We start from the raw sequence: 70,650 nt of genomic DNA, 5'->3' as shown, positions 1-70,650 counted from the left end.
TTCTGCATGCTACATTGTTTGTAGGATGACCACAAGGGGGCAGTATATAGCAGTGTGCAATACGCTTTAAACAAAGCCACTTTAACTGGAAGTGAACAAAAGCTGAATTTGCGTGCACATAGAGCTTACACCGCTGTCTGTATATGTCATCATCATCATTCATTTGCTCAGTAATAAAGTGACCGAGGTATTTCACCTTTTTAAGAACTTCAAGAGTTTTTGGGACAGTTTAAACAAAGGGAAATTTAGCTGTTTATCCTGCTTGGTTCTACATATCAAAACAGCACTTTTAGCAGCATTGTACTCAATGTCATATTGCACACCATATTCAGTACAGACATTGAGAAGATCCTGTAACCCAGCACTGCTTGGACTAAAAACAACCAGGTCATCTGCATACATGAGATGATTTATCAGTGCTTTACTTAATATACACCCAGTGTTACAGGCTCTCAGCTGTATGGACAAATCATCAACATATAGATTAAATAAAATTGGAGACAAAATCCCACCCTGTCTGACACCAAAGGGGGCAGAAATACTGCTTCCCCATTTAACCTGCATGTTCTGATGAGCGTACCAGTAAGAGAGAATCCTCACGATGTACTGAGGAACTCCCCGTCTCTTCAGTTTATCAAAAAGTTTTCTGTGGTTCACTCGATCAAAAGCCTTAGAGGCATCAATGAAACACGAGGACAGATGAATTTTTAGCCCTGTACAAACTGACTATTTCCTTGAGTGCATATATGCACATGTCAGTGCCGTGCTTTGGTTTGAAGCCAAACTGATTATCCAGAGAAGAGATGAACACACTAACTCTGTCAAACACAATCTCTGATCTGAGAGGTTTTGTGGTCAGCAGCAGCTCAGTCGGTGGTTCCAAGTTTTACACGAATGAGTCCTCAGTCTGTTGCTACAGCTTTAAAGACGATTGCCTATATTTTCCTAAGTGGCAGATGAGTTGGTATTTGTGTATGACAACATAATTTGTCCTTCTCGTACGTCAGCATTGTCATCAAACTCTGATGCCGTGGCATTGGAAGTATAACGTCTCCAAAGTTGTTGGCAGTTCGATTCGAGCAGAGGAGGGCACCGAGCCATGCGCTGGAGCTCCGCAGTGAGATTTTAATTTCTTTTCTTGATGTCTCGTCAGAAACCTGCGTGGCCGTCGGATGGTGCAGCGTCTCGACGTACAATAACACAGAGCGCTGTTCTGCTCTCAGAGAGTAATGAAATGGCTGCAACACCGACGTCTCATTTTGTTCGCACAAACCCGATTCTGCTCAGAGGAGACCGAGCAGCGGGGCGATGTGAAGCATCATCCCCCAGTTTAGTGCCCGAGAACTTCCCTGAGTCGTTGATGTTTATGCTGAAAGAAGATGCTTACAATTGGAGAGTTGTGTGAGTGGATCATTTTTCCCTTTAATAAAAAAAGTAGAGTTTAGCAGCTCAGCTATCACAAAGAGAAAACCGAGAGATTCAACTGAAGGTGTTTCAAAGGTAGAAATAACGCTCCATTATTTAACTTTAGCGTGTCTGAGGATGTGCACGCCCACATGCTTACACAACGATCCAGGGGAGCGGAGAGGAGCCAATCACAGAAAAGCCAGACTCAGCCTCCTGTGCTTTAGGCCTGGAAAGCCTTCATGGCGTTTTGCTCAGTCAGGTTAGGCAATGATTTGCTGGGCTCTGACTCGGGCCAGCGTTACTCAGACTTCAGTGTTGACCTCAGGCTTTTATGAACAATGTGTCACCTTAGGGTCCTCTGTGATTTTGGTCACACTACCTCAAAAACCTGGTGTTGAGCTAAAGTACCAACCGATGCTTTTCAAATGACTTTAAAATTTTTGCAGCACAGTGATGCGGCTTTATTAGTTTCCCTCCATTAATCTCATTTTTCTGTTAGTTAATGTAGTTGTCTTATGTCTAATGATGACGAATGACCAGTTCAAGTGAGTTCACAGTTTTATCTTATGGTTTTTTGATTACACTTATCAAAATCTTCTGGTGCAAAAGGAAGAAAAGAAGCTCAAATATTTCAACTTTGATTCTGAAGATCAGAGGCAGGAAGTTCTTTCTGCTCATGGGTTAGGATCATGTTCAGCCTACAGAAGCAAGCACATACACTTGTATGTAATGACACCTGTGGACAGGTCGGGCTGAAATATACTGAACACCTTTCAAAGTGTTGACATCATGTAGTGACCAAATCACAGTCTGTGAACACATTTAAACATGAAAACACTCGTTTCACCATCCGTGTGTCTAAATCTTTTTTAATGTAAACAGTTATTGTTAAAGTGAGGTGCAGGAAGTGTTTGCATCCAAGGAAACTGACGTGTGACAGGATTACTGTCCGTGGAGTCAGAGCTAGAACCTTTACGGGTTTCCGTCATCTTGGGGTCATGTTAGCTAAACCTTGGAGTAGGGCCCGGTGCCTGAACGTCATCTCATCTTTGCTAATAATGATCCGACTCTTACGCCGTAGCACTCTAAGCCAGACTGATTACACTTGATGCTGTGTCACAGGGCCAATCAGAGCCCTCAGTTCATCATGTGATGCTTGATGGATTGTTCCTGTGAAGGAGTAATGCTGGCCCTGAGCTCTTATTGAATCTCCATTTTCTTTGTAAAGGACCCATACATAAGAAATGTCACACAAGCTTTTTATCACATGCATACTAACAGTCTGCCACATGCAGACACATAGAAGGGAAATAGTTTTACTGAGCCATCCACAAATAGTCTCCACAAAGAGAGCAATTTATGAGAGCTAAGAAAATCCCAGCGTCAATTTAATTTAAACACTTTTGTGTTCCACGTTTTTCCTTGTCATTTAATTGTAATTATGTTGTTTCTGATTAGTCCATGAATGACTCATTAATAAAGTGTGTCTCGTCGTGCTCTGAACATCTTGCACACCCTGTTAGTAATTCCTGGTAATATTCCACGCCAGCTTCTCAAAGTCACTGAGGTCTGAGGCGCTCTGCCGTGTCTAACCTACCCGTCTTCCTCCCCGTTTCCCCTTCAGGCGCCTACGTGTGCAAGGGACGCTCAGGCTGGCTGATGCCGCTGGGAGAGGCTCTGTGGGAGAATGCAGAGCTCCAGCTGTGCATCCCGACGAAGTTTAAGAGAGCGCCCCCGCTGCCGCCCCCTCCCGGCCCTGCCACGTGCGCCCTGCTTTCAGAGATGCTCGCCTCAAACCCGGACGCCCGGCCGACGGCTGACCAGCTGGGGGCCAGGGTGCGCTCCGCTCTGAGAGAGGACTCCCACTGACACAGAGTACACTTGAAAGACTGTAATGGGCTGAACGACAGTAAGGAGCCCAGACTGCAGTTCGTCCTGTTTGTTTAAAGGTTTTTTAATTCCACATTATTATTATTATTATTATTATTATTAATAATTTAGCCTAGGTATGGCTCTACTGAGCTATAAGGACATAAAAGTAGTAGGCTTAAATCTGTAGCGTGGGTCGGACTACATAATGCTGTGTGTGCTGAAATAACTCTGTGATACTATTTTTGTGTCTAAGCTGTAATGTTTCAGTTTATGCTGTTATATATTTTCACAAAGGTGTGTGTGGACATGATTTTAATACTCAGTTTCACTCAAACGTTCTCACCTCAAATCTTCAGAACAAAATGTCTATTTATTCTTCTGTTTTAGTGAAATATAACCTTTGTATACGTCAGTTTACTTACTCTCAGAGGCACTTAGCGTCTTTTTTCCTGCCTGTGTGCATTCAAACATTAATATTTGAGTTTGTCATTTGTAAATATTTCTTCTTCATTTCACGTGTTTGCTTTGAGTTAGTGACGCCGTCAGCTGTTTACAGGATTTTCAAACTTGTGTCATATCTGCTGCACAGCACAAGGCTCGCTGTGACGGACGGTCGCTAACGTCTCCTCCTGAACAGGAAATTAAAGCCAGGCATGTGGATTGTTGCTGATCATATCCACGCAGTGTTCACTCTGTTTATTAGTGATCATCAGTCTCAGTCACATGCGTGGATGAATGGAGATCGATTATAACATCAACTGTGTCCTAAATTTCTTGTTAATCTCATGTAATTTAAATAAAGATGGATTTATAACCTCTTTAATCAGTGGTAACGGGAATTTTTATTCATGTAAAATTCATGCTTGCAGTGTAGTTAAAGTCAAACATTGACCTGTGGAATAAATGAACTCTTTGCTCAATAAGGCTGTTACACCGAGCGCACGGAGACTCGGATATTAGAGGGAAGTAGTATGGGCTCAAAATGTGGTCATAAATATTTTGTACTTGTAAATCAGCTTTGTATCTGTGAAAAGATTTGTGTGTGGACTTAGCCCCAAAAAACCCCTGCAAGTTACAAGTACGAATTTTGGCCCTATTTTTCTTCCTTTCATCTGATTGGTCAATGTCATGTCAATCACAAATGTAACAATCCAATCAGAGAACAGATGGGTTTGGCCGTCGGAAGGCCGCTTTTTTTGAACTGCAGGTCTTTGAAGGAAATAAATGCCCTTTTACATGCCAACCCAGCGTTTTCCTTCATCACCACAAAGGAAAACAGTCTGTGGTCGTCCGAGTTTGGTGATTTTTGTGTCACAGGTCTACGTGTTTAATATAGGGACTACCACAGCCTTTTCAACAGTGCTGCGGAACGCAGGGTGGGGGCGGGCAGTGTTTTGTAAATGACAGTCTTCATTACAAAGCTTTCTTCGTTATGAATTAGCATACATGTTTTTACATTTGAAGAACTAGCAAAAAAACCAAACTCTTGTAGAGGACATAAAGTCAGAGATAGAAACGACAAGGAGCAGGTGCATCTAGTACAGGTAGAGCTGCTGCAAAAACCCACAGAGCCCAGCAGCCAGCGCAACAAATTCTGGATCCTTTGCTTTTAGTTAGCAGTTAGCATTAGCAGCACATCCTGCTCTGATGTGAAAGGACTTTTATGCTGCGCACTGTGACTCACAGCAATGGTCCCAGGTCAGCCCTGACTTTGTGTTAAACTAATCCTAAAGTAATAACGGTATTTCTAACCACTGATATACCACAACTTTTTCCTTTCAACAGCTACTGAAAGTTAGGGGACCTAGCTGCTATCGGATATTTATATAGAGATCCTCCAGCTTCAAACTGTATTACCCTTCAAGGACCTGCAGTTCAAAAAAAAAGCGCCCCTCCGACAGCCAAACCCATCTCTGCTCTCTGATTGGATTGTTACATTTGTGATTGACATGACATTGGCCAATCAGATGAAAGGAAGAAAAATAGGGTCAAAATTCGTACTTGTAACTTGCAGGGGTTTTTTTGACACACAAGTCCACACACAAATCTTTTTTACGCACGCACAAATTCTTTTTACACATACGAAACTGATTTACAAGTACAAAATATTTATGACCACATTTTGAGCCCATAAAGTAGCGATTTAAGCTAGTGAGGTGACGGTCAGCGCCTGCGCTCAGCGAGGTTGTCTGTGACAGAGGCCAGTACATCACAAACACGACCTTTGAATGCTTGTCCACAGAGGTTGTAGAGGACGGATCGCTCCGGCTCATCACCACAGAACCTGTGCAGGTGGAACATTAAATGTCTTCTGCACGAATCCCCAAAACAGAATCACAAACACCGGCTACGTTATCAAGTAAACCCAGCCACTGAGTAAACCTGTGCAACTGCTTGCCAACGCATATCTAATCAGCCAATCACGTGGCAGCAATTCAATAAATTCAGGAATGTAGACGTCATTAAGCAAACCTGCAGAAGTTCTGTTTGAACCACGGCGTGCAGAAGCGCATCTCTAAATGCATTTAACTTTGAGTCCACATGCAGTTTACACAGAGCATATGTGAAAATGTTGCTGAGAACACGTCTCAAATTTCGCTACTATTCACATGATGGATCAGAATTTGGCATGAACAAAAGTATGGATCCGTCCTGCCTTTTATTTAAAGCAGGGGTCAGCAACCTTTCTGATGATGAGTGCCATCTAGTGTCGCATTAACTGGTATTAACTCAGCCAGTTAATGCGATGCAAACCCAGCTGCTCATTAAAGCTTTCTGGTTTGATCAGTCTCGAGTCTTCGGATGTATCCGTGTATTTCCGCGGTGCTGATGCTGCGCTGAGCGGACAGCTGCTGAAGCATTTGAAGTGTCTGAATGTGGAAATTTCAACATCGCTCAAAAAAACTGCCAGCTAGCAACGTCCCTCTGTTGTTTTTAGCCAATTACAAGTTGAATCTGGTAGTTGGGGTTGTTAGCTAAGATACCGTCATTAAGAAACGGCACAACTAATGTGTGTATGCGAGTTAATTTGCGATGTGCACCGCTGGCCCGGCCATTTATTTTTTAATGCACCTTCTCAGATTAACTCACTGCGTGTCGTGCCCAGGGCTGGACTGGGACAAAGAATCGGCCCGGGCATTTTGACGAGAGACCGGCCCCCCATAAAGCCTTTGAATGCAAACGCTGTTGTGACAGTGATGCACGCTGTCTTGTTGGTATATGTATGATTTCTATACATTTTACATCAGATAAAAACTTTGGTTGTAAGACTCAGATAATTATTTATTAAAAGTGAGATATTTTAAATGAGAATAAGAAAGAAAAGTATTTCTTTGTGCCCCCCTCCCCCTGTTAATGCCCTACCTGGCCCCCTGGCAACACTTTGCTAGACCCGCCCCTGCACAGTTACCAGCTGTCAGCTACCTAAAAAAGGATCCTGGTGTTATTTGTCTCTCAGAAACAGTTCATAACTTCAACTCATCCATGTCACCTAAAAGGTAAACCTGTTTCTCCATCACAGCTCTGATGATTCAGTAAGGACATCTCCTGGTTTCATCTTCATGTTTCCCTCTCACCACATATCCAAACCGACATCATGACCAGCAGCTTTACAGCTGTGGCTCCAGCAAACATCAGCTGATACTAGAAACTAATATTAAATAAATTCTAACAACAGCTGATCAAGCTTAAACGTGCTGCTGTTGTTTAGCGCGACATCTGCTGGTTTCCTCTTTCTGGCGCAAAGTGGGCGATAAACAAACAAGAGAGAAAAGCCGATCAGCTGATCATTGATCAGTTTCATGATTGAAGTAGCAACAGGAGAGGGAGGGGGGAGAATGAAAGAAGAAGAGGCAGCTGTGCAGCGTAATGACGCAGAATAAATCCAGCTTTGTGTCTTTTTCCATCCTAGCTGAAGAAAAAGTCAGCACAACGAAAATAAACTCCACCTAAACTTGGTTTATATCTGACCCAGAGAGACTGCAGGTCATAACTTCTTACCTGAAGTTCAGTTCACCTGACACTCGGACCGGCGGCTGCCTCAGGTCTCTCCTTCTCCTGCCTCGCCTTTCCCTCATCCACCTGCTGGAAGCTCCACCATAGCCACCACCAAACAACTGAGTTATTTTTACAAATCAAAGGAGCTTGCAAAGAAAGGCGTCTGGACTTCTTTAAGTTGCTTGAAGACGTTTCACCTCTCATCTGAGAAGCTTCTTCAGTTCTAAGGTCAAATTCTAAGGTCACATCCTGGACCATCTGACCTCAGGAATTCGCATGATAAGGTGGGGCCAGGTTTCACAATGAGCTCACCTGAAACTCTGGCTGATTGGGACCCACACCCAGTTTCCCACCTTGGCTCAGGCGATTAGAGGATCAGCAGGGGTCCTTTTGTCCCTCTGTGGGGGGAAACTCCCACTAGGTTTATATCTGGGACTCTCCACCATTTGACATTAGAACTGAAGAAGCTTCTCGGATGAGAGGTGAAACGTCTTCAAGCAACTTAAAGAAGTCCAGACGCTTTTCTTTGCAAGCTCCTTTGACTACGATGACCTGGATGACTGAGAACCTTCACAGACATATTTTTACAAATCTTCCAGCATCTGGCCAATCCACCACCTTTCATTGTTTATACCGTTACTACAAAATAAATAATAATAAGATCATCGGCCCATAAAAACGAAAAATCACCATCGGCCCACCGGGCAAATGCCCGATGGCCAGTCCAGCTATGGACGTGCCATCAGTTAACCCTTCGGCACGCGTGCCCAGGATTGCCGACCCCTGCTCTAAAGGATTCCTTTAGTTGTTCTTTTTGCAAATGCACCAAATCTGGTCCCTCCTAAAGTCCACTTTGGACCACACACTCAGAGTTCTGTGAGCAGCTACCAGATCCTTCGTTTCAAATCCAGTCAAGTGTTGTACAAAAGCAAAATTACTCATGTTGTGTCACTTTTCACGTACACGAGCCAGAGTGTACAGAAACAATTAGAAGTTCAATATTACAGATGGGAACCATAATCTCCAGCTCATATTTATAGCCCACTGCGTCTCAATGTTAACCGATGAAGTTTCAGCAGATGTTAGATGTTATCTTTCATTCCCTCATATGTCTTTACTGAATGACAGTAACATTAGGAGGGAATTTCGTGCTAGACTATCTTTAGACGACGCCAACTTGATTTGGCTAACTTGTACTTGCCAAAGGCTCTTATCCCCCATTACTCAAAATTGGAATTGCATTAGGAAGGGATCAACTTACAGCAAGTGTGGGCTGGAAGAAACATTACAGGCGCACTAACTCTTTCATTGTACTGTGAGTGTTAAAGTTAAAAGCATAAATCTGGAAAAACTTGTTTGACTAAAAAAAAATCTCTTAGTTATATTTTTTCCCACAAATTAAGGTTTAAATAAAAACGTGGGAAACACGGGGCTTTGAGCTAAATGCTAACAGCAGAACGTGAACATGTGGTTGAGCTAAGCTTTTGTTGAGACACTCAAGTCTGAGCTGTAAATATCAGCGCCATAAAAATGTGGTCATCCGAGTCATTTTGATTCACTGCTGAGGATGAATTATTTGAATTATTGCATATTTGTTTGTTTTTTAAACTCAGAATTAACTTTTGGTCGAATATTTGAGTCATTCTGACTGGAAACACTTGATGAATTTTGATGAGACTTTGTGGTTCGGCAGAGTGAGCTCAAGCTGGTTTCCAGTTCTCTGCTGAGATTTCGCTTTCTTCTCTCCTACAATGTGAACTCGTGAATGGGATGTAAATAGATTACCACATTGTGATTCAACTTCAATTCATTCACCAGTTCACGATCATATTCACCTCGGGGTAATGCATAATGCATAGACCCTGCAGAATGTGAGAGAGAACCTCAACAATTAGACAATTCACTGTGAGCAACTGTGGGGAGAAAGAACTCCCCTTTGATAGGAAGCAAGCTCTGATAAAGCTCAGGGAGCAGCAGGTGTCTACTGCGACTAGTTGGAGGGCGGAGGTGTATCTGGTGTGTGTTGGTGCATCATCATAACAGCGTTGGTCCCGATCCAGCCAATCAGACATGTTCGTTTTGTTTCTGTAACCATAACGTTGTTTTCTTTATTCATTTTCTTTTATATTATTCTTTTATCATTTACGATGCTCGTGTTGGTTTGCTTGTGATAATGTTTAAGTAGCAAAGTCTTGGCTAATGCTAACTGATGCTCAGACAACACGATGTTGATCCTGGACCAACGTGAAGGATCCTTTTTATAAACACGAGCGTTTGGTACTTAAACTTTTTTTTTACATAACTCAGATTCAGAAATGAGAAAAAAAGTTTTGTATTAAAGTTAAATTCATGCCTCAGGTTCTCAGAGGACGTGATAACTTCTGCGTTTGGATCATACAGGACTCTTCATCGTTTAAATACAGCACCTGACTCTTCTGCGTCGGGAGCTCAGCTGAGACAAAACGTTTAAATATTTCCTCACTTCAAATCATATTTTCACTCTCAGTCTGAAAACAGGATTACCGGCCTGCTTCTGTCGTTATTTTTACACTGCGAGAGTTTAAACAGCTTCACATCTGTTTACTTAAATTCGACTTTTGGGCCGGGCGTCTAAAACGGTTTGAAGCTCACCACAGCTCGATGCCTTTCTCATCTCTCACTGTGGTAATGTTAGTGGGCAGTTCTGTAACCTTCAGCCTGCTGCACCTCGGCTCGTGTCGCAGAGAAGATGAGACCCGACTCCGCACAGTGTGGCGGCGCGGGTGGGGGACGAGGAGTCCTTTCAGATTTCACAGCTGATAGAAGGAGTGAACAAGCGTGGAGAGAAAAGCCCGAGTGTGGCGTGTACCTCACTGCGTCAGGACTGCAACACACACAGCGCAGTCACGACACAGCGGCCGCATCCGTTCAGCTCCAGTCGCCCGTGCGGTCGAATCCTACACGAGGCAGAGGTCTCCATGTGAGCCCCCTTTATCGCTATGTTTGATGACAAACGCTTTCCTGTGACTGTGGTTTAAAACAGCAGCCAGGACAGGTACGAGATTTGACCGGAAAGGATTTGTCAAATGAGCTCTCGGCGCGGGTCTGCTACCAACCCCCGGCGATGAGGATCACATTATCAGAGGCTCTGATAGGATGTGACCTTTACCCCTGGAAGCTTTCCACCTTTCTGTGGTTTAGTTTTAACGCCTCAAAGGTCTCCCTGCAACAACAACTCAAAATCTCACAAGCAGTTACTGAAATATACTTTATTGTTCCAGAAAAAGACAAGAAGGCATGACAGAAAACACAAGAAACAGGATTAACTGAGACGCTTTTATGTAACGCTAATATTCAATTTCCTGCCCTACAAATCAAAACAACAGCTGCCCGGCGAGGACGCTTTCCGCTGTTTGTTCATCCGCCGCCGTCCGTTAATGAACGCTCCCCTCGTAATGGGTTTCTATGTGATTGCAACATAAACATGATTAACTGGAACCGTGATGCAGGCGTCTCATTCCATCCCAGGCAAACGGTTATTTCACGGATACCCAGATATGCCGATTTTTCTCCGCTGCGCGCACGGATCATTGGAGTGGAATTAAAAATGCCTCGGCAGGTTGGCTCTTGTTCCACGTCAAAGTGAATCAGTGCTGCTTGTTGTGAAAGAGTCTGAGCGGTGCGACCGGGACCCGTGTTTACAGAAAAAGGGGGAGACTCGGAAATGCGCAACTTTAAATAAAAGGCGCCCATATGAGGACACTGTACGTTTAAAGAATCTTAATTTGAACTCAAAACACAAGGCTGGCTTCACCCTAGATAGCGTTCCCTAATTCCTTACATCCTCTCGTACGTCTCCTTATCTTTAAAAAACAGAAGAAATGGAGCAGCGGCGGCCTCTGTGTGCTCCAGATAAAACAAGCCGACCAGCACCGCCTCCGATACTGCAGAACACCATCACATTAATATTCGCGTCCCAGAGTGCTGTTTTGATAAATAAAGTCCGTTTCAGTCCGCTCCCGGCCGGTACAGGTCCTTCACCATATACGGTCCCTCCAGCTCGTAGCCCATCTTCCTGTAGTAGTTCCTTGTTCCTACACCTGCAGGATGAATCACAGCGTTCTCAGTGTCACAGGACCCAAACATTCACATCACCGGCTCCTGATAATCTCTCAGTCTGACACACGCAATGACATTATTGGCTCGTCACAGATAAATCTGTGTTGTTCACGAGGCCTCAGCACACCGGGCGGGCCCCCTGTTTGATTTGGCAAAGTCTCATCCCGGGATCAAACCAGGGATCCTTCTGTTGTTAGGTGAATGTGTAAACCAGCACTTAAAAAAATAAGTAGTCAGTTATTACAGTGTACAATTCAGTCTCGGCCACATCTTCAAAAACACTTCTCCTCTGCTCCTTCAGATTAAAAGCATCAAATTTCTGGTGAAGGGTAAAGATTTTTCCTCCTTTCACTGTGGTCTCCGTGGTTACAGTTACTAAAGATTGTCTACTTTTACAAACTAAAGTGTTTGTTTTTTCTGTGTCAGAACAGTTCACATCGTCTGCATCGACTCACCTGATATAACAGCCAGTTTGCAGGAGCCGTGCTCATCCCTGGCGATTCTTTCAGCCTCCTCCATCAGCATCATGCCAAACCCCTGCACACGCAACACAAATACAATAGGTTTGAAAACATTCAGAGCTTCTGAGGTTCGGCCGGTGTGGAGAAAAACTCGGAGAGGCTCGGAGCGAAACCGTCACGGGCATATCTGTTGTTGTGTGTGCATGTGTGTGAAAGTGTAAGCCACCTGATGCTGGAACTTGCTCGGGTCTCGGCTGCTCACAGGGACCACGCTGCCATACACGTGCAGCTCACGGACAATGGACACGCCTCCTTTGAGCTCCGGGCGGAAGGACTGTGGAGAGCAGCGGCGCAGCCGCAACAGACCGATCAGGATGTCCTGCTCAGGGTCTTCATAGGAGAGAAAGGTCTCCCAGCCGCTGTTGGCCACATAGTCTCTCCGTATCAGCTCCACCTGCACACAGACATCTGTGTTAGGGAGCGTCAGGAAACCACAACGTCTCCTCGGCCCGTCTCACGCTGCGAGTGAGGGCGTCGGTTACCTGGTAAGGTCGGACTTTGTGGTGGATCTCTTGGATGCCTACTTCCCGGGTTCTGACGTCACGACACTGCAGGCGCACAAACACACACACACACACACACACACACACACACACACACACACACACACGAATTAGAAAGTCCAATCACCTCACAGCTGTTACAGCTCATCAGTATAATGCTCCTGCACATGCAGCTTATATATAATATAGGGGTGGGGGAAAAATCGATACTGTGTAGTATTGTGATATTTTGTATCGATGCAGGGACAGCAGAAATCGATATTTTGTTACAAAAAAAGGTTTTTGTGCTCTGACTTCAGAGCATGTTGATCCTTTTTCTGAGCAAGAATCCTGACATTCCTTCACTGTCCAAATGTGTTTAACTTTTTTTTTTGGCAGCAATAAACATGACAGTTTACTTATTTTAATTTAAGACATGTTTTATTTTAATTACGTTTAAAACTTTTTTATTTAATGTAAAATTATATTTTGTTTTAATTTACTTTCAAATTCTTCAGTTGCTGAAGGGGCTGCATAGTTTTCATAAATAGCTGTAATTGTACCAGATGGTTGCATTCAGTTAAGCTGGACTAGACTGTAATACAAACCGTTCAGTTTGTCAACAATAAAACTGAAATGAGAGAAAGACTGAGTGTGAGACTTTGATATTAGATAAAATGAATATTGATAACGTTTACCTTTATGGACAGAATCTGAATATCGCAAAATATTTTTAAAAATTGCAATAATATCGTATCGTGCGTTAAGTATTGTGATAATATCGTATCGTGGGATGTTTGGTGATTCCCACCTCTAATATAAAACAGACTTTTATCATCTCAGATTTCTCACAAGTTAAATGTGGCTCCACGTCTGGACCTGCAGTCTAACTGCACACAGTCACAAAACGATAGACAGGAAGTGTGACTGTGGGCTGCGGTGTTACCTGCTCCTATGCAGATCTAAGCCACGGCTCAAGCCACAGGTGAAACGTTTTCAGAAAGACGCAACACGTCAGCGAGCTGTTGCTGGAGGTGTTACCGTGTTAGACGGTCGTAAGTCACTGATGACAGTATGGAGCCCCATTAGGGATCTGGGGGTGTGGGGGGGCTCGACTGTTTATCTGTGTAAATGGTGATCAGCTGGTTAGCCGAGGCGTGTCCCTGCTGTAATGGGAGGAGCTCTGTCGGCGTGTGCAACACGAATTCAGACCACAGCAATGCCTAAGATCAAACTGGAGCCTCGTTGGCACCGGTCCCTCCTCTGCTCTCAGCAGCTGTCTAAGCACAGATAAAGGGCACTTGCTGTTACCACGGTAACCGCTGTGTCTCCAAATGAACCAGGCCTGAAATCTTACGGATTCGAACTTTAAAGCTTTCTGTTTCAAGGATGGCCAGCTGTGTCTTAAAGGGGACCATTTCTGCTCATTTCCAGCCTCAAAGTTTTATCCTTGGATTCTAGAGGAGCTCAGCGTTGCAGCGGCGAACACGACGCATCCCCGGGTCGAAGCCAGGAGGAGACTCGAGTCCAGTATCAGGAAGCACTGGCTCCAAGCCCGGGTAAAGGGGAGCTATCATCTTTCCTAAAATCAAATGTGCACGTCCATCTGCTACGGTGACCTCTCGGGAATAAGTACCTCACCTGTAGAGTCGCTGCGCGTGACTCCCAGCTCAAACTAATTCGTATTCATCCCGTCTGACACGAGTCGTTTGAGCTCCACCTCCTCACTCGAAGGCCACATTCATTCAGCTGTTCTGCCCTCGAGTGCTCACGGCGGTTTAAAGCCTGAACTACAGACTTCATCACAGCATTAGTTGTGTTTAAAACAGGGAAAGAGTTGAGGTAAACAAAGAGGAGCAGCTTTCTGCAAACCGGCTGGAAAAGTTTGCAGCGTCAACAAGAGAAGGAGGTCATGTTTGAATAATTTGGCATCACAACATCAGCATAACAGCGCAGAGCTGCGTGTGAGATCGACGCAGCGTGATTCTGGTTCGTAGCCGTGTGTGGAGCTCAGCCAGACAGGCGTGAGGGTAGTTGGTGTTTTTGGGAAGAGCAACGCAGAGCTCTTTCTGTGGTGGCGTTTCAGCTCGGCTCTCGCTGTCTGATAACGGCTGCTTTTTAAATCCAGTCTCTTTAAACGACGCTCTGCAGCTGCTGACTCTCGCATGTGCAGCCCAGCCTGGTGTTTTCAGCTTGGCTGGGCTCGTACCCACGTTCTAATCTACTTTCCAGCATAAATTCAATAAATGCTGGAGGAGGTCGGCTGGGCGGGAGGGTACGCAATTCTGTGCTCCAGCAGTCCTCAGCTACACCTGTGTGGCGTTTTAATCTGTCATCTTACCCACAACAGCTACAGCGGGAAAATTACTCTCACAGTCAGCATTTGCACGTTGGCACTTGTCGCCACTCGAGTTCAACTGTTCTCCCCTTTTGTCGGATCAAATCCCAGCTGGAAAACACCGTTAGCTTCCTCCCTTAAAATAAGCTGACGCACAGCATGTCAGGCCTTATAGTCTCACCTCAGTGCCCATGTCCTTCATCCTGGCCAGTGCCAGCTCTCTCAGGTTGCCGTGCTCCACACCAGAGCTCACCAGCGGCATGGGGATGTCCCTGATGGGCGGATGATACAAGAAATGACTGAACAGCAGAGGCGCTCCACATCTTTGGTACAGTACTGCACTCGTGGTTTTCTGCACTAACAGAATTTCTTTTTTATACAGAAGCAGCTCTGCTGTCATGCTTCACGCTCACATTCACACCTGAGGGAAATTTAGAGTCACCAGTTAACCTGACCCCGCCCAAACAAAAACACTTTGGGGTTCCTGTAGGAACCGTTCATCTCAGCTTCATCTCCACATTTTTATTCTTGCATTCCATTCCTGTAGCTTTGCATAAGTCACACCTCAAATTAATTCCTATTAGACGTATAAAGCATCTGCAGATTCTACTGTAATAATCGTCGCTGTGGTGGCTGTAAAAAGACAAATGAGTTTTTTATATTACATTTGGATTGTACTCAGTTATGGCCCAAAAAAGACATTTTGCACACACGAGGATATTTAATATATTTAAGGAATAAAATAAAATAATATAATAAAATACAATCCACTGAATATTTTGCAGTATTTTGATGTTTTTAGCACAAAGTTACCTGAAAAACTGGCCACCGTTCTTTTTCCCGGTGTGTGTGTGTGTGTGTGTGTGTGTGTGTGTGTGTGTGTGTGTGTGTGTGTGTGTGTGTGTGTGTGTCAGTGCTGGGTGAGCCCCATATGTGAGTCACTTCCTCCACAAACCGCTGCCTCTGTGCATTTTTATTACATTCATTCAAACACATCGACCTGTTGGAAGCTGTACATGCATATTTATGAGTTTAGCATCTTTGTTCTATGAAATAACCTCAAACAGTTACTGACTGCATCTTTGAGGCTTTCTCCTGATAACAGAGTTTGTTAAACTTCATCACCCTACAGATGCAGCTCTGAAGCATGACCTGGCTTTAGCCATGTGCTGGAATTATTGAGAATCGTGCACGCAGCTCACGTACCATCAAGCGTATCCACTCACCTTTGCACTCGGTACACTCGGGTCCAGGGCGGCACCAGCGCCAGAATCCGAGCCACGAGATCCACCAGAGCGCTGGGCGTGTAGCTCTTGTACCGGCCGGTCTTCCACAGCTCGTACAGACCCGTGCCTCGGATGACCAGGGTGGGGTACAGTTTCAGTCCATCTGGCCTGAAAGCTGGATTTTCAAAAAACTCCTGGAACAAGCAGATTCATGTTGCACTTTAAACTCACCGCTTAACAGAGAACAATTCACATTTGCATCAAAGTTTTATTTCTGGAATGAAGCAGAGAGTTTGTTTGAGCTTCTTGAAACTGATGAAACGGGGTCAGAGAGAAAAGGAGGAGCTGACTTCATTTATGTGACTTTTCCACACGGGTCAAGAAAAACGGGCCTCTGCAGAGGCAACGAGATCGGCTAGAAGCAGCATCCACTGACACTCAGTTATTCAGTGGGAGGAAAGAAATGTCTGGGTCTGCGCAGTAAGAGGAGTCAGTGTGATTTCCAGTCATGCTCCTCCCCTCTGCGCACGCTATCATGATCAGGACCGTGAAAATCTGGAGTGGAGGCGCATTCTCCAAAATAGGCCGCATTATCGGTATCTCATAATCTCCCCCTCTCTCGTCACAGCTCATAATCACACGAGGACATGTCCCACACGGCCCTGCAGTGCAGCTGAAGGGAGGGAGGTGAGGGAGGAGGGGGAGCCGATCCGACAAATAACAACGCTTCGATACCAAAAGAAGGAGACCTGGGACTGGGGGCGGCGAGTATGCACCTGCTACTGGTTTGGACTGTAAATTCACAGCTTCTGTTGGTTGGTAGAGAAGAAACTCGTTAGGATGCCTCCCTGAGAACAGGAGCATCTGTACACAGGAGATAAGTGAGGGAGGAGCTCAGGCTGGGAGGAAGTTGTAATCGAATTTCTTTATCAGAACGAGCGTAAAGTGCAAAGTTCTCCTGTTGCTGCCCTTTGCAGATTTAAACTGGTCTGGGATGCTGCAGACAGCAGCGGGCCCATTATAATAGGCAGCAGCCACAGATAACAGGAAGCATGACTGATTTGCGTTTGCATTCATCTCGACCAAAGACAATGAGGAGCCCCCGCCTCCGAATGCTCGCAAACAGAGGACCTCAATCAAACTATTATTAGCAGCTGTCTGTAAACCAGTGATATACAGGGTGGGTCATTTATATGGATACCCCGCAATAACATGGGAATGGTTGGTGATATTAAAGTCCTGTTTGTGGCACATTAGTATATGTGAGGGGGCAAACTCCTCCAGATGGGCGGTGACCATGGTGGCCATGTAGAAGTCGGCCATTGTCTTTAGTTTTTTTCAATAGGAAGAGGGTCATGTGACACATCAAACTTATTGGTAATGTCACAAGAACAACAATGGTGTGCTTGGTTTCAACGTAACTTTATTCTGTCACGAGTTATTTACAAGTTTCTCTTTGTTCACAGCCATTGACATGTCGAAGAGGTTAACACGTGAGGAGCGAAATTGTGTTGATATCTGGTGAACGCAGTAACCGGGTCATTGCAGCAGATTTCAATGCAAGACACCCTACGAGACCACCCATCTCCCATGCTACAGTCAGCAAACTGCTTGCTAAGTTTGGTGAAACTGGTTCAGTGTTGGATTTGCCAAAATGTGGACGCAAGAAAACTGTCAGTAATGAAGAAACATCAGTGGCTGTCCTAGCTTCATTCAGCATGAGCCCACAGCGTAGCACTCGCCGCATGTCACTGGAGAGTGGCATTAGTCCAACATCCCTTCGGCGGATATTAGCTACTCACAAATGGCACCCTTACAAACTCCAGCTGCTGCAGCATCTCAACGAGGATGACCCAGATCGGCACAGAATTTGCAGAATGGGCAAAACAAAAACTGGAACAGGACCCTCAGTTCACGCAGAAGATTTTGTTCAGTGATGAGGCAAACTTTTATGTGAATGGTGTTAACAAACAAAATCACCGCTATTGGCCTGACACTAACCCACAGTGGATGGATCCCTCCAAGACTGTTGGAACAACAAAAGTGATGGTTTGGTGTGGTATATGGGAACAACGACAGTGGGTCCATTCTTCATCAATGGAAACCTCAAGGCCTCTGGATATTTGAAATTGCTACATGATGATGTGTTTCCCTCTTTATGCACTGAAGCTGGCACGTTCCCTGAGTTTTTCCAGCAAGATGGTGCACCACCACATTATGGGTGCAGGTCCGAGCATTCCTAGATGATCAGTTTCCTGGAAAGTGGATTGGTCGTCGTGGGCCAGTTGAATGGTCCCCAAGGTCTCCCGATCTGACCCCCTTAGACTTTTATCTTTGGGGTCATCTAAAGGCAATTGTCTATGATGTGAAGATACGAGATGTGCAGCACCTGAAACTACAGATACTGGATGCCTGTGCTGGCATTTCTCCTGCGGTGTTGCTATCAGTGTGTGAAGAGTGGGAGAAGAGGGTTGCATTGACAATCCAACACAATGGGCAGCACAATGAACACATTTTATAAGTGGTCAGAAACTTGTAAATAACTCATGACAGAATAAAGTTACGTTGAAACCAAGCACACCATTGTTTTTCTTGTGACATTACCAATAAGTTTGATGTGTCACATGGTCCTCTTCCTATTGAAAAACAAAAGTTGTATCCAAGATGGCCGACTTCTACATGGCCACCATGGTCACCGCCCATCTGGAGGAGTTTGCTCCCTCACATATACAGGGAGTGCAGAATTATTAGGCAAATGAGTATTTTGTCCACATCATCCTCTTCATGCATGTTGTCTTACTCCAAGCTGTATAGGCTTGAAAGCCTACTACCAATTAAGCATATTGGGTGATGTGCATCTCTGTAATGAGAAGGGGTGTGGTCTAATGACATCAACACCCTATATCAGGTGTGCATAATTATTAGGCAACGTCCTTTCCTTTGGCAAAATGGGTCAAAAGAAGGACTTGACAGGCTCAGAAAAGTCAAAAATAGTGAGATATCTTGCAGAGGGATGCAGCAGTCTCAACATTGCAAAGCTTCTGAAGCGTGATCATCGAACAATCGAGCGTTTCATTCAAAATAGTCAACAGGGTCGCAAGAAGCGTGTGGAAAAACCAAGGCGCAAAATAACTGCCCATGAACTGAGAAAAGTCAAGCGTGCAGCTGCCAAGATGCCACTTGCCACCAGTTTGGCCATATTTCAGAGCTGCAACATCACTGGAGTGCCCAAAAGCACAAGGTGTGCAATACTCAGAGACATGGCCAAGGTAAGAAAGGCTGAAAGACGACCACCACTGAACAAGACACACAAGCTGAAACGTCAAGACTGGGCCAAGAAATATCTCAAGACTGGTTTTTCTAAGGTTTTATGGACTGATGAAATGAGAGTGAGTCTTGATGGGCCAGATGGATGGGCCCGTGGCTGGATTGGTAAAGGGCAGAGAGCTCCAGTCCCACTCAGACGCCAGCAAGGTGGAGGTGGAGTACTGGTTTGGGCTGGTATCATCAAAGATGAGCTTGTGGGGCCTTTTCGGGTTGAGGATGGAGTCAAGCTCAACTCCCAGTCCTACTGCCAGTTTCTGGAAGACACCTTCTTCAAGCAGTGGTACAGGAAGAAGTCTGCATCCTTCAAGAAAAACATGATTTTCATGCAGGACAATGCTCCATCACACGCGTCCAAGTACTCCACAGCGTGGCTGGCAAGAAAGGGTATAAAAGAAGAAAAACTAATGACATGGCCTCCTTGTTCACCTGATCTGAACCCCATTGAGAACCTGTGGTCCATCATCAAATGTGAGATTTACAAGGAGGGAAAACAGTACACCTCTCTGAACAGTGTCTGGGAGGCTGTGGTTGCTGCTGCACGCAACGTTGATGGTGAACAGATCAAAACACTGACAGAATCCATGGATGGCAGGCTTTTGAGTGTCCTTGCAAAGAAAGGTGGCTATATTGGTCGCTGTTTTGTTTTTGTTTTGTTTTTGAATGTCAGAAATGTATATTTGTGAGTGTGGAGATGTTATATTGGTTTCACTGGTAAAAATAAATAATTGAAATGGGTATATATTTGTTTTTTGTTAAGTTGCCTAATAATTATGCACAGTAATAGTCACCTGCACACACAGATATCCCCCTAAAATAGCTCAAACTAAAAACAAACTAAAACTACTTCCACAAACATTCAGCTTTGATATTAATGAGTTTTTTGGGTTCATTGAGAACATGGTTGTTGTTAAATAATAAAATTATTCCTCAGAAATACAACTTGCCTAATAATTCTGCACTCCCTGTACTGATGTGCCACAAACAGGACTTTAATATCACCAACCATTCACATGTTATTACGGTGGATGCATACAAACGGCCCACCCTGTAGAGTCAAACGTGAGGTCGATGGATAAAGCGTGGCCCCAGTTGGCTCGTGCATGACAAAAATGTGAGAGACCAACAAAATCATTCAGAAAACAATTGCTTTAAGTCGTTGGCATAAATCTGGTGCTTCAGTTTATTGAATTACAAGATGTTTTTAAAATCTTACAGAACTGCTAACAGCCACGTTAATATTTCTTTACATGAGTTTAGCAGACAGACAGCCGCTGATCCCCGTCTGTCTGGTCACGTAGTGTCAAGAACCTGAACGAGCTCCCGGTGTTTAAACCCTCGAGGGGGTCGACCGCTTCCTATTTAAACACCTGGGACTGAAGAAGCCTCTTGAACGAGAGCTTTAACAACCTAACAAACTTAAAGAAGCCCACTCATCTTCTTTTCGAGCTCTGCATGATGTACAGTCTGTACTGGTGTTGTGATTGATATGGAAACGTTTGCTCAGCCTTTTTGAAATGTTCTTCTGTTACTGGCACAAAATGTGGTGAAGACATAAAATAAGGACCTGCTATTACAAAGGAAGTACTCCACAGTGTGCTACTCCAGAGGTTATTAAGCAAACTAAAGTGAAACATCTTAATGCAAATCTAGGCACTCCTCTCTTCTCCATTTCCCCCACCTTTTCTGATCATTTCTTCTTCCCGTCCTTCAAACCGGCTGTTCCTGGATGCTCCGTCAGTAAGAGCTTTAGCTCGGATTTTTATGGAAAAGGATCCTGAAAAGCTTAGTTTGGATCCTGGAGTGAAAATTCATATTTTTTACGCTCCACTCACTGGCATGACGGGTGTCATGGAAGATTAGATATGATGAGGAGGAACAAAGGGGAGTCACACACAAGTTGTATAATGTAAGTGTCAGTGTGATAAAAGAGGCAGAGAGGAAGCCGGTGTGACTGCTGGAGGAGACGAGAGGAACGTTACAACTGGAGAGGAGAGAGAAGAAAGAGATCAAGTGAGAGACAACGGAGGAGAAAAGGAGACGCGAGAGAGAAAACACTCTGGGCTGTCTGGGAGAAACACAGACGACAGAGAGGACGAGCGACAGAGGAAATGCTGCAGGGAAGGAAACACAGATACAGCTTCCTGTCACAGTCCCGCCCTCCACGGTACAATGTGAGTCACATTCACGGGCACGACGGCTTCAGTGAACACACATGTACGTGAGGTTTGCTTTGAAAGAAGTCCACAGCTGACGTGCACCAGACTGGAGACGCTCTCACGGCTGCACACCTTCCTTATTCTGCTCAGAGAGAAGTCCTACTCTGCTCTCATGAGTCGCTCCGCTCACAGACACTTGCCATATAATTATGTTTGAAATAAAGTCCTCCCTGTATGAAGGTGAGGATTGTAGCATCTGCCAATGAACTCCTCACACCTTCACAATAAAAGCAGAACTTCTGTGAAGAAAAGTGGGACACATGTCCCCCAGCGAGATATCAGAGACCAAAACATGACTACTTCCAGTTATTGCTGCCAGAGCTGTTCTAGAATAGAATAGACTAGAATAGAATATGTGTGTGTGTGTGTGTGTGTGTGTGTGTGTGTTGGGGGAGTGATTCTGGTGAAACGTACAGTGAACAAAGAAGCCGATGAGCAGGACGTCCAGCCGTCTGACAGCTGCTGGTAAGAGTGACCTCCTTCCTGTAAAAGTCTGTTGAACGAGCCGCTCAGTGCTCACACAGGCTCATCAGGGGTGGGAGCTGCTCAGTGACTGGAGGCTACGTCCACACTGGCCCGGATAGATTTGAAAACGCTCCGCGTCCACACTAGCGTTTTCAGTCGTTTTCACAGAGTTGTGCGTCCACATTGAAACGGTCGAAAACGCTCACGTTCCAGTCCTGCGCATGCGTGAAACGCAAGAAGATTCGACCTGCCTCATTTCTGTCTGCTGTTTATTTGCTTTCCGGCTCTTTGAAACGTTGCAGCAAAATGTGGAGGAAAAGCACCGAGTTTTTAAATGGACTCACAATGAGGTGGAGTTGTTGCTGCGAGTAACACAGACTTAATGTGGTGTTTGCTGTACAGTGCAGCGAGGAATGCTCAGACCTCTACATCGGAGAGACCAAACAGCCACTTCACAAGCGCATGGCACAACACAGAAGAGCCACCTCCACAGGACAAGACTCAGCAGTCCATCTGCATCTAAAGGTCAAAGGTCACTCTTTGAGGATGCCAATGTTCACATTTTGGACAGAGAGGACAGATGGTTTGAAAGAGGAGTGAAAGAAGCATCTATGTCCACTGTGAGCGACCATCTTTGAACAGAGGCGGGGCTTACGACACCAACTCTCTGCCATCTATAATCCAGTTTTGAGATCCTTCCCAGACGCCTTAACGCCCACTCACATCCTGGGCCATCTGACCTCAGGAAATCACATGATAAGGTGGGGCCAGGTTTCACAACGAACACACCCGAAACTCTGGCTGATTGGGACCCACACCCAGTTTCCCACCTTGGCTCAGGCGATTAGAGGATCATCAGGGGTCCTTTTGTCCCTCTGTGGGGGGAAACTCCCACTAGGTTTATATCTGGGACTCTCCACCATTTGACCTTAGAACTGAAGAAGCTTCTCGGATGAAGGTGAAACGTCTTCAAGCAACTTAAAGAAGTCCAGACGCTTTTCTTTGCAAGCTCCTTTGACTACGATGACCTGGATGACTGAGAACCTTCACAGACAAGTTAGAAGGAAGTTAGCTCGCTAGTTTCCACCTAAACATTTCATACCGTGTTCTGACTGAGAGATTTTTGAAACTAATTCAAACGTACAGCTCTGCTACCACTTCCAACATAAATGAAGACAGAAAACTAAACAGCAGTGGCGTTTGCAGGGTTACTGAAGTTGGACTACCTGGTAGAGGTGGGAATCACCATACATCCCAAGATACGATATTATTGCAATTTTTTAAATATTTTGCGATATTCAGATTCTGTCCATAAAGGTAAACGTTATCAATATTCATTTTATCTAATATCAAAGTCTCACACTCAGTCTTTCTCTCATTTCAGTTTTATTGTTGACAAACTGAACGGTTTGTATTACAGTCTAGTCCAGCTTAACTGAATGCAACCATCTGGTACAATTATAGCTATTTATGAAAACTATGCAGCCCATTCAGCAACTGAAGAATTTGAAAGTAAATTAAAACAAAATATAATTTTACATTAAATAAAAAGTTTTAAACGTAATTAAAATAAAACATGTCTTAAATTAAAATAAGTAAACTGTCATGTTTATTGCTGCCAAAAACAGTTAAACACATTTGGACAGTGAAGGGATGTCAGGGTTCTTGCTCAGAAAAAGGATCAACATGCTCTGAAGTCAGAGCACAAAAACCTTTTTTTGTAACAAAATATCGATTTCTGCTGTCCCTGCATCGATACAAAATATCACGATACTACACAGTATCGATTTTTCCCCCACCCCTACCTGGTATATAATGTTGTGCTACGTGATTGCTAGCGACACAGCTATGTTAGCATAACATTAGCACAGTGAAGCTGGAGGATGAACGTCAACTTTTTTCCCACTGGATAAAAGTTAACGTGAGGGATTCTGGTGGTCAGGGACAAATGCAATCGCATAGCAGGATGCTGTACACGGACCAAACTTCAGTCAGGAGAACAACTGAGATTATTCATCCACAATACGAGGTTAGTCATTAATATACTGCAACAACATGAGAACAGAACAGCTGCGAGAGAATTCAACATTAATGAATCAATGTTAGGGAAGTGGAGGAAGCGCAGTTTTTGGCTTTCCCCATATTTCAACAGTGCTTCATCTCTTTGCTGTGACTGTCGGCATATTTTGCAGACGATAATGGTTGTAGCCGCTGCGATGCTTTCGACCAAAACAGGCGCAGCTTGATGACATCATCAACATGCGCTATCGCTAGAGCGGTATAGTCAAAATCTCTATCGTTGGCCAAATTTATATCGTTTCTATCGTATATCGTTTATATCGCCCACCCCTACTGCACGTGGCTGGAAAGACAATAAAGCCACTGGACCTGTGAGAACCAAACAAACTGCCCACATCACGCTGTGCTGTTAGCCAAGGCTTCTACAAACTCTGACATTTTAAACTTAAGTATCTGAGATTAAAACATCTTTTTCAAACATGTCTTCACTTTGAGCTGAGTGTGAAAGCAGGTTACAGCTAATCTCAGAGCAACACGGCGGTTTGGGGTCTTTTCATCTCTGTATCAGATTCTCCTGCAAAGCGAGCCACGTATCAGACGCAGCAGCTTAAAAACGAAACACAAACACGGTTTAATTATCAGGTACGAGAGGGGAAATCAATATCACTGCTGGTTCTTACACAGCCACTGTCATATCACCTGCACCGATTAGTCATATCTGCTCTTTTCCTTCATTGCATTTTCATCACCTGATTTCAAAACAAGTGGAATGAGCTCAGAGCGCACGCAGCTTCAAACCGAGTCGTCATTTACGTCCTACAGTTTGGCGCTCTGGGAAGGCAGCCCGTCTGATTCTGCGCATTCAGCCATGTTTCCAATCACAGCAGCAAACTGAGCCCGTCGTTGAGTGGCATCTGACAAGACTTCCATCAACTGTGAGTGACTGTCGCCGTCTTCTCCGGGTCTATTTTGAGACGCTACACGTGGGACATATTTGGTACTATCGCACTGTGAGGTGACGCACGCTGCTGCCATGCAGAAGAGGGAAGGTCTGACTACTTTTTCCTCAAACAATAAACCTGATGATCGACCAAACATGCTATTTTTAGTCTGGAGCTTTTAATCATTTTGTTTCTCAAGAACATGTCGACACACTTCTGTCCGCTTACAACTTTTCTTATGAAGGAAATCCATAAAAATATCCAATCAGGGATTCGATCCTGGCCAACGCTGAGGTCCAAAATAATCAAGTGACCAGTGACTACTTTTTTGTTTAAAAAAAAGAAGACGAGGATCACAGAAGTAAAATTTAAAGCATAATGATTCAAAATTATGCAAATTACACAGGAAGTCGCCCCTCCCCCCTCTGCTCCTCAAGCACAAGGGTCACGTGCGGAGTGAAGCGGAAAAAAGTGCGAGAGAAAGAGGCTCGCGCATTCACTTCAAAGAGCCGGCTCTAAGAGGCGGTTCGTTCGCGACCGACACATCACTACGTGGCGGTCTGCAGCTGGACGCTCGTTAGCACGGGCAGAGAGCTCTCACTGTTCGGGCTGGAGCCGAACAAAAAACTCCCTGATAGCGACTGTGTTGAGTCTGTTCCTTCCCATCCCATGCAAGGACACCTGGGTTGGCTGGTAGACTGTTTACTTAGCCTGGCAGGGCGAAGGACACTGTCTCAGCTGAACTATGGACACGCACACACACACACTTACACTGATAAGCACACACTCATCCCCCCTCCCTTTCCAACGCCTTCGATGCTTGTTTCCTGCGAGGGAACACGGCGGGCTGTGTGCCGCGCTGGAATGGTAGCGCTGTGCAGGGCGGCTGCTGTGTTTGCTTCGGATTACTCCTCACCCCCCACCCACCCCTGTGGCTTGTCATGTCTTCACAAAGTTGTGCTGTGGACATTTATGTGCTTTTTGTGCAGAGGAGTTTTTTTGTTTCCTGTTCTCATGCTGTCCTACTATGGAAGCACAGCATGAGTAGGGGTCTCTTTTTTTCCTCTTGTACTTTCCCACTGTAGTGTACATTTCAATGTTTTTTTCTCTAATGCTACCAATCTCCAACCTGTATCCCCATGTAATGTCTGTGCTATATGTGTAAGGTCGGGGGGGGTCCCATTTCACTGCAGGGCAACCTGCATGTGACGAATAAAGCTTTGATTGATTGATTGACTGATTAAAAGCTGCGTCTTTGAAACGTGTTGTTTGAGCAGGAAGGCACAACTTTTAATTTGAAGTTTGTGTCTCACTTTTTTGAGTTTCACCATCATTTGATGTTTCGTTAGTGAGTGTTTGCAGAGCGGTCGGCACCTTCCATCCAAACCGTGGCGATCTGCTGGTGACCAAAGCGGTCGAGAGGACACTTTTGGTGCAGCACCTTCTTATTCAGCCTGACAGCACCCAGCACAGCTGCTGACCTCCAGCAACCACCAACCAGCTGCTCGCTGAATGCACATTTTTCCTTAGCGACCAGAATTTTCCAGGGAGGCCACCAACGAGGCCTCAAAAGTAATGCGATTACTGTAAGGACTCACAACATTTCCTGTATATGCAGAAGACAGGGATTCACAGCACTGTACAAGCAAAAGGCTGCCATCATTTAACCTCCAAAACCAAGTCCACTCGCCCCGGTGGAAGCGGTTCCCTCTTATTGACAAAGTAATACCGATAACCTACCAACCCTCACTCGTTCCTCGTATCCGTTCTCACCTTCAGCTCAGATTAGCGGTAAAACTGCGCTAAAGAGAAAGAAAAAAGCTCACAATGAACTGCTCCACATCCCTCTCCATGCCCACGTTCGGCAGGTCTGGCATCATGTGGGCGACCACTTTGAAGCCGGCATCCTTTGCCAGGTGGAAAGACTCGCACACAGCTCGCACCGTGTGGCCTCTGCACAAACACACAAGCAGAGAGTAGCTGTTAAAGCCTGCAGGCTGCAACCCCATCAATAATAATAATAATAATGTATACTTTATTGATCCCCGTGGGGAAATTACTCTCTCTGCATTCGACCCATTCACTCAGTGAAGCAGTGGGCAGCCACTAAGCAGCGCCCGGGGAGCAGTGTGTAGGGACGGTACCTCGCTCAGGGGTACCTCAGGGTAGCCGTTCAGTGGATTCGAACCCCTGACCTTCCGATCATGGGGCCGCCACTCCACCTACTGAGCCATCCCCGCCCTGCTGTCACATGACTTCTACCCACGGACCTGTTGGTGTCGCGGGCCACGTCTTCATAGACGCTCTGGACTCCTATCTCCAGCCGGGTGCATCCGTAGCCCAGCATGTCGCTGAGGTGCCGCTTCAGGCAGTAGTCGGGCCGCGTCTCGATAGTGATCCCCACGCATTTGGTATTACTGCGCTCCGAGTACCTGCAGGAGAAAAACATTCCCAGTTACTTGTGCTGATGTCGTTTCTGCTCATTGGGTGTTTTTAAAATATCGCTTTCATGTCTGTGTGATAATGTCTTTTTAATTTCACTATTTAGTCTCACAGAGTCTAAATGTTTGAGTTGCTCCATATGAAGGAAACATATTACTGGGACCATTTAGCAACATCAATTTACAGGCTGCGAGTTTGCTCGGCTCATTATCCCGACAGTTAACACTAACCTCACATTAAAGACACACTGATTAATCCAATAAAGAAAATGCATGACAGGGGGAAATGCTAAATGAGACATTAACAAGTGTTTTGTTTGCAAGTCACTGACACTTTACTGGGTATGATCTGGATCTACTTATTAAGAGATGTGTTTGTCCTGCTGGATTCAAGCGTTTTCTTTGAAGCTGTCTCTAACACCATTTCAAATGGATTCAACAAATACATCTGCCAACTTCTGACATAATTACAATACATTTTGAGGCTCTCTGGGTTATAAGAGGCAGGAGACGCGGGAGCAGTGCATGAGTCAGAGCAGCCATTGGCCGGGTAACATCTCAAATGAAGCTTGTGGTTCGTCCAGATAAAAATCTGCTTTATTACAAACAATCCCAGCTTATAAACTTGGATTCAGATCTCTCTGCAACTCTGCCAAAGTCCGTGAGTCTAATCTTTCTGCAAAGACAAACACTTTCAGTGAAATCTAAACTGTCCTGCTGAGACTTCTTCCATTTCAAATCTGACTGAACCTGATAGCATCTTGTTCATATTAAGTGAAGTCTGTCAACAGTCTTGGCATCAAACAAAAATCACACACTTGATAAAGAAAAGCAGAAACTTTAGAAAGTCCCGACTGGCTCGTCCCTTTAAACAATTTGTCTCTGAATCACATATTCAATCAGACCCTTTGTTCGAATTCTTTATAATCTCTATTTCTTTATGATTTTCAGTGCTCGAGTCGCCCCTCATTTCTTTCTGAGGTGCAGTGATTTATTGAAATCATGAAAGTACAGGACATGAGGCAGAAACAGTTTGCACAAGTTTAATGATCTTCAAAGTAAATATTTGGTACGACCACCTTTAGTCCGCTCTGCACTCTGCATCTTTTCCATGTCAGTAATATTTGGAACAACGTGCAGTATGATCATAAAAGCTAACCCATTAAATATTAACAGTAGGCCACACTGCTCACTAAGTGTCCCTGCATTACGGAGCCCCCCAGGGGACATGGCAGAAAAAAAAATTACGGAGGAAAAAAAAAAAATTAGGGAGAAAAAAAAAAATTAAGACGGACTTTTGCGAGATCTCGCAAAAGTATTGCGAGCGCTCGCAATACTTTTGCGAGCGCTCGCAATACTTTTGCGAGATCTCGCAAAAGTATTGCGAGCGCTCGCAATACTTTTGCGAGCGCTCGCAATACTTTTGCGAGCGCTCGCAATACTTTTGCGAGCGCTCGCAATACTTTTGCGAGATCTCGCAAAAGTCAGTCTTAATTTTTTTTTTTTTCCTCCGTAATTTTTTTTTCTCCCATGTCCCCTGGGGGGCTCCGTACTGCATGCCACGTGACACAGGCTGACTAATAAAGCAATAAACAACAAGGACGCCTGAGATGGAGAACAGAGCAACATGTGACGCAGCGCGGTCACTCGTCTTCTACAAATCTCGAGACAGAAACAACATCGAGTCCAGTGATGCTTCCAGACTTATCTGAGTGACTGATCGAAATCACACACACACACACACACACACACAGACAGACACACACACAGACAGACAGACACACACACACACAGGCACACACACACACCTCTTCTCGTGACACTGGCCAGGTGTCATTCTCTCCGCTCCAGCTGCTCTGATGACCATTAGCTGCCTTCACACCGGCTCATATTCCTTCAGACTGTATCTGCTGGCAATAAACGTCCATCTTTTACAGTCTGCTGGCTGATTTACACCAATTACAAGAGTTTATGCTCCAGAGAGAATGATCAGATTGTGTGAGATGAATCAATAAAAAGTCTATTATCTCGGGCGATTATCTCGAGGTATCTCACTGCTGCGATCTGATCAGGAGCAGAGTGAGAAGCAGAGACATCAAATGCACACGACTTTTTTCAAACACACACACACACACACACACACACACACACACACACACACACACACACACACACACACAGAGATAAGGGCAGCAAAACCGAGTGTTTCCTGCAGACGCAGCCACTGCAATTACCGTAATCCTAGCATCTTAACAAAGCATGCTGTTAGAAGTGCAGGGAGGATTCAGGCACACTTTCACACACTTCCCGCAAACACACTCGTGTACACACACGGGACATACATCAGAAGAGACACGCAATCGCACAAACTAGCCTCTCGGGCCTAATCGGACTTTAGGAAAGCAAATAGCTCCTGCACACAAACAGGCTGATGCGGCTGGCCGCAGACAAACCCATTATTTGGTCCAATCGTCTCTATAAACCTGACTCTGAATCTTCTCCAATCATCTTGGTGTTTCTACTCATCCACACTGAGCAGCTGCGGGACAATTTCATTCAAAACTGGCCACAAGTGGCCGAGTGAGAAATCGATGGGAGTAAAAGCAGAGGACTCGTCAGAGTGACGTCGATTATTCCTTTCACCCGAATCCTGAATGAACTCATTCAACAGTTTAATGTGTGGATTCCTCATCAACGTCTTTGTACTTCTTTCAGGAAGTCTGGTGGTGACTGAACTAAAGCAGAGTGGAATCAGGCACGCTACTTTATTACTGCATGGCACAAGCAGGGGATGCTGGGAGTCCCAGTATTACACTCATGCTGCACTGGCTTCATTTTTATTTTTCAGCTGATTATATAAACATGTAATGAAGGTTAACACGTTTGGTGACACACAAACAGCGATTCCCAAAGAATCACCAGCATGGTGTGCAGCACAGCCTCTGAGGAAACAGACCTGATGATGTACAGCAGCAGTCACAGGTTTGGACACACCTTCTCATTTAATGGTTTTACTACTTCCTACCAAGGTTATTGTCGTTAACGAAAACTAGAAGTGAAAAACATTTTCATTAACGGAAATAAAAAATAAAAATAAAAACAAAAAAAGGAAAACTAACTAAAACAGTAATGAGTGTTCACAAAACTAACTAAAATTAACTGAATTTATAGCAAAAATGTGTTTAGTTTTCATTGATGTGTGCGTGTCAAGGGTGAAAATGAAGTTTAGTTTCCAGGTTTTTGCTTGCTGTGTCTCATTGTGCCAGCAGGTGGCAGCACGTTAGTCGAGTCGTCTGTGTTGCTGCTCCGTCCACGCGCAGAATCATGTCAGGAGAAAGCGCCAGAGTCCAATTTGGGATTACTTTGAATATGACTGTTTTGGATAAAGCAAGTGTCTTGTAGTGGAAAGAGACAAATTATGAGGGACATTTCTAAAGGGGAAGAAATCCCACAAACCTTAAAGTGCGCTTGAAAAGCTCACACAAGAAGGCTAACCTAGCTTACCTTGAGAAGGGAGTACACTCAACCCTCATCCCCAGAAACAGAAGCTAACCCCAGACAAGGCAGCGTGATGCATCCCGAGACAACAGGACGGGGACATCTACACAACTGTGTGAGTCAATTGCCTTCAAAGAGTTTATCAATTCACTTGAACCAAAATTACGAACACCCGGTGCTGCGAGAGTTAATAGTCTCATTGGGGCCAAGATATACATTTTATAGTTGCCTGGTATCAATGGTTGTTCATCTGCCTTTATTTATTTAAAGAACCCATAGGTGGGAATGTGAGTTGTTTGTCTCTGCGTGTTCGCCCTGCGACAGACAGGCGACCTGTGCAGGGTCTGGTAGCTGCAATAGCAACATACCCAAGGATGAGCAGAAGAGCATGACTGATGTGATGAAACGGGGATTTTGTTGCACTTAATTATTGCAAACAACTAAAACTATAACTGAAACGAATCAAAACTAAACTGAAACTAAGGATTTTCACCAAACAATTGGTAAAAACTAATTAAAACTGGTATAAAATTGAAACTCTGAAGTCAAAACTAAATAAAAATAAAAACTAATGAAAATTGTAAAACTATTAAAACCCTGCTTCCTACATTGTACAAACTGAAGACATCAAATATATGAAACCAGATCTTTGGAGGCAAATAAAAAAGGTTAAATAACTCTAAATATGTTTTATCTTTCAGATTCCTCTAAGCTGCCGCCCTTTGCTTGTTTTGGCAGGGCTGCAAACCTGAGATGGTTTCACAGGTGTGCCTGTCAGGGATCATTTGTGGAGTTTCTTGCTAAAACCTTGAATGTGTGCAGTCACAAAAACCATTAAGTGCTACGACCAAACTGGCTCACATGTTTATGGAAAGGAAGCCCAAGAGTCCCTCTGCCGCTGAGGATAAATTCATTCGAGTCACCAGCCTCAGAAAGCGCAGGTTAGCAGCAGCTCAGATCAGATAGATGCCACACAGAGCTCCGGCAGCAGACACATCTCTACATGTTCAGAGGAGACTGTGTGAATCAGGCCTTTATGGTCAAACAGCTGCTACGAAACCACGACTAAGGAAAAGCATTTCATGAAGCTCATCGAAGAGCAGTAATCACAGCAAAGGGGGCTGTTTTAAAGAATCTAAAATATAAAACATGTTTTGGGTTATTTCACACTTTTTTGTTTCAATCGAGAGAATCTACAAAGTAAATAATCATGAAAATAAAGAAAAACCATTAAATGAAAATCTGTGTCCACACTTTGGTCAGAAGAGAGAGCTGCGTCTGGGCAATCAGCTGATCCACCTACTGTTGCCTCAACATAAATGGTCTCAGCGGAAGAGACCGTCTCTTCTCTCCCGCCATCTCTCAGGGTTACAGTACAGTAGCCCTGAGAGAGACACAGGAAACGGGGAGAAAAGGCCGAGGTGCGCCACATGACACAAGGCACTAAAAAAAACTGGCTTATCGAGTAATAATCCAAATGTAAAAGTTACGTTTCAGATCACCACCAAAATATACAGAAGAGGTCAAACAAAACAACGGGTGACAGAAAATCTGTTAGAAGATTGCAGGTAAGACTCAGGTAATAGTTTGATGTTAACATGCAAATGGACAGTCAGAGTAAAATGAGATGATCAGAAGGCGAGAAGAGCTCAGTGAGTTCAGGGAAATACTGAAAATGGTGAAGTAGCTCCCTCTTGTGGTTACAACCTTTACACATTTTCTGAAAATCCGATGGTAAAAACACTGCAGCTGAGACCAGAGGCTGCAGGGGCGAGTGGCCGTCAGGGAAACGTGCAAACAGGCCCTGCTGCCTACAGGAAAAACCTCTGTCTAATAATCACTGCAGGAATCGACACATCCCAAAGACGTCAGCCGCTTCACAATCTCTGCATCACTCGCTGCGAGCTTTTTGAAACCAGCATGAAATCCAACCTTTAACTCCGACATTATGTCATTGGAGATGTTCTCACGTGCCTTTTCACACAAAAGCAGGCATTTACTAGCATGGAAGGGTCCAAACATGCTACCGTTGTTATTCTCAGTAGTTCTAGCATACGTGACCGTTTTAACATCCTTGTTATCAAGAGAGATCCTACTATGTGTTCTGCTCTTATTGTGAGACACAGACCCCTGCCAGGCTCAACGCTGGAGTTCATTAAATACCTGACAGCCTCAGCCACGTTGTTAGAGGTGTGTCCTGACAGGGCGTCGTGAAGGTTTCTGATGAAGTAGTCTCTGTAGTCCTCAGGCAGAGCCATGAAGGTCCCGCCCATCACGATGAACTCCACTTTGTCGACGCTGTGGCCCAGCTGCTTCAGCTGCAAATCACACCCGAGGGTTGGGTACCATTAAAGCAATGGACTTATCTGCATCTTCAGCTAAGTGCAGCAATGCACCATTATTCAGCAGAACGATCATTTTGTTCCCTCAAAAAATTAACTGTAATTAAACTTTAAACAGCTAGTGCACATAAACCGGACCCCCCACAGGCAAAGCTCCATGGAAAAAACAAAAACTGTGTCCAGTTTAAAAAAAGATCCACATGAACTGTTCCAATGACTGACTTTGCTCTGCTGCGAAGCACTAATGGGCCCATAAATTTAAATAATGGCATAATTAGGGTCAGTGAAAGCCTCGACACTCATTACAGCACCTAAATATATTATCACCGGCTGATTTGTGGAAATGGCTCATCTAGAGACCACATAAAGAGACACACTTCAATCGAAACACCTGATTAAGGTGCTTCCTGCTTCTGTAATTTCAGGAAAAGCCAAAATAACACGAATAATCAAAACAATGTCAATTTTTAAAAAGTACACCGTAGAAAATCACCGACCTGCTCCACTCGATGTCTGGTCTGCAGGTAGGGGTCGTAACGAGCTCGGATGGCTCTCATGGAAGTCGGCTGTCAGAAAGAAGGGGAGAAGCAGGAAGGACGTTTAACGTTTGCTTACATACAAAAGACAGACATGTGTTCCACAGGGTTCTGTGCTAAGAACCTTACAAACCCGTTTTATGGGTTAAATTAAAAAACATGGCTCAAAGTATCAATGCACAAAATATACAAACTTGATGTATGTGGATGGCATCACTGTGGCCTCCAGTAACACTGTGAGGAACCTGGGAGTCATTTCTGAACAGAGCGTGTCCATTGAGCTGAATGTTAAACCGTTTCGGAGGAATGCTCTTGTTCACCTGCACAATATCTCTGCAAACATCCTGCCTCATGCTGAAGGACCACTTCATGTAACTGTTACTTCTAGGCTGAATTACTGTAGTTATTATAACGGATTTATACCTCTGGGTTCTTCACTGTAGGGAAGTCACAAACAAAGACAATTCTCAAACACGACATCATAACGTGATGTGAACTTCCCTAGAAATGTAGCTACACGTGTGTGTCGAGGCACATGCGTATAAATGCTGGTCTCTACACAAACACAGCGAGAGCACTGCCACGATTCGATTTTGTCCGTAGCTTTTCTAAACCGGCTCCAGGATAAATCCAGAATTCATTTTTAAGTCTTTGTCCTCACAAAGTCCTGGATGATGAGGCAGTAAAGACCTCGCAATAACATTTTATTCTGACGAGCACGTTGCTCTCTGACTGCTTATTTGTGGATTTGAGAGTTTCTGAAAGTAGAATGGGACGCAGAGGCTGCTGTGGAAACAGCTCCCAGTTTGGGTTGTGGAGACAACTTATTTACTTTATCAGGCTTCAAACCTTCCGAGCAGGCATACACAGTAGATGAAAATCAAGGTGCTTCACCTCGTAGCCAGTGTAAGACTGTGTGGAGTACTCAAAGTCAGAGTCCGGTCCCCCGGGACAGTAGCTGCCAGAGTGAAAACAAAAAACTGATTATTAATAAACTCCTGTCAGCACTTCAAGCTCAAACATGTCAAAGCTTTTACATCTACCTGGCTTTAGGGTTTGTTCTGTGTACCACAGTATGACCACTAAATATACTTACACAGCACTGATACTGCTCATGCTGAAGCAGCTCAAAGATGAAATATGTCCTCACAGATTTTCTCTCATCAAAAAGCAAAACTTACACACAGATGTTGCCTGTAAAGCTGATGTGAGGACATCGATGAGGTTTACACATCACAGCTACGACTGCAATCTGCAGTAAAAACACAAGTTATTAAATCTGCTCCCATTTTGGGGGTTAGGTATTGTGAGAGATATAATTTCCATATAGTCTGAACGTTCATGCATTTCCAATCTTCACTGTCCATCTAAAGCTGAGCTGAAGGATTAAACCCCATCAGTGTTGTATGCTGTACTCATCCTATACCAGACATAAACACACACACATCTGCTAACATGTGACTCCAAACTATTACTCAACAAGCCACTTAGTGCATTTTATTTCAGCCTTACTGAACCTTAACCTGAAATATCAGACTGCAGGACAGAGACATGGACGGCAGAATAAACACAACGTACCCCGCTGGCAGTGCGGATAGGTTTGGCCTTTAGTTTGGGCACCAGCGCTCGACGGTACTGCGGTGGAACAGCTGCGATGATATCCACCAGTCGGGGCTGAGCTTCAAGTCCATATTTAGCTGAGGCCTGAGTCTTAACTCTGTTTGAAAACACAAAATGCAACTCGCTTAAAACTCACCTAGAACTGAAAATTGTACAAAAAACTAATTAAAATTGTTCTTTAATGCAAACTTATTTTGGTTTTATGGCACAAAAAGCTTTTTAAAAAAGTTGGAATAGGCGCATGTTTCCCACTGAGGAGATCAACGGCTCTGGTGTTGACAGGAAGAGGTTTCTCGTTGTTCCTCGATGTGTTTCAGCTGCTCCTTTGTCATATTAATTATTCAATAATGTGCTAATGTCTTTTGCACATTGTGGTCTAGCGTTGTCTTGCTTGACATCTGGATGACAGCATTGATTCCTTCAAAACCTCCATAAATCGTTGGAGGTTTTGGAGCCCCTCAATGCATTGAGGGGCTCTTCACAGATGTACAAGTCACCCATGCCAAGTGCACTAAGGCACACACACCAGATGTTTGGTTGTGAAGTTTGCATGAATAACAACAACATCATTAGCCCAGACTACAGGACTGCAGCACTTAGATGACCACAGGCCCAGAGAAAGACCCACGTCTTAAACATAAGGGGGGGGGGGAGATCTACCATCTATACTAGATTCTTAATTATTGTAATATGCAGCCTATGTAATCTACACAGTAATCACATGACTGTTTCCTGCAGCTGATACCAATTTCTAATCTTTTGTGACATGGAGGGTAGACAGTTAGTGGGACCAGTTCATTGCTGTTTTGGTTACAGACTATTGTTGCACACGCTGTATGTCTACTGTATCGTTGATTACTTACTTGTTAAGATTGATGTCTTTTCCCTTCTCGTGGGCTTCAACCAGCTGCTTGATGACATCGGCAATGGTCATCATCATCAGCTCGGCTCGGCTCAGGTCACCTGACCAAGAGCAGCATAGTGAGATTACTGTCATTACAGTGAGAAGATTTATTCGCAGGTTATTTAAACAGCTTTATAATGTGCAGGAGTCCAAATTGTCGAATGCAGCTTTACGGAGTGAATCACGGTCCAATATGCGGTGTAACGGATCTCTATGAAAACGAGAAAAGTTGCTGAACTCTTCTCTGCCGAGTTATGCAGCTTCTGTCATCATCTTATGGGACCTGCCGTTAGCATTAGCTTTAAGCTACAATCACCCTCAGCACTTTAGAAAGCAGTTTGCGATGTTTTAAACGCTTTGCCACACACTCACTCTTTTTCTTTGGCTTCCCCATTTCCTTCGTTAGTCACCTAGTCCAATTATTTACGAAAGGAGGTCTGTTAAAAGTGCTTCATCTGTCTTTAAAGCCCGACAGCACTCTGGGGTAACAGTAAACAACTCCACGTTGCGACCGAACACGGCACCTGTCGTGCGGGGATAGCGGCTGTCGCAAAATAACGTAAACACACTTTCGCAGTGTTTAACCTGTCATTTATTGACGCGTAAATCTGTTCATGAGTAAAACAACGCCAGGTTTGGCTTATTTAACAGCGAGTAGGGCTGTTTCGCTAAAACATCCCAACATGTGCCGAATAAGCGCAGCTGGAAGGAGACGCGCAGACTCTACGACAGGTGCGACCACAGAGCGGCGCTCCATTCCGTCTCATAGCGACGGTCCGCGTGTGCGCGGAGCAGCTGACGGACTTGGAAGCTCTCTGACTTAAGTCTCGCAGCAAATCCCTTTAGCCGCGAGCTGACATGGCTTGACTGATTCCTGCGGAAAGTCTTCAGGAAATGCAACAGGTGGAGGAGCTGTGGTTGTGAACCCTGGACCATCGTAAGTGTTTCTTAGACCTTAACGGGGCTTTCCACGGTGCTGTGTACTAGTGCCGGTTACTTTTGTCGGCGGTAAATGTGGAAGTATTTAATCCTGTGTGCTGCTGTCATGCAGCCCTCATTAGCGTGTCCGGCTAGCTGCTGTGTGTCACTACTTGAAGGTGCCTGAGAGGAGAGGAGGGAGTCGGACGGGCAAACCACTGCACACACGGTTAGTTTGCTACTCTGAACTATGGAGGGTTTATTTCTTTTCTTTGCCTTGTTATCTTCTCACGGCAGACTTCACCAGTCACTGACTGGAGTTAAAGTGATTTCGAAAATGAACGCAGTTTAATCGCTGTGTTCAGGTGTCACTCGGATAAATAAGTGTTATCTCACAATGTGTGATATTACGTACACGCCAAGTCATTTCACGGGTGTTTTGGGGTTTGTTTGTTTTTTAATTCATGTGACGCAGGTCAGGTGCCACCATGGATGACAACAGTGTCAGTGACTCCAATGTAAAGGTGGCTGTTCGTGTGCGGCCAATGAACAGGAGGGGTGAGTACAAACGGCTGCACTCGCTGGTTTCAGTGAAGCCTTTTAAAGGCAACCGTCCACCTTCAAAGGGAAGTATCGGCCCTGCACTTCACCCATATCTGAGTCCGTGTTTGCTCTCGTTCAACTTTTGGTAAACAGTAAGGCTCGGTGCAGGGTTCGGTTTCTCCTCAAGCTCTGAAGTATACACGCACTTCTTATGTCTTTAAATTTAAGCTTCAAATATGGCAGAGACGTGTTTTGTGCACTGTCACTGGCCTGTTACTTCTGACAACAGCTGAGCTGGACTGGAGTGTCAGCTAACTGCAGCAGCAACCTTTGAACTTTTAAGTCTAGCTATCACTTTCTGATTAAGACCCTCAAATGAAAGCTGATAAAGTATTTTAAAAGATAAAATACAACCTTGTGACTCATATGCCCTAACACCTACTCTGACAGGAAGTTGCTGCTCTGTCTCCGCCTTAAAATCCTTCCAGTGCAGGTAGGAATGAGGAAGAGAAGGTGTGAGCCTGGTTTTCCTTAGTGTCTGCACAGGGAGTTGTAAACTGGTCGTAGTGTTTGTGCAGGCCTGGATGAATCAGCCTCAATAAAACCTCTTTCCTGCCTCCCTTTGTTGGCCTGTTTGAAGCTTAAGGACACACAGGCATGCATGCATGCATGCCACCTGTTACTCTGCAGAGTGACTCAGTCACTTTTAGGGAAAGTTATGACACCCAGTATATGAGCTGCTGCTTTTAAACGGTGCATTATGAAGACTGCAGATTGTTTTTGAACATTTCACTTTGTTTTTTTTAGTCCAAAAATCACATGTTGTTTTTCTCCACTATCCAGAAAAAGACCTGAAAACCAAATGTGTGGTGGAGATTGATGGGAACCAGACAGTCCTGCATCCAGCCGTCACTAGTATGAACACAGCAGACCCCCGGTAAGCTGTTACATGGAAGAAAGTAGTCGTGAGTTTGAAGCCAACCTGTTTAAATTTCAGACACTTTGTGGTTTCGTTTTTCTCCTTTGTTCCACTTTCACCACAACATCTACTCCTGCTTTGATCCTGTCCACAGTGGAGCCTCCCTGGTTAGCCAATCAGTTTCTTTGTCAGGAAACATTGTTGAGCAGACGTGTCGGCTTGAGTCACGTTGCTGCGGATCATCAATCTGATGACATCACACTTGACAAAGTAAACTTTAGTTAAGCAGCACGCCACAGCTTGTTTAGCTGTGTTTCAGACGTGCACCGGTGTTGGTGGCTGGAGCATGACCTGGAGCTTGACCATAGGTGTGCTTCAGAACGTGTTAAATTGAACTTTGCAGCATGGATCTAATAAACTCTGGTTTTTCTGTAGACTGATGATAGCTACTAAATCTTTGGCTATGATTCAGAGCTGCAATTCCTTTGCTACTTCCTACCGTGCGATGTCGCTGTCATGATAGCCGCTGAAGAACATTCAGAGATTTAGGCTTGCGTCTGGTCCTTTGTTGGATAAGTATTTACCAAGACAGACATTGTCTCAGTGAATCAGCACCATACACACAGCTTCCAGGTCAGAAATGTGAGGCCAGTGCAAAAGTGGTGAGCAGGGGGTCTACAAGCTCTGTAAACCGTTTCCTGTTTCCGTGAGTATTGACACAGCATCGTGGACGTGGTTCCATGACGTGAGATGGTTGAAAGGCTGCCGTACCAGGTTTTCAGCTTCTCGGTCACATTGACTCTTCACCTGTGATACTTGGTCTTTCATGCTGCATTTCTATTGGTTGGTTTGTAGAAGCAGAAGTTGTAATGTGTCAGTGTGATGACCAAAATCACATTCAGATGCACTCACCGATACAGCCACCTACATGTCTTACACTGACCTCTGTGCGTGACCTCTGTGGGGTCACAAAGCCACTGCGGTAGCTGCAACTTTTTTGCGCCACAAGCAACGATATCCTGATATCATGCTATCAGGGTAAGACCATGACATCATCAGGCCCTCTGCCTTACACAGCAACACTCTTCTCCTCATCGCTGCAACATTTTAATGACTCTCTCTCCTTTTTATGAGCAGCTATTTGCATTGGACAAGTGCAGACAGTTCAGTGAGATTCCTGGCTGTGAGTGTGCTGTAATATGTGTACAATAGCAGGACTGACTGTATCACAGATTCACTCATTTAGTTACCGTCAGGTGAGTTTGGAGAGAATCTAACCAGCTTTTCAGGTTGGCGCCCAGTCGTTTGGAAAAGGGCTCAAATCTAGAACTCCACCCACCCTCCGTGGAAATCTCCCTCTGGCTCTTCTGCATCGTTACTCTTTACAAAGGGCGTGTGTCCCGGCTCAGCCCTGCTCAGGTAGTTTGACACACATTTGAAGGAGCAGGAAGAAGCAAAGGGAAATGGTGTCGGAGTTTTCTGTAACTCCAGTCGCGTTTATGATGTCACACTGGTGCAGCGCGTTGCTGTGCACACACAAAGCTGTATTTGTTTTGATGGCCGATCCTCCTCCTCGTGTTGCAGTGAGCCAGATACTGAGTGGTGCAGGGAGATGTTCCCTGGAGGTCCTGGCCCTCGTTCAGGTTCCCTGTTCAGCATGTAACTGTGCCTTAGGGCAAACATGGACTAAATGAATCACTGCCTTTGTAAGGAGGTTCGAGTCTCATATTTCACTGTGATCCTTTGCATTTTTTCATGCGTGTGTATCTGTGTTTCTTCTGTCCTGACACGCTTCAGCGGCGCTGCGTTTCCCCATTTGGGGCTCGGTATGAACACGTTTTACAGGCTCAGTGCGGCACAGATGGTCCCAGACCAGCACAGAGATCAGACGGGAACGGTGGAGGTGGTAAACTCATCTGTAACTCATGATAGTTCGATTTTACATTAACAAACTAACAAGAATCAACAGTGTTGTTACTATAGAAGAGAATTTTATTCTTCCTAATGGAAGGCGTGACCTAATTTATCCAGTAGGTAAATTTGGTCTTTACGAAGGTTTAGCATTTCACATAATCTTCTCACGTGTCGCCGACTTCTCCAAAACCTTCCTGCCGACTGGAGTTAAACTGCTTTTTTGGCCTCTGTGGCACAAGCTGGTCTCCAGTCCTACCACTGCTGTCTCAATGGGACGTTACAAACGCTGCAGTCATTGCAGTGTGACGCTATAATACGTTGGATTGTGACGCACAACCTGACGTTCAGCCTGGTGCTTAATCGCACTGTCAAATGTACAAATGCACACGATTGTTGGATTTGTATAAAATATCTGTATAACTCAGATGTTTGCACTCACAGGGTGTTCATGCAAAGGTTGATCATGATTGGTCAGCTCCTGTAGGAGGGAACACATGCTACCATCATTACACAGCAGGATCATAATATGAATTCATAATAAAGAGGGTGTAGACGTTAGGCGATAATAGCGGCAGACCGACGTCATCGGCTGATTTGATCATATTAGCCACTTGCAGGTGTTTTGCTATCAGCGTCTCTAACAGACGGTTCTGTGTGCCGATTGTTTTGTGTGCATTTTGTGTTCAGCCAAAGTGGAAAGCAGAAGGCATCTGTGTCTGTAGTACTGCAGTTCCCCTGTCTGCTGTGAAGAGGACGGCCTCTTCTGTAAAGTTTGTGCTTAGTCAGCTCACTGCCTGATGGTTCAGCTGCTTCAGGGGGTGTTAATATGTCCCAGCACCCTGGGAGGCTGCAGCCCAGCAGGGCCTGTCAGATTAATGAAGCCCTGTTCCTGCTTTACCCTCCTAGGACCTGCGTCCACACATGTGGACGTCACATTTTGGGTTATTTAGACCAAAATACTAAGTCTTGCTCTTCAAAGGCCTGATATCCACTTACGAGGACATTATGCTGCTACTGTTCTATCGAAATTTTAAATTGATATCCTCATATGGCTCTGATTTTTCTTAGAAACACAAATTAGGTAAAAAAAAAACCTGGTGATTTCTTTGTTTTTACGTTCATCAGGTGCCAATCAGCCCAAATATCAAAGAGAAATGAAAAATGCTGCTGTGGAAGAGTTCAGGACTTTAACAGTTATTTTCATGAATTTCCTCGGATGCTCTAAGAGAACATTTAATATATAAGAAAATGCCCTGGGATGGATTTTAAAATATCAAACTTCATGATAACATTTAATTTTATGTCTTCACTATGACGTCTCCATTTTTTTGATTTGTAAATCACTGGTTGTATAAAGCCAGACTTTGTTGATCACAGACTTGCTGACCTACCGTCGTCCTGCTTTAGTGATTCCAGTTATCTCAGGAATGTCCTCACCGTCCCAGGAGAGCGGGACTAAAGGCTGCTCTTTCATGGACCAGCCCAGTCTCACACAGGGAGGCCTTGTTTCGTGTGTGTGTGTGTGAGTGAGAGTGCGAAACCTTTACTTTTAGTGACTCAGTGTGGCTGAAAATGCTGCCATATTATTGCATGTCAGACTTGTGTGTTGTCAGTGTTTGCGTTGTTTTGCTTGTACAGGGTTAGTTTGATTGTGCTGTTATATGATTGGCTTTTGCTTCCTCCTGTGTGGGGGCACTTGTGCTCCCTGGAATATGACGCTCACGCTTTGGTTTTGAGTGCAGTGAGCAGTTTGGTGGTTGTTGTATTTGAGCTCGCGTGTCTGGCAGATGGGGGCAGCGTCACGTCTGAGCCGGAGTCCTGATGTAGCTTGAGCTTTGCCTTAAAGCCCACCGCATCCTGTTCGTTCAGCTGACCGTCCACACACCCGCCTCTGCCCCAGAGTGCTCAGCAGCTCCCCAGCGTGGAGCTCATTGAGCTCAGCCTTGAAGATACCATCTGCACCGAACTTCCTCTTCTTGGAGATCTGCACAGCCGTCTTCCATCCGGCTGCAGACAGGAAAGCCTCAAGTTTCCTTCAGTCCTGCTGCTTTTCTGCTTCCTCAGAAAAACAGCACAAGTGGAAAAGCCAGTATGGAAGCTCTTCAACTGACATCAGCCTGAATGTTTCACAGCCTGGAGCACAAACCCATTCAAAGATGTTGTCAGCCTGTTTCTAGTAAGACAATAACAGGAAGCAGATAGAAACCGATTTTGTGTTTTTAGCACTTGGTTGCAGGAAAAACAAGCTTTTAAAGTAGACTCTTGTGTTTCTCTGTAACACACATCCGTGCATACACACTCAGTGGATGTTTATTAAACGCGACCAAAGGTTCGAACGAGGTCAGTTCATGTGTGCGTGTGCACGTGTGTGTTTGTGGTCAAAGATTTTACTGAGAAATATGACAAATAAGTTTAAATATCAGTAACAATATTATTTCTTCTTTTCTGTCTCCAGGAATCAGCCCAAGGTAAATATGATGAGTTATTAATCACACATTTATGGTGTGCACATTACAGACGTGTGTCGCATGTTTTCTGCAGGTCTTTGCGTACGACTACTGTTTCTGGTCTATGGACGACTCTCAGAAAGACAAGTTTGCAGGTTGGTACATTTTCACAGGGGTTCATGTCAGTCTGTTCAAACGTGTCTCCTGACAGTGTTTCCTGATGCGCTGAGCTATTTATGGAGCTGAGAAAGCGGCCGTGGGGGGGCTGGGATGAAGGGGTTACACACTGCGTCACACTGGTTGTGGCTCAGTCTGAAAACAGCGAAATTATTCTTCCTGTCGTCTCGTTCGTGTTAAAAGTTTGTAGCTCATCAGCTTCGTTTGTGTCTGATTCCAGCAGTTAGTCTGAGTTTTGTGTGCAGGTCAGGACGTGGTGTTCCAGTGCCTCGGGGAGAGTCTGCTGGACAATGCCTTCATGGGCTACAACGCCTGCATCTTTGCTTACGGGCAGACGGGTAACATTTCAGAACAACAACTTTCAAATGAGTAACGATAAGAGGAACTGCACATCCTACCGCAGCATCACATGTTTCCATTTGTCCTCCTACGTCAGGTTTGAATGAAGCGAGTCAGGATTTGACTGTTTGTGACTTTTAGTTCTCAGTAGTTTGGGTCACAGTCACTGCAAAACGTTGTTTCTGTGCTCCACAGCGCAGTAAGCTGTTTCACACTGTTTCTGTCTGAATGCTGAGTGTTTCCTGACCCACGTGGGTACTGATCTGTTGTCGCGTTGCACATATTGGCTCTGGAGGAAAGAGCTGGCACAGTCCATCTTACTATCACGGCACGCTCTGCCTGTTTAAGCAGAAGCAGCACTTGGTGTCTTCGACTTCATACGTGATGAAGTAATGATGCCGTGGCTGATATTGTCAGGACGCCATCTTCTTTGCCATTTTTCCATCTGCTGAACCGAAACAAGTAGATTAACTTTTGATTGATGGGCAGATGCAGGTTCGGGCAGGTCAGCCCCTCCCTGCCCACAGCTCCCATAAGCCTCGTCTGTCAAACAGCTGCAGGGTGCAACATAAGCCTGGCCCAGCAGTCCCCTCTTCGTGATTACAAATGAATAACATGGGATGCTGTTTGAGACCCTCACACTCTCGTCAGACATGAAGCGCTCTCACCTGACTCTAGTTTGGCAGCTTCTTTTATTCCAGCTGAATTTTCCTAAATGAATTAAGTTTGTTATGATCCTGGATACAAGCATTAGCTGCAGCGCTCTGTGTTAAATGATCAGTGATTCGTTCTGTCTCTCACTGGCGTCTGGATCGTTTATCTTCAGGTTCTGGGAAGTCGTACACCATGATGGGCTCGTCAGAGCAGCCCGGTCTTATCCCTCGACTCTGCAGCTCGCTGTTCAGCAGGACTGAGAAGGAGGCCCGTGAAGGGGAGAGCTTCACTGTGGAGGTGTCCTACATGGAGATTTACAACGAGAAGGTCCGAGACCTGCTCGACCCGAAGGGGTGAGATGCTGAGAGCCTCGCTCGTCATTCTGCTGGGATGTTGGAATAACATGAAACATTCAGGGTCCCTGAACAAGTCCAGGCAGCTGAAGGACTCAAAGCTGTGACCGTCTCCTTATTTCTGCAGAAGCCGACAAGCGCTGAGAGTCAGAGAGCACAAAGTTTTGGGGCCTTACGTGGACGGTCTCTCCCGTCTGGCTGTGACCAGCTACGAGGTAAACCAGCTGTTTCTTTCTTTATCGCATCGGGTTTCCGAGGACCAGGAAGTAATAACGGTGGCTGCAGACGGCGCGTGTGTTTGTTGGTGTTCAACAGGACATCGAGTCTCTGATGTCAGAGGGAAATAAGTCTCGCACGGTGGCGGCCACAAACATGAATGAGGAGAGCAGCAGGTCGCACGCCGTGTTCAACATCATCCTCACGCACACGCTCATGGACCTGCGGTCTGGGGTAAGGACACGCTCGCATGTGCACGCCGTCTCTCTGTGCAGCTGATTATTTTTCAGTTATTGGCTCGAGTGTTAATGAAATGTGTCCGAACTCAAGGGGACTCGTTTCGTCTTATTCAAAGTCCCAACATGCAACACTGAGAAGCAGCTGATCCTCACATTGATGTTAGTCGACCAGCCAGACCTGCATCGCACTGTGCAAAAGTCTTGAGCCAGCCCTCGTGTTTTCATATTTGACTTTCTTTGACAGCGGTCAGGTACCAGGACCGGACTCGAAGAGTGACGCAAACATCTGGAGGAATTTATTTCTTTATTTATTGTGTTGTTAAGCAACACTGACCTACTATGAAGTATAAACACTCAAACCTGTCGGTGTCTGTTGGCACTTTGCTGTTAGCATTCTGTCACAAAAACACATCATGTGTCCAGTTTTTCAGTTACATCTATAAAAAAAGGTATAAAATAATAATTGGCGTCAACATTTGCGATACCCAGATGTGTTTTATTCGTCTTTTGTCTGTGAATCGCTGCTTCTGTTGAGTCGTTCTCATTCAAAAGCTATGAGAGATTCTAGCTCGATGAGCTCCTGTGCGGCGCCGTGTGTTTGCTGCAGACGAGCGGGGAGAAGGTGAGCAAGCTGAGTCTGGTGGATCTGGCTGGAAGCGAGCGGGCAGCGAAGACTGGAGCTGCAGGGGAGCGGCTCAAAGAAGGCAGCAACATCAACAAGTGAGTGCGCATAAAATAAAGCTGTGATACTGACAGTCGAGACGGTTTTACTGCCTGCTGCTGTTTGTCTTCAATCTAGTGTCCGCCTCAAGGTTTTAGATGATGAGCCAACACAGCTGATTTAAACGGCTAAATGACCTCCTCAGCATGTTGTGTAGTTCTCCACAGGCCTGGTAATGACCTAATCAGGTGTGCTGACCCAGGGTGTACACCGGCCTCGAGGCCTGGAGCTCCCCACCTCGGCTGTAGAGCCTCCAGACACCCGTGTTTGTTTGAAGTTATTGGAAACTTCTTGTTTCTCTGCATCTCTGAGCATCTCTAGTGCTGAAACAGTTCTGATGTGTGTAGCCTGCTATTGGGTCACCAGTGTGAACGCCCCTGAACAGGAAGCATATTTTAGTTTCTGCAATTAAAGATGTTTTGCAGAAGCGCATCAGCGTCCGGCTAACAAACCGACAGGAGCGGTCTTTGAGTCGGTGCTTCACTCAGTCGTTTGAAGCTGAGATTGTTCAGGTGTGGACTTCTAATCTTAGCATCACAAGCCCTTTCTCTGTCCCTCCCTGCAGATCTCTCAGCACTCTGGGTTTAGTCATCTCTGCCTTGGCTGACCACGGAGCAGGGAAGAACAAGAGCAAGTTTGTCCCCTACAGAGACTCTGTGCTCACCTGGCTGCTCAAGGTACAAGAAAGGAACTTTGTTTTCAAGTATGCAGCCTCAGATCGCACTGCAAACTCACATCGGAGGATTTCTTTTGCCTCAAATGAATTAATTTTGTGACGTTTCAAGGCTCTGCTGTTTGTTTCATTAGTTCTGCTCAGTTTGAAAAAGGCTCCATTTGCCAGCTTTGGGTGTTTAATTTGGCTCCAGATAGCATTGTAATGGTGTGAAATGTTGTTTCCCCAACATCCTAGATTTCAGCTGCGTGCTCATGAGTCATTGTGCTTAATTATATTACTGTAATGCTCAGAGTTTAAGGTGATGTTCGTACCTGCAGGACAGCCTCGGAGGGAACAGTCGCACCGCCATGGTGGCCACTATCAGCCCAGCAGCAGACAACTACGACGAGACGCTGTCCACTCTTCGTTACGCCGACCGGGCCAAGAACATCGTCAACCACGCCGTGGTGAACGAAGACCCCAACGCAAGGATCATCCGCGAGCTACGAGAGGAAGTGGAGAAGCTGAAGGAGCAGCTCACCGAGGCGGAGGTTTGGCCTCGTTCAGCCTGTGACTGATCAGTGAGAATTATGGGTAATAATCCACACACGTCCAGAGTCTAATGAAGCTGCTGTCACTCTCAGTCTATGAAGGCCCCCGAGCTCAAGGAGCGACTGGAGGAGTCGGAGAAACTGATCCAAGATATGACGGTCACCTGGGAGGACAAACTTAGGAAAACGGAGGCCATTGCACAGGTAGCAACACACAAACACACAAGACCGCATACAAAACACGTCACCGTGGCTTTCTGATAGCGTTTAAATCCTCAGTGTTTGGAGTTATCAGCTAACGCTCGAAGGCTTTGACAGGAAGGTGTAAACACTGTTAAACTACAAACTAATTAAATTATGGGATTTCACCAACGCTGAGACGGACAGTACTGCACACACGGCCGTGCTGTTGGTCACATCATTCTATAAACTGGGCCAAAAGACACCAACAGCACAGCTAAGAGGGTTAGCAACTTCAGTCAGCTGTTTGTCACCTCACTGGGAGAGGGTTGCATCCAACCTCTACGTGTTACTAGTATTCAAATGGATAAGGTAAAAAATGCATTCAGCCACTGTGCAGCGGTTTGAAATGAACTGAAAGCATCCATAAGTGGTGGTAGTGATGGTGACGCTGTCATTGTACCAGCCCGTAGACCTGCAGCCTCAAGTGGCCGTTAGAGGAACTGCAGCTCAACGCTTCAGCTTAGCTTCAGTTTTCAGGACACGCTGAATACGTTATTTTTCCATCTCTATCCAGAGGAATATGTTTTTAAAAACTCTCTTTGAACTCAGAATCAATTCATTTATTGAGCTGACGCATGTCATCAGTCTTTTGTTTTGTTCATGATGGAGATTGTTTAGTATCCCAGCCACTTCTCTTTTCTTCCATCAAGCAGCTCCAGATCAGAACAATCGCTCGGTTAGTTCCTGTGTTGAACGTGACGTGTGTTCTCTGCAGGAGCGTCAGAGGCAGTTGGAGAGCCTGGGCATTTCTCTGCAGTCGTCTGGTATCCGAGTGGTCGACGATAAGTGCTATCTGGTCAACCTCAACGCTGACCCTGCCCTCAACGAGCTGCTGGTCTACTACCTAAAAGTACCGAGAACTCACCATCCATCCTAAATACATCGAGTTGCTGCCATTTGATTGGTTGATTAGATGTTTGCATTAACAAACAGCAGATGTGCTCAGGTGCAGCTGTTTTGCTTGTGTTAGTATTCAGATTGTTAAGTGACCGTTGTCCTGTATCCAGGATCACACGTGCGTGGGTTCAGCCGACTCACAGGACATCCAGCTGTGTGGGATGGCCATCCAAGCAGAACACTGTGTCATTGACGTCACAGAGAGCCACGGCGTGGTGCTCACTCCTCACCGCAATGCTAAGTATGTAGCTAGCCCGTGACAAACGATACTGCAGAAGACCGGCTCATTGCGATGCTCACAAAGCTGCGTTCAGTTTGAATTGGATTGCAGGTCAATCTCACAGCTGCAGACAACACTTTCCTGCAAAGTGCCTCAAATGTTAGCAGCAATGACGAGCACTGTGGAGCTGCCACCAAGCACTTTGGTGACAGCAGCTGTGTTCTGCTTAATAGCTTCATATTTTTCCAGTGTTATTGTTTCCGTCCATGTTGGTTATTGATCACATGCAGCAAACTCCGGTGATATGGACTGCCTACATTTGGCAACCCTGCGTTGATTTTAGTTCAATCTGCATTTGTGTGACTGCTGATGTCAGACTGAGTGAATCCATCTAAGGAAAAGATGCCCTGGGTTTGCTCCATGTGCTTTGTAGTAGAGCACCAGGATGCACCAGCCCGACTAAAATAAAATGTTTTTATGAGTTGAATCAGAGCCGTGTGCTCTAATAATGATGCAACAACCTAAAACTATACTTAATATTTTTGGGAGAGTTCATTTGTTTCTGTAGATGCACATCAAATGTGTGCTTTCTCTGCAGAACGTACGTGAACGGCACCGAGGTCGTGAATCCCGTGCAGCTTCACCATGGCGACAGGATCCTGTGGGGGAACAACCACTTTTTCAGGTGTGCGTTTGAACCTGGATCTGCGGCGTCGTATTTCTCACGCCGACATTTGTTACATGTGGTAACAAAGTGTTTCTCTTTCACTCTGCGACGCTTCCTCTTTGTCCGACTCGCTCTTTCCTCTGTGCGAATCAACACGCGAGCACAGGATCAACCTGCCCAGGCAAAGGGTGCAAAAGGGGGGCGAGGAAGAGGAGGATGCCGCGATGACAAAGCGTTCGAGCAGCGACTGTCTGGAGGTCGGCGAGCCGGACGCGTGCAGCGACGTGTCGAGCGAGAGGAGCTTCGGCTACGAGTTCGCCCAGGCCGAGGTCATGATGAAAGGCATGTGGAACAACGGTGAGTCAGAGTAACGGGGGGGCGAACGCTTTTTCAAAATGTTGCCTTCAAATCGTAACATTGTTGTCAATGGTCAGCCATTTGTTAGATGAGCTAATAAAAGATGTTTGTTTTTTCATTTTTTGAAAAATTCTTTTTTATTTTTTGACCTAAAAGGAGAAAAAATCTTGAAGCGTTTTGTTGATACCCTCACTTCAAGCTTGGCAGGTGTGCTGCTGGGAAATTGAGTGAATGCAGAGTTTGAATGTAAAAATATAAATAATGTGAAGAACAGCCAAAGTCAGACACAGTAATGTGCCCTCACTGTCTTACTGGAAGCCAAAGCAGTTCTGACAGGCTTTGATCTGTTAGTGGGGTCGATTTGGTTTGAGGTTTATCAGCGTTTGTGTGTCTGCAATGCTTCCAGCCACTGACTCTCACACTCACACCTACAGTGTCTCTAATAGAAAGCCAGAATAATCAGTGTCTTCTCAATTATCCTCCCCGTGTCCTCCTGCAGACCCGTTGCAGTCAGTGTTGCAGACCCTGGAGAAGCAGCACCAGGAGGAGAAGCGCTGTGCTCTGGAGCGCCAGAGGCAGATGTATGAACAGGAGCTGCAGCAGCTCCGCCAGCGAGTCACCCCCGAGAAACCATCGGGCGTCCCAGGCAGTGCTACTGCAGCCGTGTTGTCAGCCGGCTCGAACAAACGTGTGCGTCGCTGGAGCGAGGACAGGTGGCGCTGTTCTCTCTGTCGGATAGGTCCCCAAAGAAGAAATCCAGGAGCCTCTGCACAGCGTGGCTGACTGTCATCGTGTCTTTGTGTTACAGAGAGGCCATGATAACCCGCAGCCTGCGACGACTTAAAGAGCAGATCGTTCGGGCTAGGCTGTTGGCTCAGGAGGCCGGCTTCATTGCTGAGGAGCTCAACAAAAGGACAGAGTATCTGGTCACTCTGCAGATCCCGGCCGCCAACCTGGACGCCAACAGAAAGGTACAGCAGGGTGACGTCTGCTTTAAAACAAACGTGGTACCTGTTAAAGATAAAGGCTTCACAGTTCAGTCGCAGCAACATTTGATGAGGAAAAGTGTTGAAATGATGTTTCAGTCCTCATGGATTGAACTCGTAAAGCCGTAGCCGACTGTGAGGATGGAAATGCTGACAGGGGCACGTTTGTTAAAGCCATTTTTGGTTTTCCTGTCGCCGCAGCGCGATGCAGTGCTGAGCGAGCCGGCCATCCAGGTGCGGCGTAAAGGTAAAGGGAAGCAGATCTGGGCTCTGGAGAAGATGGAGAACAGGCTGGTGGACATGAGGGAGCTCTACCAGGAGTGGAAGGAGCTGGACGAAGACAATCCAGTGAGTGGAGACACGAACTAGAACGCCCACAAATAGGACGCAGCATGCATCAAACTGATGAAAGCCACGCAGCAGGAACGCTCATTAGTCAGAGCGTTTGTGGGAAAGCTGGGAACAAAAAAACATAACATGTGAGACTGAGAAATATAAATGTTTGTTTTGTTTTTGTTTTTTGAATTTGCTGGCAACAGCAGACTACATGAAAGTTGTGATTGAGGTTAAAGTTGTAACTGCCACTAAGTGGAACGTCTCGTAAGGTAACAATAAGCTGAGTATTAGAGCCTGCGGCTCGCTCTGCTGTCAGTGTGACAGCGCAGGCCAGTGGTGTCCAACTCCAGCCCTCGAGGGCCGCAGTCCTGCAGGTTTTAGGTGTCCTTGATCCAACAGGCTGATTTAAAGGCTGAATGACCTCCTCAACATGTCCTGAAGTTCTCCAGAGGCCTGGGAATGAACTAATCAGGTGTGATTCAGGTGTGTTGACCCAGGGCGAGATCTAAAACCTGAAGGACACCTCAGGTGTTGGCTAAGCCTGGTGTAGGCAGCTTAAGGGAGCAAATCTTTCACTCAGTTTGTTGGAGTGAAATGAAACAGGAGCTCCCCCAGAAGAAGAACGGGGGTAAGAGCAGGTTGGTGTTTTGATCTGCAGTTCGTCCAGTCTGCATGTTGAGTGGTTTTCTCTCTCTGTGATTGGTGCACCTGTGTGCAGATGTTTGGGTGGATGAGGGATTATACGTTCTCACTAACTCTTGCTTCCTTTTTCCCCGATCGAGGTGATGCGCTCCTATTTCAAACGTGCCGACCCCTTTTTTGATGAGCAAGAGAATCACAGCCTGATCGGTGTGGCCAATGTCTTCCTGGCCTGTTTGTTCTACGACGTCAAACTGCAGTACGCGGTGCCCATCATCAACCAGAAGGGAGAGGTACGATTGTTTTGGCTTTACGCCGGCATCTCGCCGCCTCGTTTTCAGCCACAGCGGCCATGTTTTTCCCTCTGATGAACTGGAGAAGTGTGAACTTACCTGCACGGCACCAAACGGACAGTTAGCAGCTAGCTGATGGTGCTGAAATGCCCGTGTGTGTTTCAGGTGGCAGGTCGGCTTCACATCGAAGTGTGGCGTGGTACAGAGAGCTGTGAAGAGGAAGGTGGAGGCGGTCCTGACAAGCAGCTGAGCAGCACAGATGGAGATCCACATGAGCGCAGACTCCGCTGCGTGGTGAGAGGATTTCAGTTTCTTTAACAGGTCCAGCTCTGCAGAAACCCAGCGTGCCCCTCCGAAACGCTGCTAGTCATAATGCAGGACACGAAGTCATAATCCTGCCTGTTGTAGGTCTCCACTTAAAGCGAGCGTTTCTGCCCCGTATGATGGAGCTGGATGCGCTCGTGTGAAGTGCGGCAGGTTTACTTAACTTTAGCTTGTCAAAGGAGCTTGCAAAGAAAAGCGTCTGGACTTCTTTAAGTTGCTTGAAGACGTTTCACCTTCATCCGAGAAGCTTCTTCAGTTCTAAGGTCAAATGGTGGAGAGTCCCAGATATAAACCTAGTGGGAGTTTCCCCCCACAGAGGGACAAAAGGACCCCCTGATGATCCTCTAACCACCTGAGCCAAGGTGTGAAACTGGGCGTGGGTCACAATCAGCCAGAGTTTCGGGTGTGTTCGTTGTGAAACCTGGCCCCACCTTATCATGTGATGTCCTGAGGTCAGATGGCCCAGGATGTGAGTGGGCGTTAAGGCGTCTGGGAAGGATCTCAGAACTGGATTATAGATGGCAGAGAGTTGGTGTCGTAAGCCCCGCCTCTGTTCAAAGATGGTCGCTCACAGTGGACATAGATGCTTCTTTCACTCCTCTTTCAAACCATCTGTCCTCTCTGTCCAAAATGTGAACATTGGCATCCTCAAAGAGTGACCTTTGACCTTTAGATGCAGATGGACTGCTGAGTCTTGTCCTGTGGAGGTGGCTCTTCTGTGTTGTGCCATGCGCTTGTGAAGTGGCTGTTTGGTCTCTCCGATGTAGAGGTCTGAGCATTCCTCGCTGCACTGTACAGCAAACACCACATTGTTAAGTCTGTGTTTTGGCGTTTTGTCTTTGTGATGAACCAGCTTGTGTCTGAGCGTGTTGCTGGGTCTGAAATACACCGGGATGCTTGGAGAAAACTCCTGAGTTTCTCTGATACATACATGGGGATGACAATGTTGTCTGTTTGACCTTAGAACTGAAGAAGCTTCTCGGATGAGAGGTGAAATGTCTTCAACTTAAAGAAGTCCAGACGCTTTTCTTTGCAAGCTCCTTTGACTACGATGACCTGGATGACTGAGAACCTTCACAGACTTAACTTTAGCTTAACTGCCTTCTGGTTGTGTTTTGTCGTTGTGGGAAAAAGTCCTTTTCCTTCTGAGGTGCATTTCTGCTCATCCTAGGTGAAAATCCTCCAGGCCACCGGGCTTCCTCGCCACCTGTCCAACTTTGTCTTCTGCCAGTATCGCTTCTGGGCGCAGGAGGAGCCGGTGTTCACCGCTCCAGAGGTGGCCTCTTCCAGCTCGGCGTCCGCCTCCAGAGACCCTCAGTGTACTGTAGTGTTTGACAGCACCAAGGTGGAGCGTTTCTGTGGTTAAGTAAAAGTTGTGATCAGCAGGTGAGTTGTCACTAACAGAAAACGTGCCTCGTGTCATCTTCAGGAATTATCTGTGCCGGTATCGGAAGATTTTGTGGAATTTCTGGCTGAGGGGGCGGTGGCCATCGAAGTGTACGGTCACAAACAGGCTAACCATCGCAGGAATCTGGCACTGTGGGACCTGGGAGTGATCCAAGCCAAGACCAGATCCCTCAGAGAGAGGTGCATCAGTACGAGCGCATCTGCAGCAAATAAACTTCAGTAATCTGAAAAGGGAGATTTGAGGAGAAATGTGAAAACAAGAAGACATCAAAATTGGAGCATATGGTGGCATTTTATTGGAATATGTTTATACTTTATATGTAATATTTATTTTATATGAGCCAAATTAAGTGAGTTCAGATCCACCACCCTGAGCTCCCCCTGAGTAAGGTACCGTCCCTGCGCCGGCACCCACTGCTTCACTGAGTGATTGGCTTCAATGCAGAGAGGAGTCCCACCCACAGGGATTCATAACGTATACGAAGGAGAAAAGTGTTTACAGAGGTCAGAACAGGAAGTCATCATCTCATTGACTGCAGGGAGAGCTTTTGCAACCACAGCTGTCGCCACCTGCTGGCCTTCAGATAGAATGCACCGATCTGGTGCAGCGTCAGCCTTTGAGCACCTTTCTTATGTTCTGTGCTTGTTGCTGTGCACTGATGGTGCGGTCTCTCACAGGTGGAGCGAGGTGACCCGTCAGCTTGAATTGTGGGTGAAGGTGATGGAGCTGAATGAGGCGGGAGAGTTCACAGCTGTAGAAGTTGTTCCTGCTAAAGACGTCCGGACAGGAGGAATCTTCCAGCTCAGACAGGTTGTGTGTCCGTGTGTGTGTCCGTGTGTGTGTCCGTGTGTGTGTCCGTGTGTGTGTCCGTGTGTGTGTCCGTGTGTGTGTCCGTGTGTGCGTGTGTGTGTGCGCGCGTGTGTGTGTGCGTGTGTGTGTGTGTGTGTGTGCGTGTGTGATTAGGTATGAAGAAAGGAGTCCAGCCGTCTGTAACGGTTCTTTCCTGAACAGGGACAGTCTCGGCGAGTGCAGGTGGAAGTTTGTCCAGTGCCGGACTCGGGCACCATGCCACTCGTTGCAGCCTCCATCCTGTCTGTGTCTATTGGAGATGTAAAGGTCCGACAGGTGCGTCTCCCCAAAAACGATCCAAAACAGGTGAGGACGCCGTTCTTCAGACTGAGCACGGTTTCAGTTTTCAGCCTTTTAACTGTTAATGTGCATGAATTTACATTTTAGGTTACAGATGAAGAAATGGACAGCTATCAGGTAAGAGACGCTGTGCAGTCTGTGTGTGATGGCGAGGACACGGTCTCAGTCTGTCTCACGTGCGCGTGTGTGTGTGTGTGCGTGCGTGTGTGCGTGCGTGCGTGCAGGAGGTGGACCTGGAGAGGATGAGGGAACAGTGGCTGGTCACGCTGACGCAGAGACAGGAGTATTTGGACCAACAGCTGCAGAAGATCGTCTGTAAAGCAGGTACAGCTGGAAACACAAGGGCAGAAAGGGGACTCGCTGGCCACTTTATTAGGTATACCTTGCTCGTACCGGGTTAGACGGCGTTTCGCCTTCAAACATGTTGTATATTCAACAAAAGCTGGAAACGTTCCTCACAGACCTGAGTCCATGCTGACGTGATGACATCACACCGTTGCTCTTTGTGTCTGCTGCACATCCAACTCGAGCAAAGAGATCTGGTTACCATGGAGGTCACTGAGTATGGTGAACTCCGCTGTCGTGTTCCAGACGCCAGTTTCAGATTATCTGACGTTCGTGGCGTGAACCATTAACCCGTCGGAAGAATCTATCAGCAGATGGGCGCTGTGTGATGGTTACAGGGACGGGCGCAGCAGTAATGCTCGCCGTAGGATGTGGTGCGTGCCAACAGTCTGACACGCCTCTGAGCCGACCGTGTGGCTGTGTAGCACATCCAGGTTACATGTGATGTGCGTTCAGAGATGCTGCAGTTTTTACCCCTCAGCCGTAAAAGGCTGATGGGGTACTGCCGTCACCCAGCTGGGCGGGTGGCACGGACACCTTTGTGAGCGTGTCGAGAATGAGGAGAGGGTTAGGGTGAGGCGCATCTACTGAAAAAACTGGACGAATTTAAAGGTCAGAGTATGATTTCTGAAAGTCGTGTGAGAGCAGTAACTGAGGGATGGCACAGGTGGTCGCTGTCCATCACCCAGAGAGCTGCCACTGAACTCCAGGGATGGCTGTGTGAGGAAACACCCAGCACATCAGGAAAGTCTCGATTCCTCAGACCATGAGCCAATAAGCACGGCACATTCATTTGCAGGTCTCCTTCACCATGTTTGCATTTCTAAATATGTTCAGTTGGTGCAGTGTGTCAGCCCATTAGTTTGTTTGGGGTTTTTGCAATAATATGAAGGGTGTACCTAATATAACGACCAGTGAGGGAATCTATAAATAATGATAAAAATCTGTCTGAGCGGTGTTTCTACCACTAAGCGTTTGTGACGTTTTTCCTGCTGCTGCTTTCGTTTCCTGCGAACGCGCACAGACAAGTCGGAGGATGATGTTGAAAGGGAATCGCAGCTGTTGGAGTGCCGGCTGACCCTCACCGAAGAACGGAACGCCGTCATGGTCCCGTCCGCTGGCAGCGGCATTCCTGGAGCGCCAGTAGAGAGGTGGGCGGGTTTTATTGGGGTTCTTTACTTTTCTAAACAACAGAAGAAAATGAGCAAGAAAAGATTTCTGGTAAATGTGGAGCTGCTCCAAAAAGCTTTCCTGTATTTAGAAAGTGAATTTATCTTTAATGTGATGGAACATGCAGAAGCTCAGGCCACAGTCTCCAGTGTCGTTTTATTTTACTACCTAACATTTCAAAGCTTCTAAATTAATGTTGAATTCATTCATTCTGTCTTTATTTTCTGTGCCCTTTGATCTTGAAGATGTCCGACTGTTTATTCTCTGTTTTAGTCTGAATTTCAGTTACTGAGTTAATGACAACAACCAATAGTTACTTGTAGCATGTTTGTAAGTGATCGAGCGTACTGTTAAAAACTGCACTGCTTTCACAAGAAGCCGTCGAATGATCCACGGTCCTCGCGGTGTCAAACACAGAGCGGTCGCCACCTTCACTCAGGAACAAACCTTAGCAGCTGGTCACTTTCTCCACAGGGTCCCTGTACCTGGGATGGAAACACACACTCCTGCCCTGTTTCTGGATCTCAGTGGTATGTTGTTGTTCTCCTGGTAAAAACCACGTGTGCTTGTAGCAGCGCTGAAGCTCCTCTCCGTGTGCGTTTTCCCTCCAGCCGACGATTTCCAGTCCAGTCTGTCGGCCCCGCTGGCCGGAGGACAGGACGCGCTGCTCAGTGGGGAAGATGAAGACGACTTCTTTGACCTCCATATTGTTAAACACTATGATCCAGAGGTGAGCAGGCTGTAAAATGACTTTTCCCTCAGGTTTCTTCTTCCTGCTTTAGAGAGAATTAAAACTACCAGATGCAGATGGAGGGAAATCTTGAGCCGGTCATTTCCTTGTGAATGCGTTCCAGGTGAAGGCCGAGGCGTCCTGGGACTCCACGGTCCACGAGTGCCCCCAGCTGAGTCGCGTGGCGCCCGCTGACCAGAGGGTGTACCTGACGGTGCGCACGGTGGTGCAGCTGAGCCATCCGGCCCACATGCAGCTGGTCCTCAGGAAACGCATCTGTGTCAGTGTTACTGGGAGACAGGTGTGTGTAGCTTAGATGGTGTGATGGGTGTGCTTCACAGCCCGCACCTGAGGACATCAGCTGATGTGTTGTTGCGCTGCAGGGTTTTGCCCAGAGTCTGCTGAAGAGGATGTCTCAGCGGAGCTCCGTCAGCGGCTGTGGGATCACCTTTGAAGTGGTTTCTAACATCCCAGGAGTAAGTACCAGGATTCATGTTGGCATCTGCATTAGTGTTCAGGACGGAAGGAAAGGGGAATAGAATAATACTTTAATTGTCCCACAAGGGGAAATTTGGTTGTATCAGCAGCAAAACACACATATAAAGAACAGAAAACACAATTTTTACATATTTACATCATGGACAACAGTTACCAGAGCACAGTTGTTGGGATTAGTGTACAGATGTGCAGACAGCAGGAGACTGAAAGATGTTTAAATAGTGAAGAATATTTAGAATCATTAGAAACGTGCAGATTGTGTGATTGTGCATTAAAATGTAGACATGTAACTTCCAATAAGTTAGTGTATATATAAGCTGAGTAAGTAATGTGCAGTTATAACAGTAGAAGCTGCTACAGCGCAGATGTGAACATCTATGATTGTTGGGAGCAGTTGTGATTGTGCAGTCTGACAGCTGCAGGGAGGAAGGCCCTGCAGAAACGCTCCTTCATGCATCGACGATGCAGCAGTCTGTCACTGCAGCAGCTCTGCAGCAACATTCACATGCATGGGGTGGGAGACTCTGTCCATCAGAGTCCTTCTGTCTCCCACCACCTGCACTGGGTCCAGGGTGCATCCCAGAACAGAGCTGGCCTTCCTGATCAGCTAAATGGCAGTGAGAACAAAAATGGTGAGCGTGTACATTTCTTGAATCTGGTGGTCATTTTAGAGTAAGAACATTTCGGCGCACATATGGAGGAATGAATCCCGGCGTTCCAGAAGTAGACGGCACGTTCTCTGTGGAGAGAAAAGGCTTTCTCATGGACACTTTTCCAAATAAGCCGACACATGTTCACGCTTTTCCTAATTGTGCCATGATGAACTTAAACATTGCAACCTCTGGGTGAAGCTGCTCCTCCTGGGAAGGATCAATGCTCTGTTCATTTTTATCGCAGCAGAGTGATGCGCTTTAACGTTTTTGGGAGTGACCTTTGAACCCTTTCCAGATTGAGGAGCAGCCACAGTTGCTTCTCTGAGATCGTCTTTCCTCCTCAGTTAACACACCGGAAAGCTCCAGACCAGCAAAGTGACAAAAGACTAGCTTTTATAGAAGTGCTCACACCTGCTGATGATCAGTTAATCAGATGTATTGATTAGCAGCATCTACCTATGGAAGAGGTGAAGATGTACGTTTTACACACTGATACTAATATAGGATATGATACTAGGTTCAAATCTCTGACCTTGACCTCAGCTTCAGAGGTCATGTTTTCTGAAAGTCTTGTGATTGTGACAAATTCAGAAGAAGGCAACATCGGACGTTACCATGACGATTTTTGTAGACTCGAACAGAGCGTGGTGTTTGTGTAAACATCAACATGGCGTGATGCTACCACAGGAGTGCGACCAGATCAGCGTGTTTTTAATATAAAGGTGTTTGATCTGCTCACACACAGAACAGTGTTATTTGGCTTTGAATAAATACTGCCTTATTTCCCACTACAGGACATCCACGGTCCAGAGGACAGGGAGATGCTGGCCCGGCTGGCCGCCAGCGCAGAGGACGAGCAGTCGGCCGCCAGCGAGGCAGCCATCGAGAAATACCTCCGCAGTGTCCTGGCTGTGGAGAACATCCTGACGCTGGACAGGCTCAGACAGGTGTGGAAATGTGGTTCACCTGAGATGTGAAGCAGATTTGAATATTAAAACATTAATACTGAGATTTATCACGAGCTCAACTAAAACCCAACATTTCCAGTTGATTCAATGAACACAAAGCAGTTTGTCTCCAGTGGAAACACTCAGAGACGCTGTGTCCACGAAGGAAACAATCAGCAGATGTGTGTGTGCGTGTGTGTGTGCGTGTGTGTGCGTCTCTGCGTGTGTGTGTGCGTGTGTGTGTGTGTGCGCGTGTGTCTCTGCGCGTGTCTCTGTGTGTGTGTGTCTCTGTGTGTGTGTGTGTGTGTGTGTGTGTGTGTGTGTGTGTGTCTCTGTGTGTGTGTGTCTCTGTGTGTGTGTGTCTCTGCGTGTGTCTCTGTGTGTGTGTGTCTCTGCGTGTGTCTCTGCGTGTGTCTCTGTGTGTGTGTGTCTCTGTGTGTGTGTGTGTGTGTGTGTGTGTGTGTGTGTGTGTGTGTGTCTCTGCGTGTGTGTGTGTGTGTGTGTCTGTGTGTGTGTGTGTGTGTGTCTGTGTGTGTGTCTGTGTGTGTGTGTCTGTGTGTGTGTGTGTCTCTGTGTGTGTGTGTGTGTGTGTGTGTGTGTCTCTGCGCGTGTGTCTCTGTGTGTGTGTGTGTCTCTGTGTGCGTCTCTGCGCGTGTGTGTGCGTCTCTGCGCGTGCGTGTGCGTCTCTGCGTGTGCGTCTCTGCGCGTGTGTGTCTCTGCGCGTGTGTGTCTCTGCGTGTGTGTGCGTCTCTGCGCGTGCGTGTGCGTCTCTGCGCGTGTGTGTGCGTCTCTGCGCGTGCGTGTGCGTCTCTGCGTGTGTGTGTGTCTCTGCGCGTGTGTGTGTCTCTGCGCGTGTGTGTGTGTGTGTGTCTCTGCGTGTGTGTGCGTGTGTGTGTCTCTGCGTGTGTGTGCGTGTGTGTGTCTCTGCGTGTGTGTGTGTGTGTGTGTGTGTGTCTCTGCGCGTGTGTGTGTGTGTGTCTCTGCGCGTGTGTGTGTCTCTGCGCGTGTGTGTGTGTGTGTCTCTGCGTCTCTGCGCGTGTGTGTGTGTGTGTCTCTGCGCGTGTGTGTGTGTGTGTGTGTGTGTGTCTCTGCGCGTGTGTGTGTGTGCGTGTGTGTGTCTCTGCGCGTGTGTGCGTGTGTGTGTGTGTGTGTGTCTCTGCGCGTGTGTGCGTGTGTGTGTGTGTGCAGGAGGTGGCTGTGAGGGAGCAGCTGGCTGGCAGAGGAAGAGCTGCCAGACGGTGCCTGAGCTCGCCGGACATCGAGCGGGTGAGCAGGCTCACTTTACTTTGTTGCTGTTGTTAAGTCTCTTTATTCTGCTGTTGGCAGCAGCGACTCACCTGGGGTTGGTTTATACTCTGGGTTTTCTTTCTTGATTGCCTTTGTCAACAACCAGTCTCATCATCAATCTGCCTCACTAACCTCTAACCACTTAACCTTTGACCCAGCTGTCAGACAGCAGCCTGGATCTTGGCTCCTCCCCTCTTAAGCTCAAAGACTTCAAGGTGAGACACTGAAGTCAGCTTCTCTTTGGTAACTGCTTGTACTGCTTAGGTAAATACAACCTCATTACACTCCAGTTGTTCCTGCTAATTAACTGCATGTTTGTGATGATACTAATGTCTGGATTCATACAGAAGGTGAAACCTGATGGGTCTCCAAGGTGCTTTTACTAATACACTTACCTGAAGAGGATATCTTATTGTGCTTTGAATGACCATGAACCACCGACCTTCTGATTAGTGACTGACCTGCTCTGCCACCTGAGCCACAGCCACCCATAAGCAAGCGAATAACGCAGGAAACAGATTTGATCGTAAATGTGTGCACTGAGAGCGAGCTGTGCAGCAAGTGTGATTTTTATCGTGGTGGAAGCAAAAAAGTCAGAATCAATGCCGATGTTTATCAAACGAGAAGCGTCGTTTGGATCTTCTTTTGCTGCTGGTTCAGTCAGTGTTGGTCAGAGTGACGAAACCTGCAGCTCAGACTCTGAGTCGGCTCTCAGCACCGACGGCGTGTTCGCGTGCTCCGCTTACATCTTTTCCTGTTTACTTGCTGTTTTAGCTGTTTGGCAGTTAATGAAACAGTTTTGTGAGCTTTAATCGGAGATTCTGCCGTTTCTGCCAAAATACATTTATACTTAAATCGATTCAGGACTTAAACCCAGCCCTGTACAAGTAATCTGTGTAACCTCGCTGAATGACGTATGACTTAAACACTGTGGACAAATGGTAACAAAAATAAACTAAAAATGGTTGAAATTCCTAAAACTCGGTGTATCAATAGAAGATGTAGCTTAACGCAGTGAATGAATGGATGGAGCTGTGTTGCAGCTGTGTTTGGCAGCCATTGGATGTTGCTCCCACAAAGACTGAAGTGCTCTTCATCGTGTCTGCAGGCCTGGGACAGTCATCATGACCTCTCTGTGGCGCCGCCTCCTCCTTCCAGACGCACCCTTCCCAGCTCCTTGTCCCAGAATCTGAACGCAGAGACGGGTACAGCTATTTAAAAACACCCTCTGTGTGACCTTTGATGTCATCAGCTGTGCATCTGATGCTTTAGTCTGGGGCAAACTTTTTCTCTTTAAGAGTCTTATTCTCAAAAATGGTTTGGTTTGTTTGGTTTTTCTCTGCCCCCCTTCTCCATCTCCTCTTCCTTCTTCTGCAGAGCATTCAGGCTTCACTGCTTCTTCTCTCCCTTTAGTGAAGGCCGTACCCAGGCTACTGAAGTCGCTGCTTCCTGGTGGGAAAGAGGGCAGAGACCAGACAGCTGTCCATCAGCAGGTAGGCTCATTCGGTCTGTTTATTGTGCTCTGCATTAAAGCTTGTCTTCGACCTGCATCCTTATCAGGGATTTAAAGTTCGTATGCGTCGCTGCTACCTGAATCTGAACACGCCATCTCCTCATCAACAGTCTGAGTTCTTCTGTTGCCATAGAAACAGAGCTAATGTCTGTGGAAACAGAAATATGAGGCAGATGATGTAAGTGCACCTTTTGCCTCGTTGTTTTAAGATTACGAAGAAAAGCATGTTGTGAATAAAAGCTTTGGATGGTTTGCAGAGTGTTTAGTTTTGGCAAAACGGAGTAAATCCCGCCGACGTCCATATTAAAATGGCCAACATTACTACAGCCCGATAGAGACACAGCTGCCATCACCTTTCAGGTAGCTGCTAACATGTCTCCTGTTTAGGGAACGGTTAGGACAGCGACGATTATTATTATCATCCTGTAACCTCACAGGCTCACAAACCTAATTCAAAACACTGGACTTGATGCTTTTCGGAACATTGTGAAAGAAATTATGTGACAAATCTAATTAGTGAAATCCTCGTATTACTTACTATGGTGGCACTAATTACCAGCTGAGCGTGTGGTGTGCATTTCTGGACAGGCTAATCGGCCAGCTGGCACCAGCTGTTAGTGTAGTACTCCACTACCCGAGAGACGGCGGTTCATGAACCAACACGTGGCGCCATGATGGCCGCATCTTTTTTCAGCTGCTAATAAAATGGAGTGTGTAAACCACACATCCTTCGGGCGATGTCAGGAAGAGCATCTGTCATAAGAAACGGGCAAATCAAAGCGATGCACTGTAGTGAACAAGGCAGCTGGTAATGAACGTGCTTCCGTTTTCAGCCAATAACTCTAAAGTACTCGAGTCTTGTGTCTGAGTCAGAACTAGGGCTGAACGATTATGGAAAATAATCTAATTGCGATTTTTTTTGCCCCAATATTGCGATTGCGATGCGATATGCGATTATTTTTTAAGGTCTTTGTCTTCTGTATTATTAAACAAAGACAAGCAATACATCATATAGTATGGCCAATACTATATTACATTAATTTTAAACTGTTCTTTCCTGGAAGACAGACCTCTGTTATGATGACATGAGGTGATGCATGAATTGATGACTGACATTTTTATTTAACTTCTTCAATCACAACAGTATATTTGAACATACACAATAGTTTATTTTTAGCTTACAAACATCTGAGCATAAAGTGCTGGCAAGGAACCCTGGTGTAAACATTAAAATGAAAGTCAGTACAATGTGCAGATTGCAGAAATATACATAAACAAAATCAGTGGCTTTACCACACTCAGTTTTTCGACATCTGTGAACTACTAGACAGTCATTCAATTAAAAAATAATATTAAATAAATAAAACTAATAAATAAAAAATACACACATCTTACTGATCTCTGCAGTCAGTAACATTACACATAAAGTGCAAACATAATAGCAATTGTATAAACACACACACAAACACGCCTTTAAAGTTTAAAGGCGTGAAATTGGACGGTCTAGTTCTGATTAACGTCACCGCTGTCTCGGTGGAGTTTAATAAACTCGGCCGTCTGCTTCTTGCTATCTAAAATATAACCAGACACTGGTGTAAATTCTCGACTGTCTCATACTTCTGTTTAATAAGTTTTCTGTTTGACGTTTAGTCAGCTGTGTGAAAACCAAGGAGGAACCCACCCGGGGGATTAATAAAGTTTTATTTTATCTAATCTAATAACTTTAATCTCAGCCAAACCGATTTACTCACGAACAAACAAAACACTGAAAAAAGCCCAACAATAACATTTTTAGGTTGTCTAAGTGACGTATATATTACGTTTAACCCGAGCAGCGAAACTCCGCGGTGATCTGAAAATGATGTGCCGGGAGTTGTGCCGTTCTCGGCCGCATCAGTAACCCTCGAGCTCCCGGCTAGCTGTCGAGCTGGTGGGTAGCAGACGCCTCTGAAAACGTCGAAGCACTTTTGCAAATATGGGATATCTTGATAAACCGAGCAGATATTTGATGTTTACACAACTACTTTCTCGCCTGAAAATATGTTAAAAGTTTATTTTGTGACCCAGAAAGATTAGTATGAGTAATTTTAAAACTTAGTAGCGGCCGCCATTGTTGGAAACTGGAGTTTGGCTGGGCCGCGCTATGAATTCTGGGATATGGTAGTAATTTGGACAGCCTTCGGCGCGTCGCTGTGACGTAATCGGTCTACAAATGCGGCCTCAGGAGGATGCAGCCCATGAATTTGGACATGTCCAGAGTATAATCGCAGCCTTTGCGGTTAGAAAATTGCACTTGATCATGTCGCGATATTATCGCAAATGCGATATATCGTTCAGCCCTAGTCAGAACAAGACTGAATGGCTGAGCTGTCCCCACCGACTGATGTTCGTGAGCACGTCTGCTTCAGGCGCTTACTGTGCGTAGACCAGGGGTAATTACGAGCTGCTGAACTTTATCCTGACACGTTGCTCCTTCAACCTGCGCAGCATCTGCTCTTCTGCAATCATGCAGCTTTTTTCATAGCAGCCAAACACTCCAGCGTCTCATTTGGCTGATTGGCCCTTGAGCTGTGGAGAGTAGCTAATCAGGGGAATGTTGGAAAGGAAACCCAGCAGGCCTCGCTGTGCTTGTTGTTGAGAATATTGCTTTAATTAGCATCTTCCTGCCACAGATGTTTACAACGGTCAACACAAAACAAAAGCTTGGAGTGACGCAAATAATAGCGGGCTGCCAAAGGGTAATTTGGTCGATGATCACGGCCCGTACGAATGTGTTTGGGGCTCTACATGAATTGTAGAGCTGTCATTGGGTTTGAATACTGCTGTACTTTGTACTTTCGATACTTGCACATCTCTGGACCTTAGAAGTGACTGATGTTATAAAACCAACAAAACTAATTTATTAAGTCTGCATGAAAGTTTCATTAACTATGACTCACTCTTTTTTTCTAAAGATTTCTTTCATATAAAGAAATGAAGGAGTTTGTCCTGTTAGACAGCAGACATCCGTAGACCAGATCAGCGGTCCCCAAACCCCGGCCCAGTACTGGTCCGTGAGAGTCCAGGCTCGGCCGTGAAAGTTATGGTTTTCAGGGTTTTTATCGTTAACTCGGTTTCCCTGGGTGTTTCCCGTGTGTTATCAACAAATCTCCTTTTTGGTACCGGTACTGTTTTTTATTTTGATGTATTTATCTGCGACACTTTAAAGGCCAGTCTGTGAAAATATTGTCGGACATAAACAGACCGGCCTTTGAAGTGTCGCAGATAAATACAACAAAATAAAAACCAGTACCGGGCCGGGGTTTGGGGACCACTGGTCTAGATGATAAGTACTATTGGCTAAAATTGTGGTTGTCCGTGAGATTGATCAGCACTTCCAGCACCAACTACTGAAATGTTGAACTGCTGCAAGTAGAACGTTTGAGTCATCGTTTGTTAAATCAGGAAGTTTACGCTCTCCGGATGAAACGATCGTCTCAGAGGGAGCGCGGGAATTATTCGGTCTGTGTTACGGCTGTACGATCACACTCGGACCTGTTGGAGGTTTACTGAAGGTGCTGTAAATACACACGTTGTTGTTGCTGATGCTTAAATGCAGAGGTTTTAATGCTACATTTGGAACATTGATCTACCACACATCACATCAATACCTGAAAGATGACAACAGCAACAACAAAAGAAAAGTAAAATACACAAGTGTCAGTTTGCACTGCTGCACTGTGCAGCCACGTGGCTAAAAACCTGAAACTAAAAGGATTTATGTGCATCTGGCAGCCTGGCTCTAAACGCTCAGGGTGACGACTGGATGAAGAGTTCCAGGACACAACTTTGACTCGCAGCTTTCAGCAGTTAGTCGACGCACATTATGCTGTGTTAAATGAAGCACAATTCCAAGTAAACTGTGTGCTGCAAACCATAGGACATCACGTTTCTTTGATTCGGTTAAATACACACCTTCCAGCATTTTCCTGAAACGGACGATATGCAGTGAAGCCAGCCCACCGTCAGCAAAGGTGCCAAAGCTGGTGCGCATTTATTTCCAAAGAGGAGTGTGCGCTCACATGGCTGAACTGTGACTTTAGCCTCCTGGTGATTAGCTCCTCTCACTGATGCTGCACAGCAGCCAGCAACAACAACCTCAACTAAACGTTTACTCCTCAGCACCTCCTGGGCTTGCCGTGCTTCAGATGAACGGCTGTCGAGAACACGGACACGTGGAGATTGCGGTTAACACAGACGGGTGCTTGTTGTGCTTTGATTTCAATAACCAGTAAAGCAGAGGCAGCATTTGTTGTGCACCTGATGTGTTGTGTTGACCTGCAGGTTTATTTTCCCGAGCACGCGAGGGGTAGGATAGACCTGTTTGACCTACTTTCTGACGTCAGACCTGCGGACCACGTAGGTCGTCGTTCTGCTCTCAAAGCTCCTTGTGTCCTAAATCGAGCAGCTTCCTTTCTGCATGAACTCAGTCGTCATGATTAAAATCCTGTCTGCTAAGCACACGCATCTTTTAAAGATCAAGATGGGTTTTTGTTTTCTTCGTGCTTAATCAGTTGACGGATGACGAGTTTTGAATCCTGAGCAGGGATCAATGATGATGGGTGCAATTATAATTAAGGTGCAATTATACTGATTGTTTGACTAGTTTGTCATGATTACGAGTCTAATGAACCAATGTTTTTATTACACTGTCTGCATCTCGTGTCAACATCTCGAAACGCTGTTATCGAAATAAATATCTGATTCCTTTCGTCACGTGAACATACGAATCTGATTGCACATCTTTCATAATTATGAAGAATCATCTGCAGCTGCAGCAGACGGTCAGCTGGCCTAATGTTAGTACCAGAGAGGGCGTAGCAGGTCGGTGTTCAGCCTCATTGTTACCATCACAGGTTCAGTTTTCTCTCTGCTTGTTTCTGTCCTTCTGTCTCTCTGATGCTCCCACAGCAGCTAATCACCACATCATGCAGTGTGGCATGAACAGACTTCTGTTAATCTTCAGGTTTGAAGCGGACAGAGCTGATTGGCCCCTGATTGCATCTTGAAATCAGCTTGAAAAGCCTTCAGTGCTAATTAGCAGCTTTGAGATGTTTTATCTGAAGTCACATTAACTTTGCTTTTTTAATTCCGACCCCGTCGCAGAGTCTGCCGCGCATCGTGGTGCAGTCGGCCAGCGTTGAAGAGGACATGAGCAAACAGCGGCAGGCGGTGAGTCCTCCAGCCCCGCCCGCATGGTGTTAACACATTGTGTAGATCTGTTCTTCCAAACATAGAAACTGATCGGAGTGGAGTGTATTCAGTAATGCCGTCTGTGTCAACCGAAACTCGCCCATCGTTCGTCATCGGCTGTAAATGCCGTGGTACAAAAACGTTGGATGAAGTTATAAAAAGCCTGCACGGCTTCTGGCAGCGCTGTTTGTCTTTTTAGATTCTTCACTTTAATATTTTTAGACGTTTGTGTTACTTTGAAAACACGACAAGTTCACCTGACCATCCTGTGCACGATAACAGGACTGTGATTATATGGAATACATTCATGTTTAATACCAGCAACATCTGCTGGTCATTGTTATTCAAACATTTCTGCTGCTCCAAGTATCCAACTGAACCTGGCTCCAAGTACAAAGACTGTAGAATGACAATGATGTAGCTTCCATGTTTAAAAACGGAGGGCAGGTTGGCCTTGTGATTGACAGCTAGGTTTTTCAGTCAGATCCTCAGAAATGGTGAAAAACATTCATCTTGAGGCTGGACTAACCAGGAGCTGGCACTAGGGTGGTTATGATCAGAAATTGGAAATGAATTTGTGGCAATTCCATTTTTGGAAACTGGCAAAAAGACGCTCTTTGGCTAAAACCACGTTTCTATGGTTTGCCCCCAGGTCCCCATTGATGAAACAGAAATCCCCAGATCTGTGCCTCTTCCACCTCCAATCATCCCAGAAACTGAAGACTCCACCACCAGTCCAGTGAGCGAGGCTTCCAGTGGATATATGTCAACAAGCATATCTACAGTAACGCTGTCAGAAGTCTACACGCTGAGCTGGGACTTGCCTTCGTCATATGGTAGCAGGGATGGCTTTGAAACTGTGCTCGATGAGCACGAGGAGGAAAATGTTGTGACACAGAAGTTCTCTCCTTTCTCTGACACCACACAATCGGACACTCTTATTTTAGACCAATCAGGGCCTCAGGAATTACTGAGTTTGAGACAGAAAGCAGATGCAGAGAGTATGGAGCAGGAGCCATCTGAACCAGATGTTATGCCGAGTCAACAAGAACCAAATCGGTTCCTATCAGACCAGTTAAAGGAGGCCGAAAAATCTGATCCAGCTGCAGAAGCAGAATTGCCAGACCAGACCGAACAAAAACAGGACCGTGGATCAGAGCAACGAGATCATTCAGAGGTGGCACAAAACAATGGGACCAAGCAGACAGAAGTGCGCCATGTAGACCACAGTGAACCAAAGACTCCTTCAAGAGAAGATCTCGAGGTGGCTGCCACAAACAAAGTAGAATGTGAACTGGCGTTTTCTAATGAGACACAACGATCTGCTCAAGAAGGAGCGAGGCGTTTGGAATCAACCGTCCTGCAACCCCAGCAGCGCACACAAGATCAGACGGCTTCAGACTTTATTCAAGATCCTTCTCCAAGCCTGATCCAAGCCTCAAGTCCTGATCCAGGACCGCCTGTAGACCTGGCTGCTCAAGCTTCATCCAAGCAACAGTCAACTTCTGATGTTCCAGAAACAAATGGTGCCTCCTTCCTACCCTCATCCTCAGCCACCAGTGAGGTTCAGCAGCCAGCAGCTTCTGTCAAACCTGCCAAAGGCCCCATTTCTTCTCCCAAATCAGGTCCCTCAGTAGCTAACCCCTTCAAGATCCAGAAAGTGAAGTCTTCAGACCTCAAGTCATTTCTGCAGATTCTGAGTGAGGAGGAGCATGATACCCCCACACTGGTGAACCAACCCTCAAGTTGTGGGACAGGACCCAACCTTTCAGTGCCGAAGGAAAGTCTGGAAATCATCTCTGACACAGAGGATGGAGATACAGCTGCTTCTGCTGTTCTTCCCGAGTGGTTGAAAGAGGGCGAGTTTGTGAGTGTGGGGGCTAATAAGAGTGGTACGGTGCGATATTTGGGACCCACAGATTTTGCAGAGGGGACTTGGGTTGGAGTGGAACTTGAAGTACCAGCAGGTAGGTTTAGATTAGACCCAACACCAAATCTGATCGTTCTCATTCTTCATGAACATGTATGCACTGCCAATTAAAGCCTCATTATTGCTTTTTTAAATTTTTACGATTCATGTATTTTCCTCTTTCTTTCAGGAAAGAACGATGGGTCAGTGGCTGGTAAGCACTACTTCCACTGCAACCCTGGTTACGGCGTGTTGGTAAGACCTGACAGAGTAACCCGTGGCGATCCCAAACGCCATCGCCAGCAGCAACAAAAACGCCGTAGTGCCCATCTGTCGGGGTCCAGCCCAAACCTGGCAGCCCTTACAGCTCTGGCCAAAGGCGAAGGTGGAACCGGATCAACCGGTCGCGGCAGGGGGGAGAACCGCAAGTCGTGGAACACTTAAATGGCTCATTGCTGGGCATCCCCAGCACATCACTGCCCATATGGGACAAAAGCTTAAGCCTACTGGCACAGTGGTGTCTGGCGTACTTTAGACCGATTTACTGGAGGTTTGACAGTAAGTTTGGATGAGTCACTCCACGCTCTTGTGTCTAGAGGATGATTTTTGGCTTTTCCTGTTACAGGACTCCATTCCTGTGTGACGTACTTGGCAGACATTGGATGTTTTATCTGAAAATGTGAATGCTTTTAGATAATTACACGCTAACCTTTTATAAATGTATTTATTCAAAAGACATTACATTGTAATCAAAGCACTGCGACCTGTATATGTCGTGTAAGGAAGCGAGGGTACACATGAAGTACGCTACAGACGGATTCACAGGAGGCACGGTTTCCTTTTTACTGTGCATACCAAAAATGCCCCCCCCCCCCCCCCCCAAAAAAAGGCTAGCCGATTTCTTTCTCGTGCAGTTCCAAAGATAAACAAATATGAGTGCAGACATCCAGATGTGTGTTTTGTAATGTATGACTATATGGTGTGCTATTAGTCTTGTGCCTTGAAATGCTTTGAATAAAGCCTTTGGAAAAATGCCTTGGACACGTCCCACCGCACTGTGTAGGAATAAAGGGGATTATTCTGATGTGATTCTGCTGGTTAAAATCATTGCACTCGTCAAAAATGCTACTGCTGGAATTTTGCAACAGTTATAAATCTATATTTTCCTCTTCCTGTCAAGCAAATGCAGGAATCTGCATTAGTTTCACGTGAGGGTGTTTGAGAACGTTACTTGTGACTTTCCCTGTATGTGCTGCAGTCTGATGTTTGGTGAGGATTGTGTTGGTTTTAATGTTGTGTTAGTTTTTGTGCAGAAATGTGTTTTATACATTTGCATTTAAAATGATCAAGCTTGAATGTTTGTTTAAAGATCAACTTTTTATAAGTGATAATAAATCAATTTAATTCTTGTGTGTGTGTGTGTGTGTGTGTGTGTGTTACAGCTTTATTCTCTGGTACATTATGTACTCATTTTTTGAGATTAGAAAATCTTTTACGACGATGTCCTGGTAAAAGACATTACATAATCACTGCATCATCTCTATTGGGTTTTATTAGGATTTATTTTTTTTTATCATTTTATTTTTTTAAGCTAATTTTAGAGAAGGAAAAATAAAGTTTGAGCATCTTTCAGCACCATCTTTATCTATTTTTCAAGAGAACAAAAAGAGTGCCTCTGCAAAACCTTTGGTCTAGCTTAGCTCCTCCGTTTCATGCTATTCATACTTTTTCTTTCTTTAACCACCGGGTGATTTCTCCCAGACCACTCCACGACCTCATCCACCGGTCCTCTGTCCTCCTTCTGTCCACACAGACTGTAAGTCTGAGGTGAGAAGCGCTGATATTTGGAAAGCAGTGACCAGCTGTTCCTGCACAGATGTTGTAATCACATCTGTTTTCATTTGTGGACATGATGTCTCAGTGAAATTCATGGTTGCTGGTTTCCAAATGTC

The 70,650-nt window shown here is 45.8% G+C and overlaps 3 protein-coding genes across 7 annotated transcripts in view; 2 read left to right on the top strand and 1 right to left on the bottom strand.

The window, feature by feature from the left end:
* Positions 1-4,096, top strand: part of LOC146691454 (serine/threonine-protein kinase pdik1l-B) — an 8,521-nt gene extending 4,425 nt beyond the window's left edge. For all 3 annotated transcript variants that reach the window (XM_085431233.1, XM_085431232.1, XM_085431234.1), the window contains exon 4: positions 3,032-4,096. In XM_085431233.1, coding sequence (XP_085287359.1) covers positions 3,032-3,276 — 245 coding nt within the window. In that variant the 3' untranslated portion in view covers positions 3,277-4,096. The remainder of the gene's footprint in view (positions 1-3,031) is intronic.
* A 6,412-nt stretch (positions 4,097-10,508) lies between these two features.
* elp3 (elongator acetyltransferase complex subunit 3) lies at positions 10,509-36,800 on the bottom strand. Its single transcript, XM_085431231.1, has 15 exons — positions 36,622-36,800; positions 36,209-36,308; positions 35,304-35,442; positions 34,907-34,977; positions 34,620-34,683; positions 33,687-33,755; positions 33,011-33,165; positions 27,179-27,340; positions 26,735-26,861; positions 15,941-16,134; positions 14,896-14,986; positions 12,377-12,442; positions 12,061-12,288; positions 11,829-11,910; positions 10,509-11,354 (listed from the first exon to the last, which is right to left on the bottom strand). The coding sequence occupies exons 1-15, from the start codon at positions 36,641-36,643 to the stop codon at positions 11,263-11,265; spliced, it is 1,662 nt and encodes a 553-aa protein (XP_085287357.1). The 5' UTR covers positions 36,644-36,800; the 3' UTR covers positions 10,509-11,262.
* A 235-nt stretch (positions 36,801-37,035) lies between these two features.
* LOC146691452 (kinesin-like protein KIF13B) lies at positions 37,036-70,108 on the top strand. 3 transcript variants are annotated; one of them, XM_085431228.1, is made up of 43 exons: positions 37,036-37,186; positions 37,301-37,396; positions 37,643-37,725; positions 38,554-38,647; positions 42,999-43,011; positions 43,085-43,145; positions 43,413-43,505; positions 44,333-44,513; positions 44,641-44,728; positions 44,829-44,963; positions 45,576-45,688; positions 46,255-46,366; positions 46,683-46,895; positions 46,989-47,099; positions 47,854-47,988; positions 48,146-48,276; positions 48,854-48,940; positions 49,089-49,279; positions 49,779-49,992; positions 50,088-50,250; positions 50,467-50,613; positions 51,384-51,533; positions 51,699-51,827; positions 53,029-53,202; positions 53,287-53,444; positions 53,943-54,075; positions 54,277-54,420; positions 54,502-54,531; positions 54,639-54,738; positions 55,784-55,910; positions 56,404-56,459; positions 56,541-56,659; positions 56,784-56,960; positions 57,043-57,135; positions 58,605-58,757; positions 59,946-60,023; positions 60,203-60,259; positions 61,153-61,249; positions 61,422-61,537; positions 65,881-65,955; positions 66,703-66,768; positions 67,442-68,756; positions 68,889-70,108. In XM_085431228.1, the coding sequence occupies exons 3-43, from the start codon at positions 37,656-37,658 to the stop codon at positions 69,140-69,142; spliced, it is 6,153 nt and encodes a 2,050-aa protein (XP_085287354.1). In that variant the 5' UTR covers positions 37,036-37,186; positions 37,301-37,396; positions 37,643-37,655; the 3' UTR covers positions 69,143-70,108. The 3 variants fall into 3 exon arrangements, with proteins under 3 accessions (XP_085287354.1, XP_085287355.1, XP_085287356.1); XM_085431229.1 differs by lacking the exon at positions 65,881-65,955 and having other exon boundaries at positions 37,037-37,186; positions 61,458-61,537; XM_085431230.1 differs by lacking the exon at positions 65,881-65,955 and having other exon boundaries at positions 37,037-37,186.
* Positions 70,109-70,650: the final 542 nt, after the last annotated feature.

This window comes from Copadichromis virginalis, linkage group LG15 (genome assembly GCF_057382275.1).
Source record: "Copadichromis virginalis isolate Kocher_CV1m ecotype Utaka linkage group LG15, C_Virginalis_male_GT1.1, whole genome shotgun sequence".
NCBI classification, from domain to species: domain Eukaryota; kingdom Metazoa; phylum Chordata; class Actinopteri; order Cichliformes; family Cichlidae; genus Copadichromis; species Copadichromis virginalis.
Note: the sequence above shows the minus strand (reverse complement) of the source record. Positions and strands in the feature narration are given on the sequence as shown.

Coding starts and splice junctions, on each gene's coding strand:
- elp3 (XM_085431231.1), bottom strand. CDS start 36,643: ATGGGGAAGCCAAAGAAAAAGA. Junction 34,684..34,906: donor TTTACAGGCAACATCTGTGT/GTAAGTTTTGCT, acceptor TCACTCTGGCAG/CTACTGTCCCGGGGGACCGG. Junction 33,166..33,686: donor CCAGACATCGAGTGGAGCAG/GTCGGTGATTTT, acceptor TGTGATTTGCAG/CTGAAGCAGCTGGGCCACAG.
- LOC146691452 (XM_085431228.1), top strand. CDS start 37,656: ATGGATGACAACAGTGTCAGTGACTCCAATGTAAAGGTGGCTGTTCGT. Junction 47,989..48,145: donor TGCTGGTCTACTACCTAAAA/GTACCGAGAACT, acceptor TCCTGTATCCAG/GATCACACGTGCGTGGGTTC. Junction 50,614..51,383: donor AGCTGGACGAAGACAATCCA/GTGAGTGGAGAC, acceptor TCCCCGATCGAG/GTGATGCGCTCCTATTTCAA.